The sequence below is a fragment of the Onychomys torridus genome, chromosome 12, assembly GCF_903995425.1.
Source record: "Onychomys torridus chromosome 12, mOncTor1.1, whole genome shotgun sequence".
NCBI classification, from domain to species: domain Eukaryota; kingdom Metazoa; phylum Chordata; class Mammalia; order Rodentia; family Cricetidae; genus Onychomys; species Onychomys torridus.
In genome coordinates, this window is record NC_050454.1 from 68131981 (window position 1) to 68193737 (window position 61757).

The 61757-nt window shown below is 43.5% G+C and overlaps 2 protein-coding genes across 2 annotated transcripts in view; both read right to left on the minus strand.

The window, feature by feature from the left end:
• Paxbp1 (PAX3 and PAX7 binding protein 1) overlaps window positions 1-12501 on the minus strand; it is a 30910-nt gene extending 18409 nt beyond the window's left edge. Inside the window, exons 1-7 of the mRNA XM_036203178.1 lie at window positions 12012-12501; window positions 10415-10543; window positions 5233-5409; window positions 4220-4441; window positions 3653-3756; window positions 2592-2809; window positions 1876-2065 (exon numbers count right to left, since the gene is read on the minus strand). Of these exons, the coding sequence (XP_036059071.1) occupies window positions 1876-2065; window positions 2592-2809; window positions 3653-3756; window positions 4220-4441; window positions 5233-5409; window positions 10415-10543; window positions 12012-12363 (1392 nt within the window). The 5' untranslated portion in view covers window positions 12364-12501. The remainder of the gene's footprint in view (window positions 1-1875; window positions 2066-2591; window positions 2810-3652; window positions 3757-4219; window positions 4442-5232; window positions 5410-10414; window positions 10544-12011) is intronic.
• Window positions 12502-24995: 12494 nt separating this feature from the next.
• On the minus strand, window positions 24996-56731 carry C12H21orf62 (chromosome 12 C21orf62 homolog). Its single transcript, XM_036203696.1, has 2 exons — window positions 56583-56731; window positions 24996-26984 (listed from the first exon to the last, which is right to left on the minus strand). Exon 2 carries the CDS (start codon window positions 26960-26962, stop codon window positions 26279-26281), a length of 684 nt encoding a protein of 227 aa, XP_036059589.1. The 5' UTR covers window positions 26963-26984; window positions 56583-56731; the 3' UTR covers window positions 24996-26278.
• Between the last annotated feature and the right edge of the window lie 5026 nt (window positions 56732-61757).

Below are 61757 nucleotides of genomic sequence, written 5' to 3' on the forward strand. Positions count from 1 at the left end.
CTAACTTTCATAAAGACAAACAAATGTTTAACTTACTCTGAAAGAGTATTTATACAACATAATTAAACATAACATCCATATCTATCCACTTGTCCCTATTTTTAAATTTTTATCATCAAATATTATAAGGATGACAACTCAGGACATTTTCATTCAAAAGCACATACACAACTGGATGCATGTATATGAGATGTCAAAATGAAGGAAAGAAGGCATCTCTGAAATACAGCACTATCTGCTCCTTTTACTGAAAATGTATTCACTATGTAAGACTCCAGTTCTGCTACAAAAATATCTAAGTGACTCTATGGCCATACAGCACTACCTGATGTAGACTTCTCCAAGAACATCGTAATCAGGAGAGGAAACACACTAATAAACCAGCAGCAGACACTATGTCCCACTAATTCTTCTTAATCCAGGGATGATGTAACTTTATATATGTTAGCATTGTGTTTGCAATTTTGAGTGCTTCAGTTTGTAAATTCTCTAAAGCAAAAGCCAAGACACTTGAAGAAGCAGGTCTCAGAGAGCACTCCCACACACACAGCACTGTTTGTCCTTATGCTAGCCGGCTCTGTCATGGACATCCCATTTCTCATCTTGCTCCAACCCCTGCTCAGCAGACAGCTGAGCTCATGCTTCCTTCCTGACCCCAAGCAACTGACTGGCCCAAGGAGCATCACAACTGCAGGTGCTCCTCCACAAACTCAGCAACCCACGCTAAGTGCTAGAGAGGACATGACGGATGCTACCATCCAGATCTGACCACACATAACTGAAGCACTAAGATCCATCAGAGAGACAGTCTGTTCTTTTTAAAGCACTTGTTTTTATGTAGTCAAGTAAACATTTACAAAAAAAAAAAAAAAAAAAAAAAAATCCAACTATATTTTACACTTAGAGATTCTAGAGAATTCCTAGTTAGTGATAAAGAAAAATGTGCCTTCTTATCTGAGATTCTGAGACAGAATATTTAAGGATCATGATTTTAATATTTCTAATTTTTCAACAATAAGGTTAAGTACATGAATGCTTATAAGCCAGACATCTATTTTTTCCTTGAATTTATTGTTACGTGTGCATGCATGATATATGTGGTGCTTCTGCCACTGGACATGTGTGGAAGTGAGAGGACAGCGCTAGGAGTCGGTTCTCTCCTTCCTCTTCACAGGGGCTTCAACAGTAAGCACCTTTACCTGCTGAGCCATCTTGCCACTCTTCCTCCCCCTTGACATTTCTAAATTATGACTGTACATGTCTGTGCATGACATGTGTGGAGTACATTTATCTTAAAAACAAACGAACAAACAAGAACTTACTTGAGAAGTTAGCATATGCATTATTTAAATGTGATCAAAAGATTCTATCAATTATCATGCTAAAGCAATGAATCCAGAAGAAATGAGAAATGTTCAATGAATAAAAACTTATGATAATGAATGGCTTCTGGAATGAATGAAGCATTGGTTTAGTTAGATGAAAACCACTAACAGAAATAGCACCAAAATATCCAGTATAAAAAACTAGCAAAAACTTGTCATGCACTGTACTACTAATAGTTATGAATGCTTACAAGTACTGAACAAAACAGAAGAAAACTACACTTAGACCTGCACTGTAAAAACAAGAAACTGTCTCTCCGTCCGTCCATCGCAGGCAGTGACCTAGCCTGACACTGAGTCAGGTGCTCTCTCTTGTTAGTCCACGGCCTGTGCTGCCCTCCACTAACGGACTAAAAACGAAGCATGACTTCGACATTCTAAGGTGAGTGAGTGGATTATTTTCTGAGAATTACAAGATGCTCTATGAAAAGCCATCTAGGCCTCCCTACTTTTGCCTTATTCAAAGAGATTAGTAATTTTGCATTCTTACCTTTTCACTGAAACACTCAAGCAAGTCTTGGACATACCCTCGCATTTCTTGCAAAAATTTATACCGTTCACCAATACCCCCAGAAGACCCTTCTAGTCTCTCAATAGCCCGGGTGGAGTCCACGCGGCTTTGCAGGTGTTTCTCATGCTGCTGTCGGTTGGCTTTGTGCAATTCTTTCATCGAGTCCAACCTTAAGAACACAAAAGGATAAATATAACACATTTACATTTGGAATTCAATGCTGTCAGGACTCTTGCAATATTATAATGCATTTAAGTTCCACTATTAGAACATAAAAATACTTGGAATGCATCTTTCTGTCTGTACTGCTTTTCTTATTTAAAAAAAAAAAAAAAGTAAAAAAATCAATTTAAAAAGGCAGTTTACAGACTTCAAATAGTTATTTGGAGGGCTAACCAAAATATCCTGCTTTGCGTCTCCCCCCATCTCTTGACTACACTTTCAGAGTCCAAGAGGTACAAACTCAGCACTGTCTTCGACAAGCTCATGGAGTGGCATTTTAATAACTTTGAGGCTTCCACAGTAGTAATCCAGAAGGTAGCAGAGCAAAGCACGAAGTCATCTTCTGTTTAGCGTTTGAAGGTGGCCCAGTGAGTCTTCTTTGCTGGCATTCTGCATCTGCTACCCCAGACTACAAGTTGCCTGAGGGACCAGAAAGCAAGCGGACAGGTCTTTAAGAAGTTGATCTGCCCTACCTGTCTTTAAGCTGTTTCTTTACCAAATCAATAGTAACGGGAGCCATCTCATTACTGGGAGTTTTGAAAGGGACTGTATTATCTGTTTTTTGAGACTTGGCATCTGATGATCCATAGGCTGTGTAACTATAAGGTATGCCATAGGATGCACCATAAGGCATTGTCTGGTAAGTGTTCTGGTAGTACACATTCACTTCAGTGGGCTGACTTGCTTGAACCTGAAAAGAAATGGATGTATGAGAAAACTAATAGCTGAAATTAAATATATATATATAATGCCTTTAGAGTTATGAACAAAAGCAAAAAAATTATACCCAGTTTCCAAATAGGAATTAAAATAGGTAAATGCAGAATTCTTCAAGATCAAATGAACAGAGTTGAATAAATTCTTAGATCTTAATAAAAATCATTATTTTTTTTCTAATGATTTTCAGAAAAACAGGTTCTCAGAGTTTAGAGAAGGAAGGATCCAGGTAATAATATTTTATCAGGATAATGACTTGCCTCTGGTCAGGAAATGAACAGGCAATGAGAATTTCTAAGACTCTTGCACCTAGTCCAAGGCTTTCCCTGTGCTCTGCTCTCAACACTACCAGTAAAACACACTCACATCACGCAACTTTCTCCATGCTGCTGCAAAAACACTTCACTGGAACTACTTCGGAAGACACCTTAGATCAATCTCATTAGTTTGTACACCTGGGAACTATCTTTGACATTAAAACGGCAGCAACAGCAACAAAACCCCCAACATTTGGTTCAAGGCAATATTCCCAAACGTCAGCATTCACCGGAACCAGCTGGAGACCTTCTGACTCTAGCTGTGCCTTTGTCATGGGCTTCCCGAGGCCTCTGCTGAAGGACTAGTCGGAGAAATGGACATTCGTCCACCGTTCTTACTATGAAAGGAGAAACTTAGAGCAGCTCTCCTAAAAGCATTAGGAGTCCTAAGCACATGCCGATGTTCTGACTGGGTAGGAGAGTGGTGAAGCCCCAATGCGACTGTCTGCACAAAGCCCTTCAGTGGACTTCCCTTCCTGCTCCAGTCTACGTCTTCTCACCTGAGGGATGTTAATTCCTTTCCTAATCTGCTCCTGCTCCCAGCGGCTGAGTTCTTCGTCTTGTTCTCCAGTGACTAATGCGTCATCGTCACTCCCCTCGATGCCTGCAACCCGACAGAAGGAGTCAACACCCAACAGCAGGAAGGAAAAGACCCTTCCACAAGAACTGAGCACAGCACTCAGCGTGCTGACAAGTCCATTCTCATCTCCTTGACACTCAGGGTCTTGCCTGTTTCAATGACAGCACCCTTCTTTAAAGCTAAAGCAGAATTTAATGTTATGCTTACAATCTTTGGTTTCTTAATTTCTTTTAAGCTTGACATTAACTCTGCAAAGGGAGCACAAAACCAAGGGCTTGAGAAGACTTGAGAGTTACACAGATTGATGCACAAGCACTTAAGACAATACTGGTTACCCAAGAAATGCTGAACCCCATCACCATGGAACATACTCGTGCTCAAGCAAGAACAGTCCTCTAAGGCAAAGCAGTTCAAAATGTAAGGGTTACAGTTTCGAATCCCACTGAAAGCAACGCCGTGTGCTTGCTATCAGGTTTCATCAAGTTACCTATTTCTTCAGCGATCTTCTGTCTTTGCGACTTTTCTTTCACAGAAAAAACTATACGGCGTTTCTCGTCATCATCTTCATCGTCACTGGCATCATTCTCATCCTCTCTGACAAGGCGGCCTTTACCAGGCTCATTATCATGAGGAGTGAAATCGCCCAGTTCCCGGGCCATTTGGCGCTTTTTCCTTGCAGCATGTATAAAAGCTGCATCTGGAATTTCTCCTGGAAACAAATGTTAAGAATGATAAACATGGAAGTACCTGGGTATGAAGCTTATTTTCTTAAAAACAGGAAGAGTAAAATTATCCAAGGTAAGTCTTGTCAGGTCAATAGTTACCACTGGCTCCTGGTGTCTCTTCCTAACTCTACATGCAATCCCACTGATGAACTGGTGACCAGAGTGAGTCGCAATTTCCCCAGCCCAGCAGACATTTAATTGTTTACAAACATCAAGTGGTATTTCTTCATAATTTAAACTTGGCTACTTAAAGCACTGATTTAAAACTGATTAGCTAGTGTGTAGACTTGCAAATTATTTCCTATAGGACACTAAACATAAAAATAACAGCAATTAGTTATGGTTTTTTGAAGCAGTTATGTAAAGAGTTAAAAGACTTTGTCTGATAGAGGGGCAGGGAAGAAAAGTCTCAGGACCACTGGCATTTACTTAGCCCTTCTGTTTACTTGAGGAGAGGCCCTCGGTTTGGTTCGTCACCCACAGCAAGTGGTTCACAACCACCTGAACTCCAGTTCCAAGGGAACCAACACCCTCTTCTGGCCTCCTCAGTACCTGTACTCACATGAACAGACCCATACATAGATACACACATATACACATAATTTTTAAAGTATTTTTAAGTAATAATAAACTTGGGAAAACTTGTTTTATTTTCTACATTTGCAAACATGAAAGAGCCTGCCTTAAAAAGATGTCCAAATTAGGCCCACACTTACTTAACCCTTCTACTACTGTAGTTGCCTGGAGGGCTCATCTAAGAGCTACTTAAACACACCTGGACGAAGAACATTCAAAGAAGACAAAGCATTTGAGAAGGTGCCACCAGCCTTGGGTTTCTCCTCCTCCTTCTCACTCTCCACGTCCATTTCATCTTCACCATGCTCACTGATGACAACTCCATCTTCTTGACTTGCGTCCTTAACGTGGCATGCTTTGTCCAGAGGCTGGTCATCTGAATTTTTGAAAAGAACAATTGAAATTTATTTAAAATAGAAACTCATATAAACTACCAAGGCACTTTTTATTAAATCATGAGCTCAATCCACTAAAACTTACATTATTTCTAGTACCGAACTCAAGCATGACTATGAAATAGCACAGTAGACATGTGGGTAAAGGTAATACAATTTAGAGAAAACAGAAACAATGATATTTATTTTAATTTTGTGAGAAATTTATCAAAATTTCTAACTATCTTTCTCTAAAACCTCACTGGTAATGGTATTATTTAATAATTTCATTTCATTATCCCTGACTATGTAATTATGTACAGATGTGTGTGTCTGGACGTGGCTATGTACACATGAGTTGAAGTTACAGGCTGTCTTAAGCCATCCCATGTAGGTGCTAGAAACTGAACTCAGTCCTTAGCAAGAGCAGTAATGCTGCTTAACTGCTGAACATCTCTCCAGTGCCTGGTCACATGTTTTAATTCCTTTTCCACTTTCTATCAGTTCCTCATTAAACACGATACCCACTCAAGACAGCTTTCTGTTGAGAACAAAGTATTTGATGGTTGAGTGACCGTATAAATGACTTTTCATCTGGAAGAGACTCTAACAATTACAATTACACTGTACAAGCCTGACTCAACTATCACAACTCAACGTTTAAGTATGTACCATGAAGCAGAGAAAACCTGATATTTCTGAGAGCCCAGAACTGAGAGACACAAATTAGAAACATGACACTAGGAACAACGACATGTTAACAGGGAGGAAGCTCTGGAATGTAGACAGAGTTCTCAGTTATCAACTCCAGTCGAAGCTGAAGGCTGGTTTAAGACTACATTCCCAATATGTGCTCATCTTTGTGATAAACTGTCTTGGTTTATAATACTTAAAACTAACAGACTCTCTACTATCACTTGTTCCAGGCAAAGATCAAGAAAACCCAAGTGTTTTTACCTTGAACCACTGACCTTGATAACACTCATTCTGTAGCAAGGAGCAGAAATCAAGGAGTAGGGCAGTACTTTATTCTAAAAGGAAAGATGCTCTCTGCAACCTTGCCAAGAAAACTCCCGCCATCCTCTTTCAGACTTGGAATGGTGTTCTTCTACATGCTGCCTTACCTTGTCAGTCAGCGCCTCCCCTTTCAAGTGTGTCCTGAAGCCCAAGACTTTAAAACCAGTTACTCAATCGCATGGTTAGATCCAGTGTCTCTTTTTATTTAAAAATGTAGTTTGATTTTTTTTTTTTTTTAAGCTGAGGACTGAACCCAGGGCCTTGTGCTTGCTAGGCAAGCGCTCTACCACTGAGCTAAATCCCCAACTTTGATATTTATGTTTTATGTGTGTAGGCACATGGTCCCACGGTGTACAGAGAGAGGTCCAAGGACAACCTGCAGGAATCAATCCTCTCCTCTACTTGTGGGTTTCTAGGGACTGACCTAAGGCTGGCCATAGTGGCAACATGCACCTTTATCCAGTGAGCCACCTCGAGCTCTGGTTTACTTCTGTCCTTCTCCTCTAAGTACAATGGCTTCTCAGGCTGAAAATAGATCTGATGCACTCAAATAACGAATGATTCTACAGAAATCTGAATGTTCTTGTGTCACTTTTGCGATTACTGCTGTGGTACACTACACATAACTTGACTATATCACATGAAGACGGCTCAGCAGATAAAACTGTCTTGTGAGCCTGATGACCCGAGTTCATCCTCACTCCCCATATGGTAGGAGAACTGACCCCTGCAAGTTATCCTCTGACCTCCACATGCACCTTGTGGCATGCATGCACACACACGTTCCAAATCACTTTAATTTATAAGATTTTTAAGTGTATAGTTCGCATTAAATACATTTACGACATTGTATAACCATCACCACTACTCATTCCCATTACTCTTCACACATTGTTAAACTGAAAACATACAGCTGTGAGTCAACAAGAGCTCACATCCACCCCACCTCCGCTTCGGTGGTCCCTGGCAGCCTCCATTCTAACCCTCATCTGTGACTGCTCCGTCTTCTAGGACTGGAACCACACTGCAGCTGCTGACAATTAGCTGCTCTGGCACACTAACTATCCCAGGCTCCTTCGATTATAGTCTGTGTCAGACATTCCTTCCCAGTTCGGTATCCCACTGCATGTACACACACACACACTACAGTCTGCGGATGGACATGCTGGTGTGAACGCTCTGAAGATGAGCACAACTCACCCTTCCGAAAACCCCTTCTCAAGACCTAGATTCTGCTTCTTTTCAGTTTTACAAGCGGCATTCCTGAGTCTGCTAGTTTATTCACACACTGTTCTCTTCCTCTATCCAGGTCCTAGCAGCAACTATTCCAGTTATTAATTTTGACGATTCTAAGTATCAAGTATTATCAAATCAAATCATACTGTATTTGTTGTTTAACTTCCTCACCAACAAAGCATAAATATTCCAATTTCTTTATATTATCAACATTTGCTATTTTCTGAGGAGGTTTTCCCTTCATTTATTAAAAACAGGCATCTTAATGAGTATACAGGGGTAAACAACCCCCAGTTGGTTCTCAGGTAAAAGTTACTATATTTGTAGTATGCATATTGTGTGTGTGTGTGTGTGTGTGTGTGTGTGTGTGTGTGTGTGTATACACAATGAACTAGTTTAGCATGTTTATAGATGTATTTTCTTCTTCCAGAACACCTCAAACTTATGAATACACTGACGTCTATGAAGGGTATATTCAGGTGGGGAGAAAAATGGCAAATACACCTTAACAAGTGCAATCTGTTAACACAGACATCATTTCCAAACCACACAGGCAAACGTGTATTCAGGGAACGTCTGTACATTCCACGACTCCACTAAGTTCACATGTACTAGACTATGACTGCAGATCACCAGAGCAAACCATGGGGACAACTTAACTCCTTGGTTAGTGGCTGTGTTATCCTTTTAGCAATCCTCTCCACAGCAATGCTAAATTATCACTGTTTAGGACTCCTCCTATGAAGCTGAAGGTGCAGCTTAGTTATTATTTGAGTGCATGAAGGTCTGATACCCAGGACTGCATGAACTGGGCATGGTGGCCCACATCTGAAAGGAGATAGAAGCAGGATGACCATCATTCAAGGTTACCCTTCCTATGTAGGTTTGAGGCCAACCTGGCCTGGATAAGAGCCTGTCTGAACAAGACTCCTTTGAGGCCTTCAATTTAAGTTAGGAATACCACACAAAACCAGGGTTTTCAAGTCCATGCTTTTGTTTGAAGTTAAATCATCTTTACCTACCTAAGTACTTGTAGGTACAAAGAGTTCTGGATGACATGTTAACAAAAGCTTCCAGGACTGTCATTTCAGTAGTGACAGTGTGTGACACATACCAACAGAAGTTCTACCTCCAGAAAGAACACTAAGTTCCCGGTGAGTATCAGAACCCAGGGAGAGTAGAAGACTGGAAGATCACAAAAGATGGCCTTAAGAACTTCCTATTTACTTTGATTCTGAACTAACAGTACGTGGTGAACACACCACCAGGCCTTTCTTAATTTCCACTTTGTGACCTGAGCATTAACTATTTCACCAGAACATAAAACACAACAGTTCTCATTTACGCTGGCACAAAGCTGTAATTTGGGTGCTTCTTCTAACAGCAAACATACGGGAAGTGTAACAATTTTCTCTAGGAATGTTTCTCCATAAGCCAGTTTCCACATCTCCCACACCCGCAGCAAGCACTTTTTTTGTTTCTTTGTTTTTTGGTTTTGGTTTTCCAAGACGGGGTTTCTCTGTGTAGCCTGGCTGTCCTGGAACTCGCTCTGTAGACCAGGCTGGCCTCGACATCAGAGATCCAGCTGCCTCTGTCTGAGTGCTGGGATTAAGGGTGTGTGCAACTACCACCACCCAGCAGTAGCAACCACTTTTAACCCATCCACAATTTCCCAGAGCCAGGAAAAGTATCAATCTTACTCAACTTACTAAGGATCAAAGTTAGCCAATGAGTTGAAACTGTTGAAGGCATCCAATCTCTCCTTGTACTATGCCTGGTATCTTGGCAAGCCACTAAATGCTGCAACTCTAAACCTCTCACTGCATTTTAGCATCCTTTACAATCTGTCAACAACTTGTCTTTCACATTCAAACACTAAACTCATTACTTCACAAATGCCTAGTCAAATGTGCTTGCTTTTTACTCCTTGGTGATATTTGGACACGTTCTTCTATTTTTGGGAATTCTAATTATCAACTATCTAGTTTCATGCCCTACTTTTCTATGAAGTTGTCCTCCTTCCAGAAAAAAAAAGTAGTTATCCTTTGGCCTACTCATTGGACATTTTGCTAACACTTCCGTTGGACATTTACACAATAATGTCTCTGCAACTACATTGTAAATTTGAGATACAACAGCATTCTTATTCATGCCATACCTATAGCCGAGAATCTGAGAAACTCCCTTTAATTCTACAGAGTAAAGATTTCTCTGAAACATTTGCATAAGAGTAACTTAGATTATAATGACTACACACATTAATCATATAACTACTTACAACATTTTAAGCTTTGGGCCTGGCTTACTGGTAGAATGCTTCCAGCGAGAGAGAAAGAAAGGGGGGGAGGAGATTTAAATTGGGGTGTCAAGAAGACAATGTACCTGGTCCCATGTCAGACAGGGATGCTGAGTGCTGATATTATCACATTAACCTATGGTATTCCTAAAAGTCCTGTAAGAGTTAACTCTACTCTGGAAACACTACCAAAGTCATCAAAAGTTTGTCTCTGTAAAATAGCAGTACAGGAACTTTCAACAGAGTCAGTCTGTCTCCAGGGCTGAGACTGGGATCTTCCTCCCTTCGCCATACAACAGCCTCTACACCAGCAAGAATTCAGGAGCAAGTCTACTTAGAACAAGCGAAAACAATCACAGCACAGCACAGCAACTTAGTGTGGATTCTTCACAGACCGCAAAGCACTGTGGGAAGAGCTCTCATTGGCCCGCCATTCGAAAGGATGTTTGGGTACTTACTGTCAGCTGCTGTGTTGAGTTCTGTCTTGATTTTTGATTTTTCAAGATCTTCTTTATATTCTTTCTTAAGCAATTTAACTATCTTTTTGCTGTAACTTGATTTCTTTACTTTAAAAACTTCTTCATTTTCTTAAAAAAAGAAATGAAATGAAGTCTGTAGCAAATAAACTCAGAAATGTTTCCCTTCCCCGTTCCCATGCTGCTTGATTCTCACACATGTATTTTCACATGCAAAAAAATCTCTAAGAAACTCAAAGTTTATTTCAGTCTGTCATGGCCTCAAAAACTGATACTGCCAGTCTTGGTGGTGCAGGCCTTTGATCCCAGCACTGGAGAGGCAGAGGCAGAGGTAGTGATCTCTGAATTCGAGGCCAACCTGGTCTACAAAGTGAGTTCCTGGACAGCCAGAGCTGCAGAGAGAGGCCCTGTTTCAAAAAATCAAAAGCAAAAAACTGCTATCAATCCCAGAAACTAAATAAAAATCTGAACATTTTAATGGGTGGCCCAAGGAACTTAACAAAAATCTTAATTTGGGGCTTATTTAATCTATCAAAGGAGGAAAAAATATTCAGAATGTTTCCTTAAAATACTAAATCAAAGCCGGGCGGTGGTGGTGGTGCACGCCTTTAATCCCAGCACTTGGGAGGCAGAGGCAGGCGGATCTTTGTGAGATCCAGGAAAGGCGCAAAGCTACACAGAGAAACCCTCTGTCGAAAAAAAAAAATTAAATCAAGAAAGCTGAAACATACCCCAAATTTCAAGGTTCTTCTAAGTCTGTGTAACACTCGACACAATGAGTTATTTCAAGAATATGCGTAAAGTAAGTCATTTTGCAAAACTGAGTTTGAGTGATTTATTCCTCATCTTTGATTAGAAAATCCAAATCGAGAACAAAAATTTCACCACCACAACCCCTCCATGTATCATCAAAGTCAAAACCTGACCTGTACCTCGGGTTCAAACAGAACAGCAGGGAGGCCAAAGATAAAATTTACCATTCATCTTTCTAAAAACACGGAACCATTTTAGAATCATGACTCCAGACTCTGGAAACTCCTCTCATTTCTCACAACGTGATATTGAGGTGCAAGTAAAATTATTTAACGCTCACAAATCTAAACCCTGCAGCCCGATCTCTCTTCTGCGGACATCAGTCAGCTCCGCCCACTTACTTCTACAGAGACCGAGACAAACGACGAGGGGCTGACCGGCTCAAGGTCACTCGGAAGCAGGGCTGTAGCCCCACGTTTGTTCCCAGCCCCGCTTGGTCCCCCTCTCCAACAACCCGGCCCTCTCGGCCACGGCTGCAGGTCTCGGGGCCTGCAGAGCACTAGGAGCAGGCGGTCAACCGCGGGACTCGTGGCGTCTGGGACTCGCGAGGCAGGAAAGGGGCGGGCCAGGGAGCAGCGGGCCTTCGCTTCCACTCGGGATGGCTGACCAGAGCTGACAGCCCGCAGCGGGGACCGCACAGGCCGGCGGCAGCGCGGGAACGCATCCCCGGGCAGGGAGGGAGCAGAAGGCCGGAGGCGGAGAAAGGGGCGCGGCCGAGGGGCGAGCCCGGGCTCGGGGGGCCCGCGTGGGCCGGCCGGGGGCTTACCTTCCTCCTCGTCCTGGAAGCTGAGCAGGCTGGCCCTGGGCACCTCTTTGTTCTCGCGAGGCCTCTTGCGCGGCTTCAGCCCGTTGCCGGGCTCCGCGCCGCCGGGGATGCCGCCTCCGGCCTCAGCGCCGAGGCCTGGGGCGTGAGCGGAGGGCGGCGGCGGCGGCGGCGGTCCGGGGCCCAGCAGCGACTCCCCCGCGGGGGCCCGGTCGCCACCGCCAGGGCCCGGCTCTTCGCCTGAGGCCGGCGGCGGCAGCAACGGCGGCGGCTCCTGCTCCTCATCGCGCTCCCGCTCCTCCTCCTCCGAGTCGTTCCGCTTGCGCACGTTCACCCGCCGGGCCTTTCGGAACATCCCAGCCGCCCGCACCGCGCCTTCACACCCGCTGGCAGACGGAGAGGACGGGAGAGCGCGGAGACCGCCACGGCGCACGCGCACTCGCCAGCGCTCTAGCCGGGTCGCCGCGGCGCTCGCCGGCTACCACGCACCGTCGAGTGCGCATGCGCCTCCCTCGCGCGCCGCACACCGGGGCGGGGTCTCTGTGCACCGCCCCCTAGCGGCCCGGAGGACTGGGGTGGGGCACGGAACCCTCTGACTCCGGCGTTGTTCCGAAGGTCACAAAGAGGATCATCGAGATGAGAGGAAAGAGTGTAGTCTGTCGTCTCCCAGGATGTTGCTGCAATGCGTCTACCGCGCTTACGGGAAGCCTTGGCGTGTGGACACCTCCCACGTGGTGCAAGCTGGGTAAACAGAGGCGGGAGGCCCGGAGGGGCAAAGGGGGAGGAGCCAGTTAACCTGGGTTTTGAAAGGGAAAGTGCGTTCCCATGGTTACTGTTCCTGCTCATAATGAGAGGTGCTGCTAGTAATCATCAGTAACTCTATGCATGCTTCTGGTTTCTACAGCTTTGTCACAACGTAACACTTTCAAAGATATAGGCTGTCTTCCTTGATAAAATCCTCTCTGGGGGTTGGGGATTTAGCTCAGTGGTAGAGCACTTGCCTGGCAAGCACAAGGCCCTGGGTTCGATCCTCAGCTTTAAAAAAAAAAAAAAAATCCTCTCTGGGCGAGCCCCACATAACAAAAAAAAAGAGCTCAAGAGACCAGGGACATTGGTAGCACAGGCCTTGAATCTCAGAGGTTAAAGAGGGAGAGAGACCCTGTCTCCAAGAGAGGGAAAAGGGGAGGGGAGGGGGAGAGGGAGAGGCAGGCAGTGGTGGTGCTTATCTTTAATCCCAGCACTTGGGAAGCAAAGGCAGGCTTCAACTACATCAAGACCTCAGAAGAATATAATACTACCTGAGAAATGGGAGAAGGATGCAAGCAACTTTCGGGAGTCTTGCAAGAGTAGACAGAAACAGCTGGCAGCCTGGACAGTCATCCAAAGTTCTTCTGTAAAGTTGGGGCATCTGTCTTCAGCCTACAGACCTAGAGCCTCTCAGTCACTTTTCTCAGTGTCCTGTAGAATGTCTGGCAATTTCCTCTGCAAAGTTGGAATCTGAAGGACCATGTTGCCAAGCAAAGTTTAGTGGTCACCTTTCTATGGTCCTGCATGTCCAGTCAATCAAGCAGTCCAGACAAGAACAGCTTCTTGCCCAAATGGCTATTTTTGCCAAGGTAAAGATAAACATGTAATGCAATTTGCTGATCCTTGAATGTTATTATTACCAACTATTAGGATATATAGAAATGAAAGTTAGTAGTTAGACATTACAATCGAACTTGTAGTCATATTAGGTGTTTTCAAGATCAAACAGGTATATTTTAGATAGGTCATCTTCAAACCCTTCAGAGATCTACAGAATATGGCATTTAAAATGTTTTAATAACTTAGAAATTTTTTCTTTTTTGTTATGACTATGAGACATGTCGGCTCCTGGCAGTACCAATCTACTTCAGAGAAAATATGGGCATTGAAGAAACTGCATATGGAGTTAACTTTCACTGTGGTAAAAGTTAGCCACTGGACAACAAAGTATCCTCGAATCAACTGCTGACAGACAGGACATGAAACCAAGGACTACCGATTCTTGCCAAAACCAAGTGTGGTTGTGGCTTTAACAAAAGGCATCTTCTGAAGCCAGGACAATATGGCACCATCCCTGAAGTGAGTGCCCTTTGCAATCTGGAAAAGGTATTGTGCTCGTTTCTTCGAAGGCAGCTGAACAGGGAGTGGGCCGATGGCTTCTGATGTACAATGGAACAGCAGATGAAACAGTTATTCTTGAAGAATAACTAAGCTCACCCCTCTCAATAGTAGACTGGCATTTAATAGACGGATGTGGAGAAGAACGGGATGCCGAGATGAAGCCACATATACACAGCCAAGAAAAATGGACAGCTGAATTCCAAAAATATCAACAATTTCCAGAATTTAAAATCCTGAATCATGACATGACACTAATGGAATTCAGGTGTTTCTGGTACATGGACTGCTCTCACCAAATGTGAGGTCAAACTGTTGACCTTGTATACATCCTAGTTCACAAAAGAGTCTGTCAGATACGCTAAGCCTATATATAGGCTGAAGATGATGCCTCAACACTGTGGAGAAACCTCAGGTAACTGTCCAGGCAGCTGGCTGTTTCTGTTAACTCACATTTTTTTTTTTGAAGCTGCTTGCATGCACTTCCTGTTTTTATTTTTTATTAGGTAGTATTATTTCCTTCTTGGGTCTCTGAGGGAGTTGAAGGTCAGTTAGTTATAGTTTTCCTTGTTAAGAATTTCAGAAAAGAAACTCACTAAGAGGTGTAAGTGTATAAATTTGAAAGATGTTATGACAGTTCTGTTAGTAATATAAGTTAGGATACAAAGTGAATCAGGTTCATTTTGGACTTACCAAAATAGGATAGATAATGGAATTATTTTCTCTGAATATATGTATTTTGTCAAATACAGATGGACGAGACATTTTTTAGGTATTTATTGCTTATATATATGGCATATAGTTATTGTGCTTTTGTATAGTTTTTCTTATACTAGCTATAACTTTTTTCCTTTTTATCTTTTTATTAAAATAGAAAAGGGGAAATATGGTGGTATTTTATTTGTACTGAAATGTGATTTTATTAGTATGTTAATAAAGTTGCCTTGGGGTCAGAGCAAGCCATAGCAGAAGCTGGGCAGTGGTGGTTTCACACCTTTAATCCCAGCACTTGGGAGGCAGAGCTAGGCGGATCTCTGTGTGTTCAAGGATACAGCTAGCATGGCGACTCACACCTTTAATCTCAATACCAACCATAGAAGACCTGGAGGTCTGTACAAACAGGCAGTGATGAGGAGGTCATGTGGTTGGGTTTATAACCAATGAGAGAGGAGAACAGAAAGTCTATAAAAAAGACAGGACACAGGAAGTAGGCCTCTTGCAAAGAGGAAAGACAGCAGCAGCAGTGAAGGGTAAGGTTTTCAGCTCTCAGCTATTGCTCTGAACTCTTAGCTTTTAATTCTGCAATTGGCTCTGTGTTTCTTATTTAACAAGACAGTTACATCTACATCTGGCGCCCAACATTCCTGGTACGAATTCACGAAAAAGCCTCTTGCCTGTGGCCTTTTAGACCCCAGCTCAGACCTGAGCTACACTCGGCCGGTTGTGGTGGCACACTGGTTGGATTTACTGAAGAAAGAGAGGCAGGAGGATCCCGAGTTTGAGGCCAGCCTGGGAGGCTTGCTAAGGAGAAACTAAGGCCGGCTGGGGACTAGCTACAAACTGTGGCAGTGGGACCATGGAGGCAGTGACTCCTGCTCTGAGTTGCTGGTTTCTTCTCATTGTGTTGGTGACTGTGGTGATGCTGCTACCTGGGACAAAGGTTTTACTGCTGCTTGTTCAGAGAAGAATTGCCAGGACCATCATGTTACAAGAAAGCATCAGCAAAGGTCAGTTTGGAAAAATTCGGCAAGACAAATGGTGGGGAGAAATTGCTGTGAAGATTTTCTCTTCTAGGGAAGAACATTCATGGTTCTGAGAGACAGACATTTATCAGACTGTGATTGCCCCAAACCACAGAGGAGACAAAAAAAAAAGTCTGCAGGGAACCATGATCACGCCTAACAGCGACTTTGAAATCTTCAAAAAGATGACAGGAACTCACAACGATGATTCCACACAGACTATGTATGATAAAGCCATTAAGCTGTTTAACACTATGGAAAGATCGACATTGAACTACAAACTGCTCAGGACAGTTTTTAGATGGCTAACTGAGATGATCCAGCCTGACAGACTACTTGAACAAGGACTTGAAACAAGCCCTGTACTTTCTCATTATACAGTGACTGAACAAATGATACAGGACTTGACAATTAACCCAAAAATTTTCTTTTCAGGATTCCCCTAAAGATGTCTTCACCCCCAGAAAGCAGGAAGTAATCTTAAGAAAACTAAGCCTGTATTCCCAAGAGGTGGGATGGGAGGTTTTTGGTTGTTTAATAAGTTATGGATATTGTCATTGTTTATGATGGCTGGTTACAAGTTGTTAAATGTTAATGGTCAGAAAAAAAGCTGAACAAGATTAGCTTCAGAGTTTTTGTTTGAAAAAAAAAGAAAATGAGAATATAGATATGAGGTAGATCACTGAATCTACCCTGAGAAAAAAGATGAAGGAATAATAAGATAAATGGGTAGATTATTGAATCTACTCTAAAAAGAAAAAGGGGGAAGATATAAAAATGACAAAAGGTAAATTACTGAATCTATTATGAAAAGAAAAAATACTTTTAAAAAGGAACTACTTGTTTTAAGTAGGATAAGTAATGAAAATTTTTGTCTGATTTTATCAAATGTTACTGGACTGGACATTGTTAATATATATAATGGAGTTTTTAATCTGAATCTGTCAAATGTTAATGGACTAGACATTGTTAATGTAATTCTTGACTGTATATATTGTATATACTTATTGGATAGTTTTTGTATTAGTTATAAGCTTTTTAAAATTTTAGACAAAAAAAGGGGGAATGTGGTATTGTGTTCCCCCAAAATATTGTGCACCCTAATAAATTTATCTGGAGTCAGAGAACAGACAGCCACTAGATACAGAGGCCAGAAAATGGTGGCACACACACCTTTAATCCTCTGGATCTCTGTGAGTTCAAGGCCACATTAGAAACAGCCAGTCATGGTGACACACGCCTTTAATCCCAGGGAGTAATGGTAGAAAACAGAAAGATATAGAAGGCATGAGAACCAGAAAGTAGAAGCATTTGGCTGGGTAAGCATTTAGCTGGTTAAGCTTTTAGGCTTTGAGCAGCAGTTCAGCTGAAATCCATTCTGAATGACGACTCAGAGGCTTCCAGTCTGAAGAAACAGGATCAGCTGAGGAACTGGCGAGGTGAGGCAGCTGTGGCTTGTTCTCTCTGATCTTCCAGCATTCACCCCAATAACTGGCCTTAGGTTTGATTTCATTAAGTACCTTTAAGATTCCTACTACAGATCTCTGAGTTCAAGGCCAGCCTGGTCTACAGAGCAAGGTCCAGGGCAGCCAGGGCTACACAGAGAAACCCTGTCTTGAAAACAACAAAAACAAAACAGCCTCAGAGATGATGCCCCTTCCTGCTACCACAGTCATTCCCAAGCAAGCAAAGTTGATGTTTAAAAAAAAAAAAAAAAATGTTTGCTAGCAATAATAAAACTATTTTTCCCCCAAAGCATTTGTTTTGGAAACAAATGTGTGGTAGTTGAATGTAATCGGCCCCCATTATCTCACAGGGAGTGGCACTATTAGGTGTGGCTTTGTTGGAGTGGGTGTGGCCTTGTGGGAGGAAGTGTGTCACTATGGGGGTGGGCTTTGAGGTTTCCTATGCTCAAGATACCACCCAGTGTCTCAGTAGACTTCCTGTTGCCTGCAAAATGTAGTACTCTTGGCTATTTCTCCAGCACCACGTCTGCCTGCATGCTACCAGGCTCCCCACCATGATGATAATGACTGAACCTCTGAAACTGTAAGTGAGCTATCACAATGAAATGTTTTCCTTTATGTGTTGCCTTGGTCATGGTATCTGTCTTTGCACAGCAATAAAAATGCTAACTAAGACAAAATGGAAGGAAAATTTGTCTTTTTTTTCAGACTATATCACAGAGGAAAAATATGAACCTTGGAAGTCTTGAGGCCTGAAGTTGAGCTAACACACTTTAAATTTTCCTCACCAAGCTTGACTCTTACCTTTCCCTTACAGAATCACAAACATCCTGTTGGATGTGTTTGTGATTCATTTACATATTTCAGAACCCTTAAAACAGGGCTAGAGAGGTGGCTCTGTAGTTTAGAGCCAGAGAACCCAGGTTAGAGTCCCAGTACCTAACCCACAGGGCAGTGCACAACTAGTTAACTCCAGTTCCAGGGAATCTGATGCTCTCTTCTGGTCTTTGCATGCATGCAGTACCAGCTGTACATGCCATCCTACATGCAGGCTAAAGCACTTTATAAAAAGTGAGAGTGATTTTAAAAATACATGTTAGGGGCCAAAGAGATGACTTGGCAGTTCAGAACTCTTTGCTGCTCTTGCAGAAGTCCTGGGTTTGGTTCCCAGCACCCAACATGACAGCTTACATCTATGAATAACTCCAGTTCTAGGGGATCCTAAACCCTTTCTGGCCTGCTTGAGTGCCAGGCACACAAATAGTTCACATAAAGCATGAAGGCAAATATACATAAATGATTAAAAAAATCATTAAAAATATGTAATCCCAGCACTGGGAAGTAGAGGCAGAAAAATCAGAAGTTCATGGTCATCTGTTCTCCAGTTGGAGGCCAGTCTGAGATACATGAAAACAAGTCTTTAGTTTGTTGTGTTTGTTTGTTTGTTTGTTTGTTTGTTTGAGACAGCGTTTCTCTGTGTGGCCCTGTCTTTCCTGGAACTTGTTCTGTAAACCAGGCTGGCCTCAAACTCAGACATCCACCTGCCTCTGCCTCCTAAGTGCTGGGGCTAAAGGTCTGCACCACCACCACCTCTGGGCGGGAAACATGTCTTAGAAAAAAATGAAGCAAAAACAAACAACAAACAAACAAAAAAACCAAAACCTCAAACTCTGGAGCTTTGGGCTTGTGGGGTATTTTAAAGGAGACCCAAGGCCTCTCTAAAAACATCACCTCACTGTCCCCAGTAAAAGAACCGCAGAGAGAGGCTTTCTCTGCAGCTCTCCTTTCGGCCTGAAGATGGAGTCCCCACGAGCAGACACAGCTGGCTAAGCCTCTCCCTGGGAATCTCATCAACTAGGGAACCCTAACAACAGAGCAGAGACTGAAGGGATGCCATGTCAGATGGGTCCCTGTCCTATCCAGATGGGCTACTCCAATGTGACTTTTATCACCTTAAGAGACTTACCTGCAGAGCAAGATGACCATTATTCACCATAATGTTGCTCCTTCTCCCACCTCAAAAATTTCATCACCACCCATCTCCCCCAAAACCTTAACTTCTATTCCTTTCTGTAGTCAAATGCGTTCTAAAAACTTCATCTCCTTCTTTGAGTCTCATATTTTATGAGATGTGTGTGTGTGTGTGTGTGTGTGCATGATAGCTTCCTTCCCATTAATCTGTCAATTTATTTTACACAATTATTGAAATTCGAGAGTAAAAAGATCTCCCTTATTTTATAATAATCAGCACTACCCTGAAGAGCTTTGAAAACCTGTCACATCTATAAGATTATCCTAGATTAGAATTACTAGGGTCCCAGGTAGCATTTTTTAGTTTCCCTAATTCTAGCTTGTCCTGTGTAGAACTTATGTGGTTTGTACTTGTACCAGCAAACATTACTGTATCTTTTTGCCTACACCATGCCCTCCAGTTTTCAATGAGTTTTAAATTTATCATTGAATTAGAAGGTCCCACATCTACCAGTAATTTTTATTTCCTATAATTGGTTTTTTCCTCCAGTTCTCTTTGGCTACACTTGAGATTGCCCTCCTAGGACCCAGATGTGCAGTTACAACCCTTTTTCTCAGTGATCAGGAAAAGTATCATGTGACCTCTACTCTACTCCTATTACTCTGGGTTCATATGTTCTGGCTGTTCAGCATTGGTAAAGTTCTGGTGACAACATCCTTGGTGAAACTGAACCCCCATTTTCAATAACAACAGATTCGAATTGTACCTGGTCAGCCTCCAGACACCTGCACCTGAGAGAGATTTTCAGTAAAACAGAGACAGCAAAGGAAGGTCTATGCACAGAACATGGGTGAGGACACTTGCCTACCGTGGGCAAGGCCCTGCTTGATTCCCCAGAACTTCAAGAAAAAAGACAGAATAGGTTGGACTGTCATGCTGACTGATACACCATGGAAACTCAGGAACCAGGAAAACCAGACAGTGTAATAAGTCAGGCACAGAGCACAGGAGACAACAGGTCCCTACTCTCAGGGATCCCTGGAGTTGGATGGACTCTCTGTGGGTGCCCTGGAACCCTTATAGTAAGTTCCTTTGTTGTTTTGTTGTTGTTGTTGTTGTTAACATCTTATTTTGTTGTGTGAATTTACTTAGAATGTATCAAATTTTTAAAAGCTTAGAACTCAAGCAGAAGCAGGTGGATCTCTGTGAGTTCCAGGCCAGTCTGGTCTATATGGCAAATTCTAACCCAACCAGGACTAAATAGTGAGACCCTGTCCCAAACAACAAACACACCAACCTTAGAACCAAAAGATTTGAATGAAATAAGTGAATCTTTACATTTTTAATCTCTTCAATTATAAAAATCATTTAAAAGTTTGCTAGCTTATAATATTTCAGATACACCTTTTATTCAAAAACTGCTTTGAGATATGCAGTTGTTGCAAGCAACTTGTGGGCAGAGACAAGTGCCTCCATCCACAGCACAGGACTGGCCCTAACAAAGGATGTTTAAGACTTCCTAGGTTTAGTGTGCAGCTCAATGGCAGAGTGTGTGATTAGCATGTGTGAGGTCCTAAATTCACTTCCTAACACCACCCCCCCTCAATTCTAAACTGTTTGTTTGAAACTCTACTAAAATTTAGCCACTGATTCTAATTCAGCAAAATAATGTTTTTTTTTTCATCAAGCCATTAATAGTGACCCAGTCTAGATTTTAAAGATCTAGAGAGAGTTCTTTTTGTCATTTAAAAAAAAAAATTAACACAGGTACCAATGGCCATCAGGTATCTTTATTGTTAGAAAGTGTTTAAGGATTTCCAAAATGAACACAGGACATTATCTTTTATGACAGTTAACAGGAACTCCAGAGTACCTGTCTCCTGAAATACTTTTCCTAAAACATGTACAAAATGAGCATTGACGGCACTTTATCCAGGTCAGTGTTTCACATCTCAGAACCAAAGTAACTCAGAACCAGAGTTCTTAGATTTAGGTTTACTTTTAGAATTATTTAGATTTAGACTATATTCAGTATAGTATTGAATACAGTCTAATTCATAATGCATACTTTAAGTGCATGTATGATCAGTGCAAAAGTAAAATTATCAATGCATCCTTTCTTAAAAGAACCCACCTATGGCCTATGTTATATGTTATTTCCCTACTACGGGAGAATTTTAAAGTGCATAAATTTTTTAAAGACAACAGGTTTATAAATATCCCCTAAGGGTACAAAACAGAATTAATATTTCTTTTTGTGTATGTATATTTTGAGTTTTACCAGAAGCCAGCAAAGCTGTGTAATAAATATCCAGGAAGAGTATATAGCATGATTATAGGGAGAAGAGTGAGATAGAGCTTTGAATTTATTAAAACTGAAGTGGACTTCTAAGTAAGCTTCTCTAACTGAAAACAGTGCCTACACTTTCAAAACAGAGAACACAGCTCATCATCTTAGCTACCCTAACTGCATTGCTCAGTGCTGCTCATGAACATTCTTTCTTTATTCTTAGCCCCATCAATACTCCACACATTCTTGATTGCCTAAACAGTTTTAATAATCCTCCTCACTACCACTCCACTTCAGCCACCTGCCTGATAGCTGCAGCGTGGACCCGAGTCCCTGGGAGTCCCTGGGAGTCCCTGGGAGTCCCTGGGAGTTACTGAGTCCTCTCCAGTAGCTGGCTGCTCCTGCCTGAGCAACCCAATTCCTCTACCTCCAATGAACTCCGCACTGTCTACTGTCCACCCTCTTCTTGCCTGCTCTCTTTCTCATCAGTTCTGGATTTCACAGGAGAAAGTCATAGTCACACCCTGTAACAGCAAAATTCATGGTTTGTCATTTTCTTAACTATATTGCACTTGTAGTCATGCTCTTGAAGTTAGGTGATGTGTGAGTATTGCGTCTACAAGGGGGATGCACTGTGTGTGTGTGTGTGTGTGTGTGTGTGTGTGTGTGTGTGTGTGTGTGTTGGGGATTTAGGCAGGCTTGTATGGGCGAGCTCTCTCCTGCTGAGTTGTATCTCAGCACACTGAGGCTTTTCTCAATTCTCTTAATAGCTTGAAACTAATAATAATCAACATTTGCATAACTGAAACCGGAAAGAACTGCATACAGTCTTATTTTTTATTTTGTTGGATATGATAGAAAAATACAGATTAAATTTATAACATGTCATATCTATAACCTTTACATTGCAAATAGTATTCCAAATTAAGGAAATTCCTGTAGTTTTTGAAAATACTATTTGATTCTGTAAAAAGTATTTACATCATTGACTAACAAGTGATATTCATATGTATTTTTGTATCTTAATGTTACATTTATCTCTAACATAAATGAAAATATCAAATGGGGTCTATATGAGAACCTTATTTTCTCACCAATTCCAACCATTGGATACAAGAATTTGGCAAAAATCAAACAAAACATTCTTTGAGAATTGTACACAGAGCTGAAGATAAAGGATAATATCACCAGCACAATGTTTACAACCCCTTGAGTATACGAGGAAGAGATCTGTCTTCCTGATCTTCAAAATGATGGCTAACCCTGAACCAGCCTGCTGCAGGTGACAAACCGCTGGTCCCAACCCACGTGGCCCACAACAGCTCTCATAATCATCACATAACCCACATGTGGAAGGCTCTCGGCCAGCAGCACCTCCCAGATGGAAGGCCTTTATGGGCACATGTGATTTCTGACTTCACTTTCCATACATTGTTGTTCAGTTTGTAACGTACTCAGTGGCGATGGTAAGGACGCATAATTTATCATTTTACTTACATCTGTCTTGCCTTCTCTTTTGTCTTTACCAACTCCTTGTCTTCCTCATTTTAATGTCGCCTCTGAACTATATCAGTAATGAGGCCATGACATTTTCTATTAAAATCCATAGTTTAGACTTTGTTTGGCCTAATTTAAATGCTGACCTTGTGGACCCATATTAATTAGTCTGAATGGCCAAATCCCCTGTCAATTATGCAAATGTAGAAATTTCAGGTTGAGTTACTTTATGTTAAGGTTAAGATGGAAAAAAATATGATAAATGTGACTAACTTGTGATCTTACAATAAAATTATTTCTTACCATTCATGGTATCATGAATTCAGAAATGTTTCCACTTTGTTTTATTCTAAGTTCAGACATTTGTATCACTACTGGCATGCGTTTTAAATGGTTTGTTTTAGTCCTTATCTGTGTGTGTGTGTGTGTGTGTGTGTGTGTCTGTGTATGTGTCTGTGTGTGTGTGTACGTGTGTGTGTGCGTGTGTGTGTGTCTGTGTGTGTCTGTGTGTCTGTGTGTGTGTCTGTGTGTGTGTCTGTGTGTGTCTGTGTGTGTGTGTCTGTGTGTCTGTGTGTGTCTGTGTGTGTGTGTGTCTGTGTGTCTGTGTGTGTGTGTGTGTGTGTGTGTGTGTGTGTGTCTGTGTGTGTGTGTGTGCCACATATGTATAAGTTCCTGTTGGCTCCTCTGGAGCTGGAGCTACAGATGGCTGTGAGCAAACCAATGCAGATGCTGGAGACTGGATTCATGGCCTCTGGAAGAGCAGCCCATGCTCTTGAGCTTTGAACCGTGGGTTTTTAAAAATATTGCACATTAATGGTAAATTGGGTCTCTATGAGGGAAACTTTTCTTTGTGTAATGGTGAACCAATTTAGTTAATTTTAGTTGCTTTGGTTCCTTTTATCGAAATGTATAATGAGTTTGTGTTAATTATCTCGTATGGAGTATCTCTTAAACTTCGAGATGGACTCAGGACCAAAATTTCATTTTAAAATTAAATCTTTATAATTTCAGCATCAAGTTAGAAGTGATTGTTAGATCCCTAAGATATCCATAATGTGGCTTTAACAGTTCTCCTGACAGTAACCAAAGTTCTGATTTCTAGAGCAAGCGGGAGAAGGATGGGAGAGCAAATGATAAGAGACAGGGGTCAGGGTATAGAGGGAACAAAGATGTATGAACCAAAGTAGAGGAAATGAAAGGGAAGGACCAGAGAGCCTTGTCCAGGCTGTGCTCTGTGAAAGGGGGGGGGGGACCAGAGAGCCTTGTCCAGGCTGTGCTCTGTGAAAGGAGGGGAGGGACCAGAGAGCCTTGTCCAGGCTGTGCTCTGTGAAAGGGGGGGGGGGGCAGAGAGCCTTGTCCAGGCTGTGCTCTGTGAAAGGGGGGGGGAACCAGAGAGCCTTGTCCAGGCTGTGCTCTGTGAAAGGGGGGACCAGAGAGCCTTGTCCAGGCTGTGCTCTGTGTAAGGGGGGGACCAGAGAGCCTTGTCCAGGCTGTGCTCTGTGAAAGGGGGGGCAGAGAGCCTTGTCCAGGCTGTGCTCTGTGAAAGAGGGGGGAACCAGAGAGCCTTGTCCAGGCTGTGCTCTGTGAAAGGGGGGGACCAGAGAGCCTTGTCCAGGCTGTGCTCTGTGAAAGGGGGGGGACCAGAGAGCCTTGTCCAGGCTGTGCTCTGTGAAAGGGGGGGGCAGAGAGCCTTGTCCAGGCTGTGCTCTGTGAAAGGGGGGGACCAGAGAGCCTTGTCCAGGCTGTGCTCTGTGAAAGGGAGGGGGGAACCAGAGAGCCTTGTCCAGGCTGTGCTCTGTGAGAGGGAGGGGGGAACCAGAGAGCCTTGTCCAGGCTGTGCTCTGTGAAAGGGGGGGACCAGAGAGCCTTGTCCAGGCTGTGCTCTGTGAAAGGGGGGGACCAGAGAGCCTTGTCCAGGCTGTGCTCTGTGAAAGGGGGTGGGGACCAGAAAAGAACCTTGCCTGGAGCAGCGCTTTGTGCAAAAGTTTGAGGGTAAGTGTGTGGTTGTCTGGTTTTCACTTATGTGCCTTCTCTTAGAACCTCAAGGCCTTCTTCAGTGTTAAGGTTCCACCCAGTCCTTGACATTCTACCTTTCCAATATCCATAAATACACTTTTAAAATGCCAATTTCTCAATGCATTTGTTCTTCACAACTTTTTGGAAAATATTGGCCTGAGTGAATTTGTCATTTAGAGGAATTTAGGTCCTCAAACCTCTGAAATCTATCATTTTTGACTCAGGGAATTCCAGGCAATGTCACAAAATGAAGAGGAAAAGGAAAAAGGGGCCCAGTGGCTCCTAATCTGTAGTTTCACTTAGAAGTCAGAAGTCAATTTTGAGTTGTTCTGAGGAGTGTGAAGAATGTAGTCCTGCCCATTCCACCTGGGACGTGAACCATCCCCTTGCCTGTCACAGAAACACTAGATACACTCCCAACCATCAGGCACTTAGTGGCTTGTCTGTTATTAAACCGACTGCTATTGTGACTACCATGTTAGTATTCAGAAGTCCGTGTTTTACTCCATAATCACCATCACACACAAAGCAGCAATGCTGGCAATCTGGCTACACCAAAGAGAAGCCATCGTCATGGAAGGAGTGAGCACTGTGTAATAGTGTGTGAGAGCATGTTGGCATAACTTTCTTACAGTATGTTACAATTTTTGTTAGTCCCACAGTGATCTTAATTTATAAGTCAGATTTTTGTCATAAGTCTCTTACATTTAGGAAAAATACCGTAGGCACCAGGTTTAGTACTGTTGGCTCAATAAGGCATCAGCGGGGTCCTGGAATGTACCCACACAGGTAAGGGAGGATTACCGTATTCTGAAAAAAGATCCCTTCCTTGGGGCCATGTCTCTACTGGGCTCCAATAAAAAGTGCCTGCTGGGCACTGCTTTCTCCCCTTCTAACCCGGCATCTCTCCACAGGCTGACAGTTGTTAAGACCTAGCTTCTCGCTGGCCCTCAGGACATGTCTCAGGAGTCAAACAGATCCCAGCACTGGAAGTGGAGCAGAGGAAACTGGCCGCTCTTAGGTGTGACTTAGTTGTAAATGGAGGCCGAGAGAGGGAATAAGGACGCCTGTCTCATGGCCTTTTTCCCAGATTCCTTCTTCAAATGGTCTGTCAGTTTTTGAGAGTTCCTGGTAGGTGGATGCTAGTAGATGATGGTGACAATGTAGCTTTTGTTGTTTGGCATTGGGGAAGCTTTAAAGTAAGAAAAATCAGGAAAGTCACTGGTGAGGCTAGAAATGTTATCAATACTGTATGCCTTTAAAGATGAGTCCCTGTTGAAAAGAGCCACATCTAAGAATGAGATGAACATACATGTTTGCCAGCCTTTGTAAAAGGAACTGCCTTCCCTTCTGTGGTGGATGAGCAAGCTCTGCTCCTGGGAGGGATGCTTGGACTCAGCATTGATGCGAAGCCTCTTCAGCCCACAGATAGCCAGGTACTCGGTGGGGAGGGTGTTGGAACCACACAAGGAAAGCTTCAAGTCTCGGACCAGAGTGAACTTCAGCAGGTGGCCCAATGTGGACGTATCTGTGAACCAGATGGTCAGATGGTCATGATAGCTGGTTTGCTGCATGGCCAAAGGAAGGACAGATTTACAGCTGCACATCAAGTTGGCCAAACTGTAGTCACAGTCTCTGATGTCTACAGGGCAGCTGCAGTTCCGAATGGTACTTCCCTTTGTGAAAATCAGTGTGCTGTTCTTCTGAACTTTTGTGAAATGGCCCAGCGCAAAGATGCCTAGTGCTCCGAACAGAAGCAGGCAGAGGCTGGAAGGTGGTGTCATTCTTGTCCAGCATGGACTGGTGTGTTCCTGTTTCTCCTTCATGAGCCAGTTCAGAGGAAGTCACCTGAAAGGAATCCTGAAGCTTTATTATCACAGCCTCCTTGGAATGCTCACCCTGCTGGGAACACATCCCAAACCATCAGCTGTAAACTTTCCTGTCCTGCAGCTCGGATTGAGACAAGCAGTGCTTTTACCTTGGCACTTCATGAGAAGCAGCAGCCAGACTTCTGAATTCTGCTCACTTGAGGCATAAAACTCCCAGAGATATGTGCTGACAGCAAGACTAACGTGCCAAGGGAGCTGGGGTGATGTCAGCAAAGAGGCTACCACATTCTGTCGACTGCAGGGAGACTTGGAGTTACTTCAGTGAGCACACCCTGCCGACACCCAGTTACTGCCTACCTGGACTTGTGCAACCCAGAGCAAGCACGTGCCCTTCTCCCACTCTGGATCTGACTTCCTGGAGGTCAAAGGCAAGCAGTTCTTAGTAAAGTCCCCTGCCCACATGCTCCCTGGCTGCCCACACGCTCCCTGGCTGCCCACCCACGCTCCCTGGCTGCCCACACGCTCCCTGGCTGCCCACACGCTCCCTGGCTGCCCACACGCTCCCTGGCTGCCCACCCACGCTCCCTGGCTGCCCACCCACTCTCCCTGGCTGCCCACCCACACTCCCTGGCTACCCACCCACGCTCCCTGGCTGCCCACCCATGCTCCCTGGCTGCCCATATGCTCCCTGGCTGCCCACCCACTCTCCCTGGCTGCCCACCCACTCTCCCTGGCTGCCCACCCATGCTCCCTGGCTGCCCACCCATGCTCCCTGGCTGCCCACACGCTCCCTGGCTGCCCACCCATGCTCCCTGGCTGCCCACCCATGCTCCCTGGCTGCCCACACGCTCCCTGGCTGCCCACCCACGCTCCCTGGCTACCCACCCACGCTCCCTGGCTGCCCACCCATGCTCCCTGGCTGCCCACACACACACACACACACACACGCTCCCTGGCTGCCCACCCATGCTCCCTGGCTGCCCACCCACGCTCCCTGGCTGCCCACACGCTCCCTGGCTGCCCACCCATGCTCCCTGGCTGCCCACACGCTCCCTGGCTGCCCACACGCTCCCTGGCTGCCCACCCACTCTCCCTGGCTGCCCACCCACTCTCCCTGGCTGCCCACCCATGCTCCCTGGCTGCCCACACGCTCCCTGGCTGCCCACCCACACACGCTGTCTAACCAGCACAATGTGAACAGCCATGAAACATTTAATGGTAAGCTTCCTTACAAACCTCATCTCTGCCAACACAGTAATTCCTTCTCTGGTCCTACAAAGTACTCATGTACCAGAGTCCATTGTAACTATGTGAAGGGACGATAAAAAGACTAACCAGCCACCAATTTTAATCTATTATCTGCTTCTATCCCAGAACAAATCTTATGACTCAATTTTGTCAAAAATATTTTTGTGGGGTCTCAAAACAAAGGAATATATAAGCACTGAATAAATAAACTGGGGAAGAAAATTGGGAAACCTTTGTATTTTAAAGAGTACCTGGGGAAAATGACTGGCCAGGCGTATAATTGATGACGCTCCCTCTTGTGGTGTCTCTATAGGAAAACAAGCTTTGTGGCAGAAGGCGTCAGATTTCAGTTTTGCAAAAACAACTGAAGTTTCTCCTGACTTACCTAACAGTTAAAGACAAGATAAGCACTGTGCTTACTGGATGGGGTGAGACTTGGTATACATGACAGGGAAGGTCGGAGCTGTGGGCAGGGCCACCGTAAAAAGGAATGGGGACGCCAGGGAAGGTTATTCTGAGGTGCTAAATGTATGTCCAAAGAAGATGATGACAGCAGGAAGGGGGGACACTGAGGGTGCAAGGTGAGGCCACAGGCACCAAGAAACTGGAAGGAGGCAACGCTGAAAATGCCAGGGCTCCGACAGACAGGCACAGGCTACAGGGAGAGTAGAAATGGGCTCAGCCAAGTCAAGAACTGGAGGAAGGCACTGGCAGCAACTGTCACACAGCCACCCAGTCAGTTCACACCTACTGTGTTAACACAGTCATCCAGTCAGTTCACACCTACAGTGTACTAACACAGCCATCCAGTCAGTTCAGTTCACACCTACTGTGTTAACACAGCCACCCAGTCAGTTCACACTACAGTGTGTTAACACACCATCCAGGCAGTTCACACTACAGTGTGTTAACACAGCCATCCAGTCAGTTCACACTACAGTGTGCTAACAGCCATTCAGTCAGTTCACACCTACAGTGTGTTAACACAGCCATTCAGTCAGTTCACACCTACAGTGTACTAACACAGCCATCCTGTCAGTTCACACCTACTGTGTTAACACAGCCACCCAGTAAGTTCACACCTACTGTGTGTTAACACAGCCATCCAGTCAGTTCACACCTACAGTGTACTAACACAGCCATCCCGTCAGTTCACACCTACTGTGTTAACACAGCCACCCAGTCAGTTACCTACAGTGTACTAACACAGCCATCCCGTCAGTTCACACCTACAGTGTACTAACACAGCCACCCAGTCAGTTCACACCTACAGTGTACTAACACAGCCATCCCGTCAGTTCACACCTACAGTGTACTAACACAGCCACCCAGTCAGTTCACACCTACAGTGTACTAACACAGCCATCCCGTCAGTTCACACCTACAGTGTACTAACACAGCCATCCCGTCAGTTCACACCTACAGTGTACTAACACAGCCATCCCGTCAGTTCACACCTACAGTGTACTAACACAGCCATCCCGTCAGTTCACACCTACAGTGTACTAACACAGCCATCCCGTCAGTTCACACCTACAGTGTACTAACACAGCCATCAGGCAGTTCACACCTACTGTGTTAACACAGCCACCCAGTCAGTTCACACCTGTGTTAACACAGCCATCCAGTCAGTTCACACCTACAATGTACTAACACAGCCATCCAGTCAGTTCACACCTACAGTGTACTAACACAGCCATCCAGTCAGTTCACACCTACTGTGTTAACACAGCCACCCAGTAAGTTCACACCTACTGTGTGTTAACACAGCCATCCAGTCAGTTCACACCTACAGTGTACTAACACAGCCATCAGGCAGTTCACACCTACTGTGTTAACACAGCCACCCAGTAAGTTCACACCTACTGTGTGTTAACACAGCCATCCCGTCAGTTCACACCTACAGTGTACTAACACAGCCATCCAGGCAGTTCACACCTACAGTGTACTAACACAGCCATCCCGTCAGTTCACACCTACAGTGTACTAACACAGCCATCAGGCAGTTCACACCTACTGTGTTAACACAGCCACCCAGTCAGTTCACACCTGTGTTAACACAGCCATCCAGTCAGTTCACACCTACAATGTACTAACACAGCCATCCAGTCAGTTCACACCTACAATGTACTAACACAGCCATCCAGTCAGTTCACACCTACAATGTACTAACACAGCCATCCAGTCAGTTCACACCTACAGTGTACTAACACAGCCATCCCGTCAGTTCACACCTACTGTGTTAACACAGCCACCCAGTCAGTTACCTACAGTGTACTAACACAGCCATCCCGTCAGTTCACACCTACAGTGTACTAACACAGCCATCCCGTCAGTTCACACCTACAGTGTACTAACACAGCCATCCAGGCAGTTCACACCTACAGTGTACTAACACAGCCATCCCGTCAGTTCACACCTACAGTGTACTAACACAGCCATCAGGCAGTTCACACCTACAGTGTGTTAACACAGCCACCCAGTCAGTTCACACCTACAGTGTACTAACACAGCCATCCAGTCAGTTCACACCTACAGTGTGTTAACACAGCCATCCAGTCAGTTCACACCTACAGTGTGTTAACACAGCCATCCAGTCAGTTCACACCTACAGTGTGTTAACACAGCCATCCAGTCAGTTCACACCTACAGTGTACTAACACAGCCATCCAGTCAGTTCACACCTACAGTGTGTTAACACAGCCATCCAGTCAGTTCACACCTACAGTGTGTTAACATAGCCATCCAGTCAGTTCACACCTACAGTGTGTTAACACAGCCATCCAGTCAGTTCACACCTACAGTGTACTAACACAGCCATCCAGTCAGTTCACACCTACAGTGTGTTAACACAGCCATCCAGTCAGTTCACACCTACTGTGTGTTAACACAGCCATCCAGTCAGTTCACACCTAGTGTGTTAACACAGCCATCCAGTCAGTTCACACCTACAGTGTGTTAACACAGCCATCCAGTCAGTTCACACCTACAGTGTACTAACACAGCCACCCAGTCAGTTCACACCTGTGTTAACACACCATCCAGGCAGTTCACACCTACAGTGTGTTAACACAGCCATCCAGTCAGTTCACACCTACAGTGTACTAACACAGCCACCCAGTCAGTTCACACCTACAGTGTGTTAACACAGCCACCCAGGCAGTTCACACCTACAGTGTGTTAACACACCATCCAGGCAGTTCACACCTGTGTTAACACACCACCCAGTCAGTTCACACCTACAGTGTGTTAACACAGCCATCCAGTCAGTTCACACCTACAGTGTACTAACACAGCCACCCAGTCAGTTCACACCTACAGAGTGTTAACACAGCCACCCAGTCAGTTCACACCTACAGTGTGTTAACACAGCCACCCAGTCAGTTCACACCTACAGTGTGTTAACACAGCCACCCAGTCAGTTCACACCTAGTGTGTTAACACAGCCATCCCATCAGCTCACACCTACAGTGTGTTAACACACCACCCAGGCAGTTCCAGTCAGTTTACCTCTACAGTTCATCAGTTGGTGGGCACTTTGCTAGCCCTAAAGAACAGCTTAGACTTCAGACCCCTCAGGGTTCTGCCTTCATGGAGCTTTTGTTCTAATGAACTTGACTCTTCTTCTTCCCTGTGACATCAGAGCCCATGGCCAAGCCAGACCTACATGGGAGGACCCAGAGCTGTGGCAATGGGGAACAAGGAGGGAGCCTGGTCAGAAGTCAGGCAGGTGCTGTGCACCAAGCCCTGGGCCGGGCCAAGCGGAAGAAACAACTATCCACGGCAGCTGCGTGCTGCCTTCCAGGCCTTGTGCTCAGTGGTAGAGATGAACAGCACCAAACTGGGACTCGTTCCCAGACCACAGAGATGGCTGTAAAGACGCAGCAGAGGGGTGACTGGCTTTGCTGCAGGACTGGACACGATTTTTGTAGTGTCTTGTGTTTGTTTTGAAGCACACATAGGAGATTCTGAAAGTTTATTAAAAGGTGTATTTGTGAGTAAAACGCTCTGAGAAACTTGGGGGCCAGTGTGTTTCGTGGACAAGAGGCTTGCCTGATTTAAATGTCATCAGAAGGTAAAGGTGACTGACTACCCCACTTTGTAAGGACAGGAGGGACTTTGTCAACTACAAGATCATTTTAGACAATAGTTGTCCCAGATTCTATGAGGTTTCTGGGACTCCACATCTCAGTAACCTTGTGCTCACAACACTAGGAATACTGTGAATATCACTGGCTCTCTCTGACCCCTGCCTAAAAGAGACAGTCACAGGGACAGGGGTGGTAAGAGTACATCTATGCATCAGCCACAACCTGGGAAGACGTGGCTGTCATTTGTCAGGTGCCCATACTGTGCAGGGCATGCAGGGAAGAGAAGGGACAGGGAGGGAAAAGATGGCTGTTTGCTGGAAAATGGATGCCAGCAGTTTCCATGGAGATTTGGGACTCTCTTTACAATGGTTAGGGCCTGACCAGGCACTCGGACATTCCCTGCCCCTAGACACCAGGAAGCCCAAAGGCCAGGAGTTGCTGGAAGCTTCACTAAGGGTGTACAGGTTGGGGCAAATGTCCTGCTATTTCATCCCAATTCCACTCATTCCTCCTCCAGCTTTCCAGGAATTTCTTTCTGCATGTTTGTTAAACACAGACTATGAAGACCCTAGCTTCCCTGTGTGGTCACTAGTTTGTGTCCAGGCTATAAACAGAATGGCCACAACGAAATTACATTGCCTACATTTTAGGGTAGCACACAAGGGGGTCCTACTATGACAGAGGGACAAATGCTCCACAGCAGAGCCAAGAGGGGGTGAATACTGAGAAAAAGACATGTCCTGTCAACATGGTCAGAGGGTTCCAGCCCAACAGCACCTCTGGGCTCTCCCTCCCCACTGCCACCTCTACTACAGTAGTCTCGGTTTTCTCTGTCCTCTGAGATTTTCCAAATTCTCTTCATTCTCTGCTGATTTTATGGGTATTTTTCCTTTTTTCCTCACTTTGGAAATAGTCCCCTCCTCAGAATCAGAGTAGGAAGAGACAAGGGAGGTGTGTAAAAACATGTGTGTGTTCAAATGCCATAAACTCATTGTGTATAATTAATATACACCATGACTTATCAAAGCAACATAACTAGATTAGGAAAACACCACTATTTAAAATGGCTTCTCTTAGATTTATGGGGGTTACATATATGCAATATTAAGCATAGCATGCTTCTTTTTCAAAAGAAAAGAGGAAATATTCCCTTGCTCAAATATCACCTCCTCAGTGAAGCGTATTCAGTGTCTTCAAACCCAAGGTGTAGTTACACACAGGCTTAATGCGCTGTACCAATAGTCACTTGGAATTGTGGCAGTCTACTGTGATTAGTGGCCTAAAGGTGTTTTCTAGTGGAGAGGCCCCCCGACCCTGATGAAAGGGCTCTTGTTTGCCTTTGTGTTTTGTTTCTAGTGAGGTGCTTTGCATCTAGCAAGGACTCAAACCAGTTGTAGCGATTGAGTGGAAGACCGCAGCTCAGCAAATGGCAGCTACAGGAAGCCAGCTCAGACTACTGGAGTGAAAACGATTGGTTGACATGTCTAAAGAGTTGTGGAAGCATTTTAAGCACGCCTTGATCCTGTTGCTCAGGACGGTAGGTTTTCCAGCTTCCGTCTTCCTCCGCCATGGGCGGGATTCTCAGACAAGCTCATACCTTCTAGGGACAAGATGTGTTAGAGACAGCTTTTCTTTTAGCTGAGCAGCTACAGAGGGATATGTATTTTCAGCATTCGAAACCATACGTTGAAGAGACCTCCCCCCACCTGACTGTCTTTCAGGGTTCCCAATAGAGACAAAAATGTGTCCTCTCCTGAGTCAGACGCTCCACCCTGGGGCCGATGAGTAGGATAAGGGACTCCAGCAGTAGACTTGGGGAGGTGGGGGGATAGAAGGCAGGCTGCACAACTGGAAATCAAAGAGCAGTACCAGAGAAAGGGTAACAGACCCTGTGTGCCCTCAAAACTCGTGTGCAGGCTGACCAGCCGACCCTCAAGCTCTCAGCAAGCACTGGTAAAATGTGTGCCAGTCATGTGGGGACACGCTCCATCCTGTGGCTCGTTGCCAAGAGTTCATGCCTCAGTGGGTCTCTAATGGGGTGGTGGTAGAGGCAGTGGGCCTTTTAGAGGCAGAACTGCCTGGAGATCATTAGGCCACTGAGAGTTCTCAGGTAGCACTGCCAGGCTTGTTGGATTCTGATTGGTTCTGGGGAGAGGGCTGTTAAAAAGGAAGGAGTCTAACCGCCTCTCAGTTCTGGCTTTTTCTCACCACAGTCTCTCTCCCACATGCTTCCACCATGAGGCCAGTTGCCATGGGGCGCTTACAAGAGCTAGTGCAGTGCTACTGTATTTTTAGCCTTCAGAACTGTAAGGTAAAGACACCCTTTTTTCTTTATAAACCTCTCAGCCTCAGGTATTTCCTTATAGTAATGGAAAACAAACTAATAGACTTTGTGGGATGGATTTGGTGTCCTCTTTATTGCATGACCCTTCACTTTCACTTCCTCAGAATCTTCAAATGCTTTTGCAGTAACACTTTGGGAACTACATTCGTGATAGACTTCTTTGCTAGCTCCCCAAATACTGACTTAAAATGTGTTTCTTGGGGTCCTGGGCCCTGCTTGTTCCCTGCGTTTATCTTCAGTACCCCAGCTCAGGCTGGAGCCCTTATCAACCTCTGGCTCTTGCATCTCCCCCTCTTTCTTTACTGGGGTCATTTCCCAGTTCCTTTCCATTTTTGAATAAAAATCCCTTCTGACTTCAAATTAAATATACTTCTGAAATAAACTTTTAGATCACATTTGATTTTTAATTGTTGCAATGATTTGAAGAATGGTACTGCATTTCTCCAGGCATACTTCTGCCCTCTACATTCATTAAGTTTACAGAACTCAAAACATCATTATTTACAACATTCCAAGTATGTTTGGGGTGCATGGTCCAGAAGCTCTCCTCCCTCATACACAGTATCTTCTCACAAATGTAACTCCTCCAGTTTAAGACTTTTGGAGCCAAGTCTAAACATGCTCTAAACCCTGGGCGTAACCCTAGATTGAGAAGGAATCTCTGTGGCATTTGTGCTGAAGCAAGTGATGTCCGTATCTACTTAATTCAAAAGTCTTTGCCTGCACACAGCTCGTCTCTCAGACTAGTTGCTACCAAGAATTCTTCAGCTAAGTCTCAGTAGTACCTCAGACTTTACAATCTCGACAGTGGTTTAAAGTCTCAGATCTCATGAGTGGACACAGTGTTTATCACTCTGCTAGAGCTTTTCATGTCGGCTGATGTTCTCTGAATTTTTGTCATCCCCTCACTCATCTGCCTGCTGACGTGGGTACAGAAAGTCCTCTGCCCATCAGTACCCCAGCCTCTTTTCTCCCCTCCTGGCATGCCTGGCTTCTTGTCTAAGTTCCCTTTAATGGTACGATGCTATGCGACTGACTTCCGATCGACTGAATAGAGAAGAAAATTCTGAGGAAGACTCAAGAGCTCTAGAAGATGTCAAAACTACCAAGAAAAGCTTGAGTCTCAGATGACTGTGGAGAGGATCACGCCCCTCCTTAAATGACACTGGGCTGTGATGTAAAGACACTGCTGTAAGCTACAGGTGTTTTGGACCTTTGCACACAGGTGCCAATCTCAGAGCAGATATGGCACCAATTGATGATGCCATTGTTTACAGCTGAGATCCTCTTTTCCCAGACAATGATGGACCAATATTTAGAGGGTGTTTACTCGATATCAGACTAACATAAAACACTCTAATCATGGGAGTCCAAAAGAAAGGAGGTACCACACATCCTTCACAGATCTTGATGTTTCCCAAGGAACAATGCACTTTAGGAAACAGCAGCCAGGCAGTCTGTGAGAAGATGAGCCTTTGGTAGCACTCGCTAAAGATGCAGATGAAGGGTTGGGGATTTAGCTCAGTGGTAGAGCGCTCGCCTAGCAAGCACAAGGCCCTGGGTTCGATCCTCAGCTCAAAAAAAAAAAAAGATGCAGATGAAGCATTGGGGTGGGCACTGTTTGGACTTTGGGAAGACGGGGGCTAGGTTAGGAGAGACATGCAGTGCGGAGAATAACAAGTTCCTGGTGTGTTCAGATCACATCACGCATCAGATGTCCTGGGCCCATGGCCTGAGAGCATACACAGTGCAAGTGTAGACAGGACCTGGCTGGCCAAGCTGAGAGATTTACATTTTATGCTGACAGCAGTTTGGTCTCCAAACTAGTCTAAAATCATCTCATCAATAAATAAATACAAAAAAAAAAAAGGAAAATGTTCTCAAATAGATATGATACTTTATTTACAAAGACCATCCACATATTGTCTATACTGTAAACAATACCCAAATGGATTTTAAAAATTTGAGATAAGAAAATGAAAGTTTTCGTGTCTCCATCTGCATCCCTCTGGCTTGGCCTGTGTACTTTTCTCAGTGTCCACACCCCTTTGGAGCTTCTCTGAAAGAGGCAAACATGGACTGGTAAGGTGTGTAGCAGGGGAGAGATCTGTGTTTAAGGAAGGTAGCTGAAGCTGCCAGTAGAGACGGAACCGAGGGAGGAGATGTGTCCTGAGGAAGGGACCATTTTGCATTTTTCTTTTTAGCTTTACATCTTTCCATTATTCTGACTCTTAGCTCTAGGCGCTCTAGTTAGATCTGTTCCAATACCTGGAATCCTTGAGGAGTGGATAGACCCAAGAGATCAGGCTTTAGGAGATGGGGCTGAAGATAAAGCTCCTTCTTCCTGTGGGTATGTGTCTGATACACACACCTGAATTCCTCAAAGGGAACCAGAGGTGTAGGAAGCAAGAGTCCGAATGGGAATAATGGAAGCTGCTCAGCTCTTAATATCTCACTCTTAATATCTCAGCATAACTGGGCTAGAAACTCTACTTCAAGAGCCACGTGTCCTGCTCCCCTTGGCTAAGAGAAGGGCAGAGTTCAATTCTCTCAGAGACAGGAGATTCTGGGAAGTTTGGCGAATGGACAGCAAGCCAAGCTGCTAATGAAGACTAGCTATTAACGAGCTGTGAAAAGAGTAAACCATGTCTCCTGTTGATGTTCTTTCATAGAAGGAGTGGGTGAGAAGGGCCATCAGATCTCATCAGAGAGTTCAGCTTCTCCCTCCTGTCCCTCCAGGCCAGCTATATACAGTTCTTACCTGAGCTTCATGGGGTCCCATGGTCTTGGTAGGTGCTAGAGTACAGAGTGTGGAAGGCTAACTAAAGGGGAGAATCCATCTATGCAGCTTTGGGGATGTTATCATGCATGCTGGAATGGGACTTTTCAGTGATGTTTTGAGGTCACCCATGTCCCTGTATGTGACTCCTTGGAACCCATCCTCTATACGAACAGAAGTCCCTGAACTTTCTACAAGGCTGATTACTTGATTAGAAAGATTCTAAAACCTTTTAGAAGGTATTAACAGACCACTAGCTTCCACCACAAAGATGCCAAGAATGTCATCAGATAGCATCAAAGGCCTGTAGCAGAGATTTTCCCACTTTGCTGTAACCTCTCTTAGTTGGGGTTTCTATTGCTGTGAAGAGACCCCCATGACCACGACAACTCTTGTAAAGGAAAACATTCAATTGAGGCTATATTACAGTTTCAGGTGGTTTAGTGCATTATTGTCATGGTGGAAAGCATGGCAACATGCATGCAGACATGGTGCTGGAGAGGTAGCTGAGAGTTGCTGGTGCCTGTGTCAGAGGAACAGCAGGTGCCAATTGAAGTTCAAGGTGTCAGCCCACCAGGAGGCAACTCCCTGATGGATGAATCTTGGATAGGCAAGGCCTGAGACCACAGACTCCAGAGTGACCTTTGCTTCTGCTGTGCCTTTACATGTTTGCTGCTGCTGTCTTTCTCTGGTATCTGGCATGGGTTGAACGGGTATGGGGAGAGCCCCACTGCCTGTAATGTAGTGTGTTTGTCTCATGGAAACATCCTATTCTACTGGGGATTTTTGCCTATGGACTATTATGAAGATGATTTTTCTTAAGCTGTACAGAGTTTTGACGATAAAAAAATAAAACAAGGAAGTGTCACACAGCTAGAACACATGAGTTTCTAATGAGGAGCTATATAGAATGTGGCTTAGGTTAATAATTAAGAAAAACAATTGCATCCTAGTAGCCCAACTAGCTTAAATTCTTTTAATCTTAAGGTTGGGAGATGTGTTCACAGGTTTCAGAGTGCATCATAGGTGAAACAAGGCTTTGAAAATAACTCAAAATTAGACTAAGATATTTTGTCAAATAGCTTTGAGGGTAAAAACACACACACACACACACACACACACACACACACACACACAAACAAACAAACAAAAACAAAAACAAAAAACAAACAAACAAACAAACCCAAGAAGATAATCTAAAGTTTTAGAGAGGCACATAGTTGAATGAGAAATTCTTTAGGGTCAGGGAACAAGAACAAAGCAGTCCAATTATTATTAGCTGATGTGCCTTTCTTGCTAGGTTTTGATGACCAAAAATGATGATTTACTCCTTGTTCCTATTTTTGGCCTCAATCTCCTGATATAAAAAACTATTAATGAGTGGGTACATACCCTTAAGATTTAAAGTAGAGCTGAGTGATTATTTTTCATATATAAAAGTTTAGGTTTGTGAATCCTTTAAGATTTCTTATAAGATTACCTTTCAAGATAAGTAATAAAGTAATTGGCCCTTTCTTTGTAACTGTAAAATGCAGCCTGTCAGTAAAAGACCTGAGAAGAATATCTTGCTTGCCTACACAGTTAGTCCATAACAAGTTGCTTGGGTATGAATGTACGTGTGTTCTTGGGATAATTTCTTTATCACTTGTAATACTTTAAATGTTTGATCATGTAAGGGATATGGAAAACATGTTGTCTTTTATTGTTTGTTTTGTATTCATTGTAATCATTTCACTTGAGAAACAGAATACAACCACACTGTAATTTTTATATTGCCTGAAAGATTTTGTTGGGTTATATAAGCTGTAAAGGAAAAAAACAAAGAGTTAAAATGAGCTAGAAGGAAAACATCAAGAATGAGAGAACTAGAAGGAAAAAATCAAGAATAAAGATAGAGTTAGAAGGAAAACATTAAGAAGAGGAAAGAAAACACCAGGAAAATAAAGAATAAAGAGAATACAGAAGAATAAAGAATAAAGAAGGAAACCATCAAGAGAGTGTGAGTCTCTTTTTCCCTAAACCCTCAGATAAAAATGTCATAGTGCGTGCCAACTCTGTGGATTCCCTTTGAGCCTTGTGCTGCTGGGGCTAGTCCCCAGGCAGTGATAGAGAGTTCTACATTTTGATCCACAGGCAACAGGAATGACCTTTGACATACTTCTTTCAGCACTACCACAACTACTCCAACAAGGCCACACCTCCTAGTAATGCATTCCCTGTGAGATAATGGGGGCCAATTACATTCAAACTACTACATTCCACTCCTTGCCCCTGCTGCAGATATTGATCTGTATAAATAAAATGCTGATTGGCCAGTAGCCAGGCAGGAAGTATAAGCAGGACAAGGAGAGAGGAGAATTCTGGGAAGTGGAAAGCCAAAGAGAGAGACACCGCCAGCCACTGTCATGAGAAGCAACATGTAAAGACACCGGTAAGCCACAAGCCATGTGGCAAAGTATAGACTAACAGAAATGGGTTATTTTAAGATAGAAGAAGTAGATAACAAGAAGCCTGCCACGGCCATACAGTTTGTAAGCAATATAAGCATCTGAATGGTTATTTTATACATGGGTTGTGGGACCGCAGGGGCTTGCTGGCACCTGGAAAGAAGATCTCTAGCTACAAATGGCACCCAACGTGTTGGCTAGAGTTTCCACCTAAAACCTGAGAAAAAAAGATTCTAAAACAGAGCTAAAAACATCTTCCTAGTTGTTTCTGCCGGTTTGAGCTACTATGGCGGGTTCCTGGCATGTGTGTCTGACCCGCAGTGTGGCGGGAATGAGGAGTCTACAAGCGGCACTTTACTCTGCTGTGTGGTAGATTTAGCCTTTGCTAGTTTAAAAAAAAAAAAAAAAAAAAAAAAAAAAAAAAAAAAAAGGTTTCTGGGCTATGCACTGCTTTGATAGAACTGCTTCTGATAGTTGATGGTACACATGGCTCCAGACCCAGAGCTGGTGGTAAACTGTACCACCACCACTTTGGGAAGCTGAGGTGGGTGGAGCATTTCAGTCTTACAAAGATGGATATTACACAGAGAATCTGGTTTATGTTGTCTTTGGAATTTTTAACTACAAAAAAAGATTTGATCATAAAAGCTGTTAAATTAAATAAATATGTAAATTTTAAAGGTACTTTGACTTCAAAATTTGGATATAAGGATATGTTGCTTTGGAAAAGAGTCTCTGCTTTTGTTTCCACAGAAGCCAGAGGCTGTGGATTTGTTCCAGATTAAGATATATCAGGTTTGACCAGCCAAGACCACCTGAAAGGTCTCTGATGACACCATGGCCCAGATGATCCAACATCCAGAATGGTTTCAAGGCAACTGGCTCAGAGGTTTACCCTCACGGACTACTCCATAATCCTAAAATTTTCTTTATGTTCCCATAAGATACAGCGCCCCCCTCCAGCAGGAAGTAGTAAGAAAAACTACGCCCAAATTCCCCAAATTATCAACCTGGCTTTGGAGATGGAATTGGCTCACTTCTTCTCTAAACCCAGACATATTTCTAAAAGAAAGGGTTAAGAGATTTTTGTGTCCCAAATCAGAAGAGCCCTCTGGTGTGGGACAGAAAAAAACCAATATTTTTATTTAAAGCAGGTTGATTATAAATGCGATCTCTTTCTAAAGAAGAAAAGGGGATATGATATAGATATAATAGGATGAAAGGGTAGATTAAGGAACTTACTTCTAAAGAGCAACAACTTGTTTAAAATGTTTTACATTGGTATAGATTTTAGTCTATCAATACAAACTTAAAGTTAATTTTGTTATACTGTGTGTATATCTCTACTCTTGTTTAAGGTATTATGTTTATATAGCTCATTTTAAATTATAATGGATAATTATAAATAGATTAATAATTAGTCATCTATGATAATCATACTCATAGCCATGTTAGTTAAGTCTTCTAGATATACATAGAGATATTTCAGATAGATAGGTAATCTTCAAATACTTCAAAGATCTACCAAATATGGCATTTAAAATATTTTTAAAATTTAGACTTTCTGGACAGTGAGACATGTCTGCTCCTGGCAGCACCAATTTACTTCAGAGAGGAGGATGGGCATTGAAGACACCTCATATCTTATTTTCATCTTGGCAAAAATAGCCATTTGGGCAAGAAACTGTTCTTGCCTGGACTACTTGATCAACTGGACATGCAGAACCCATAGAAAGGTGACCACTAAACTTTGCTTGACAAAATGGTTGATAAATAAAGTTGTTTGGCCAATGGCAAGCAGAATAAGATTAGGCAGTACATTTGAGCTGAAGAGAGAGAAGAAAGGAGAGTAAGAGAGACATCAGCCACTGCCCAAGGAGCAACAGGATGCTAGCAGACCAGCAGTATTCCAGCCACGTGGCAACATAGTTTAATAGGAATGGGTTAATTTTAGTTGTACAAGCTAGCTAGCAAGAAGCCTGAGCCCATACGCCATATAATTTGCAATTAATATTAAGCCTCTGAGTGATTATTTTATAAGCAGCTGTGGGACTCCAGGGCTGGGTGGGACCGGAGAAACTTATGGCTACACTGCAACACACTTTTTCTCTTGGGCTGGTTCTACTCCCTGTTAGTATCTCTCCTTGGTGGGTATCCTATGACTCTGGCATCTCTAACATCTTGGGGTGTCTAAGGCAATCCAGGCTTCACCTTCACAGCTTTACATAATGGCCTCTCTTGGCCTCCATTCAGGGACACACCTGACCCATGTCTGGCTTCAGCAGCTTTCTTTAGTTTTGAAGGAAGAATCCATAACCCGTTTTCTCTACCTTTAACTCTAAAGCTAGAACTACGTGGCTGAAGCTGCCAAGTTCTGCTGCTTGCCGGGGCTGGAACTTGTCCCTTATTCAGTTAATTCTTCACTAGCTTTCTGTTTTCAATGGTTTCCTTCACTATCTAAGCTTGCTGTCCTGGAACTCACTCAGTATACCAGGCTGGTCTCAAACTCAGAGATCTATCTACCTCTGCCTCTGGAGTACTGGAATTAAAGGTGTGCACCACCACACCTGACTCTAAGCTTTTCTTTAATTCTTTTTCACAAGTTGGAAACTTAGCTGGGTGGGCTCTTGCTCTGAGGTCACTACTCCCTTTATTCCATTTCTTTCATATTTTTTTTAAGATTTATTTATTATGTATACAGTGTTCTGCCTGTAGGCCAGAAGAGGGCACTAGATCTTATTATAAATGGCTGTAAGCCACCATGTGGTAGCTGGGAATCAAACTCAGGACCTCTGGAAGAGCAGCCAGTGCTCTTAACCTCTGAGCCATCTCTCCAGCTCCCTTATTCCATTTCTTAATCTATTTATCTCCTTGAACACAGGATTTAGCTCCCTTTCTCTTCCTGGTGCTCCTTTTCTCCTCAAATTGTACATGTCCTTACTCAGCTTGTTCCTTTTCATTATAAATATGTATAGAGAGACCAGTAATAACCACACAATAGTGTCAATACTAGCAATCTTCTCTGAAACCTCTTGAGCCAGCCCCCCACAGTTCAAATCACCCTCAGCACCGTCTTCCATGTCCCTGCTCGTACAGCTCATTAAACCCCACTTAAAGCATTCGACTGATTTTTCTAATCCACAGTCCCATAGTCCATAATCATCCAAACAAAAAAACAAAACAAAACAAAACAAAACAAAACAAAAATGGTCAGGCCTATCACAGAAATACCCCTGGTACCTACTTCTTTCTGTCTTAGTCAGGGTTTCTATTGCTGTGAAGAGACACCATGGCCATGGCAACTCTTATAAAGGAAAACATTTAATTGGGACTGGCTTAGAGTTTCAGAGGTTTAGTCCATTATCATCATGGTGGGAAGTAAGGCAGCATGCAGGTAGACATGGTGATGGAGAGGTAGCTGAGAGTTCTACATCTTTATGCACAGGCAACAGGAAGTGAACTTAGACACTTCCTCAAACACTGCCACACCTACTCCAACAAGGCCACACCTCCTAATAGTGCCACTTCCTATGAGCTTATGGGGGCCAATTACATTCAACCTACCACGCCGCCTACTGAATGTTTCCACCAAGGAATTTGAAAACTGCCTTGATTTAGGACCATCGCTGTTTTGTTACTTTAAAGCCTCATCAAACATTACCACATCAGAATGTGGAATTATGGGTAACTTACATCTGTTTTCCTAGGCCATGGCCACTCATATTTGGCTCCAGAATAAACTTTTATCTCATTTGAAACCAGAGTTGTGTCTTTGCAACGACCACACCTGTGAGCAAGCCCAGTAGGTTCACTGGTTCAGCAAGCTGGCCTCGGGTGAGATGGGACTTTGTCTGTCACTGCTGCTCTACGGGGGTGAGTAGACATTTGTTCACGACTCCCTGGGAAAAGCTCTTGCAGCAGTGGGCCAGACGCTGACAGGGCACTGTCAAGTCTTAGTGTAGGCTCCTGGAAAGCCTCTTGAGTTTCCAGCACTTCTCTTTCCTTGGGTGTGTTCCAGGAATCCACTGCAGGGGGCAGGTCAGAGATAAGCAGTGCGGTGGGTATTAAAGGGGAACAAAGTACCTGTTGCTTACTGTTTCAGAACTCATGAAGCAGAAAGGTCAGTGAACTTGGATCTCCTGCTGACCTTTTCTTAATGTGGTAAGTGTTGTCTTTTCTTTCTTCACATTCCCCAGCAGCACAAGGGATGGGCCACTGCACTGTCACATGGCCTTCTGAAGTGCCAGACCCCGAAGTCACCCTCTGTGGGTGAAGATCATGCATCTCTCTCACTGTGGCTTACAACGTTCACAGTGAGGCAGGACCCAACACACCATCATTGGTGCAGTCAGCGTGTTGACTGACTTAAACTATTTGCTTAAATTTGGTATTTAATAGAAAACTATTGGTATCATCTCACAAACTTGGTATGAAAAAAGGAAAGTAAAAATTTATGTCTCAGATATTGAAATTTTGGCAAAATTAGCTTCAGATACAATTTGGGTCATTATTGAACTCAACTTAAAATGTCTTTGTGACTGTTCACAGAGTTGTGATTGGGCCAGCCTGAGAGCCACTCAGAGTCCCCTGTCTTTCAGTGTGGTGCCGGATGATACTCCTACCACACAGGTTAGAAACGGAACAAACCAAATGTTCATAAGCATGATTACTGCTATGTATAAATACATTGTAACGGTCATGGTACTAAGCTCTGTTCACAAACTACAAAGTTTCCCAGTGCCAAAACTGTAGTGGTATTAGAACTCTGGTCAGCACACCCTGTCAAGACATACCCAGAAGCCACTTCAGAGGTGGAAGTACCTGGCGTGTTCACTGCATCTTGTACCAACAGTTTGGCTCAAGAACAGGCTCAGTGGAAAACTCCTCTCTTCGCCTCATATTTTTCAGTAACAAGTCAATTCAGATTTACAACCAATTGTGGAAATAGGGAGTTCTGAAATTATTAGTGAGCTAACCTGGGAACTGAAGGAATTAATTGTCCATTCCCATATCTACTAATTCAGGTGTGTGTGTGTGTGTGTGTGTGTGTGTGTGTGTGTGTGTATGTGTGTGTGTGTGTGTATGTGTGTGTGTGTGTGTGTGTGTGTGTGTGTGTGTGTGTGTGTAATATTTAAAGGAACTGCAGGAGTACAGATGTCAATAAAATACATTGTTTTTAAAATTGCCTTTAGTTATTTTGTGCACGGGGGTGGGGGTGCCCACCTGCAAAAGTGAGTGTGGGAGGTCAGAGAACAACTTGGGAGAGTTGGTTCTCTCCTTCCATCATGTGGATCCTGAGCATTGACCTCAGTTTGTTAGGCTTGGTGGTAAGCACTTTTAACCACTGAGCCATCTTACCAATCCCAAAACACACAATTTCTGATTTCCTAGTCCCACCAAATGATAGGCAGATTGAACAGTGGCCCCTAAAGATGTCTCTATCCCAATCTCTGGTACATGTGATATATAAGCTTACAAAGTGGTAATCTGGGTCCAACAGTTAAGTGTCATCTCCTGAATGTTTTTTTTTTCTTAAGATTTATTTATTTATTATGTATTCACTGTTCTGCCTGTATGTATGCCTGATCGCCAGAAGAGGGCACCAGATTTCATTACAGATGGTTGTGAGCCACCATGTGGTTGCTAGGAATTGAACTCAGGACCTCTGGAAGAGCAGTTAGTGCTCTTAACTTCTGAACCATCTCTCCAGTTCCTTCTCTTGAGTGTTCTACAGTGTCTCCCAAACAAGCACCCCTAGCTGGGGACTGAATGTTCAAACACATGAGCATGTGGGGGACATTTCCCATTCAAACCATAGCAAATGGCAAGATGGACTTCTCAGGTGGCATTAAGTTAAGGCTCTAAAGATAGGGAGCTGACTGTGTTCATTGGGGTCCTTAGGAAAGATCACAGGAAGAGATGGGAAAGAAAAAGGCAGTGACAGTTCTGTGACTACAAAACAGGAAGTGTGCCCAGCCTCTAAGAGCTCAACAGGCAAAGGGGAGACCTGAGGGTTTCCAGAAAGAAGCAGCCCTTTAGGCATGGACTTGGCCCACTTGTTTGTTTGGGGAGATGCTGGGCAGATGTGCTGTGGACATCAGATTTCTGCTGTGACAAAGCCCTGATTGTCTTGCTGACAGCTGGTCTCCAGCCCTTAGCCCAGACCCTGATGGACAGGAGTGCCATCATTCTAATGATCCCCCACCACAGCCAAGCCAAAGATGGACCTGCTTGGTCTTTGTTTCCTTTTTGCCTTTGATATTCTAGAACTATGGAATGTATCACGTCATCAAATCAGTAAGCAGGCCAGACAGGGTTTCACATACCTGCCATCTCAGTGACTCCAGAGGCTGAGGCAGGGGGAAGATCAGACCAGCCAGGGCAACATAGCAAAGCTCTGGCTCCAACTAAGCAAAATCCTGCCATGCATGGTGGTGCGCATCTTTAACCCCAGCACTCAAGAAGCAGAGGCAAGCATATTTCTGGGAGTTGAAGGCCAGCCTGGGCTACATAGAGAGACTCAGTCTCTAAAAACAAAACAAATAAACAAAAAAGCAAAATCCACCTTTTTCTTTAGTAAGAATTTCATCCCATGGCTCAGGCACGACAGGGAAACCATGATGAGTTTTTGTGTGGGTGTGAGACGGTAAGCATTTGAGGTCACTGTCGTATCTATTGGGTGTTGCATCATCTTAAAAGCCATATGTATTGGGCAAAAATACATGAGGTTTCCCTCAAGCTTCTGTAACTTTGCCAGTAAGTCTAGCCTGGGTTTGAGCTGGCCTCAGACCTTCCTTATGAATCTGATGAGGGAATGGAATTAAACACACTTGCTTAGAACAGGGTTCATGAGCCCCATGTCAGAGGCCTTGAGTGCTCACACCTCCTACCACAACCCTCTCGAGCCCGACAAACAGAGTTAATAAGTATACAGATGCCCCATGATCCAAGAAGTGATTCTAATGCCCTGCCTCACAGTCTGCAGATAGCCAAACCTGTAGACTTTATATATAAGCCATATATATAAAATGACAATATTTGCATATAACATATTTATATACTTCCTCCTGTATACTTAAAATTGTACTAAATTGCAATATAAATGCTATATAGTCATCTTGCTGCATTATTTAGAGAATGCATGTTCAGTATAGACATCAAAATATTTCTTGACTATTTCCTATCTGAGGCTGGTTGAGTCTACAGATAGTGAACCTGTGGATTCAGAGAGCCAACAATACAGTTCTCACAGACACTGGTGAGCAAGACAAAACCCTGCCCTTATCCTAGGTCGCGGGATTGTGACAGACACTGATGTGAAACCCTCCCACAACCTGTCAGGAGTGTGGTCTATAAACTAACTCCAGGAGAACTTGGCTCAAATGCTGGGCTAGGATCCTGGCTGAGGTTGCCAAAGGCGATAAGTAGGATACTGATCACTTTGTTAAGAGGTGAGAGACAAGAAAGGCTGCCAGGCCTTTCCCATTTTATCTTCCTGTTTCCAGAATAATGGGGGTCCCCCCTCACCCCCCTGTAGTCGACCACTGTTACATTTCCAGTTTCTCCAACTAAGAGTCTTAGGCTTTTTCTTTTCCTCTACCTTCAAGTTAAAGGTCCAACCATCAGACTTCGAAAGAAAAGCAACAATAAAGTTTTCCTTGGGTGATTCAAGATGCAAATATTGGAAGCAAAGGACATTTAAACTTTATTCCTTTTTTGAATTTTTTTTTAAAGAGGTTTAAAATTACTTCCAGATCTTATGACTAAAACTAACATGACATCTGGGAAAAGAACAAAGACAGTTGATCAAATCGAAGCAGCTTCAGTTTGCTACAATGATGCATCAGATACTGGATCATGAGTTGTAACAAATGAACTAAGGTAAGATGTTTTCTCCACACAGCACCTCTCTGTGCTATGTGCATGTTCTTTATGGCAAACCTAACTCTTCTAAAACATGCTTATTAAAAAGAGTGCATCCTACTCTCCAAAACTCATTCTGTGATGGCAGGAGCTCCATGAGATAATCTAAGCATCACAATTTGGGCTAAACCAAATGCCCACAAAGTGGGTAGGAACTACTCCAAATGAATTCTTCAGACCTTTAGCCACAGAGAAGATTCCGGCTTCCGTTTTTTTTAGCTGAGGATCGAACCCAGGGTCTTGCGCTTTCTAGGCAAGCGCTCTACCACTGAGCTAAATCCCCAACCCGATTCTGGCTTTCTTAATGGCTGTAATGATCAGTATTAGCTGTCAACTTGACAGAATCTAGAATCCCCTCAGAGACTGGTCTCTGGGTATGCCTGTGGAGGATTATGTTCATTGTGTTCCTTGGGATGGGAAGATCTGCCCACTGTGGGCAGTATCATTCCCTGGATGGGCTCTTGGACTAAGTGAAGGAAGGAAGCTGAGCAGCAGCAGATGTACATCACCCTCTGCTTCCTGATTGGAAGCAATGTGACCGCATCCTGCCACCTTGACTTTCCCGGCATGATGGATGGTACCCAGAACTGTGAGCCAGAATCAGCCCTTTCTCCTTTAAGTTGCTTTTGTGGGGTATTTTATCAGAGTAACAGGAAAAGGAAACTACGACAGTAGTAGTGGAGGCCAGGCACTTCAGAGATGCAAGTGGGAAGCAGACTCTTTTAGGAATTGCCCCAAACGAGGAGAGCAGAGGCATGTACCCTGAGTGGTGTGTATTCAGGGTGGAGTGCATCTCTGGGCTCCCAGCATGTTTTATTTTCCAGTTTTGACTTGATTCCTCCTGGGTGTTGCTTACATTGCCTCTTCAGTTTGGGGACGGTTTATTTTTCTTATCTGCTGAGAAACTGTGTCTGTTTCTTAAGTTGTCTTCAGGTCTCTTGTCTTCCAGGAAACTTTATTAGGCTGGCGACACAGTTATTACCACAGATAGTGCTTGTTTCAAGCTTACTTTTCTTTGAGTATCAGACCAGTTTACAATAAAATACATTAAAAACCAGCCTTGCTAAGTGGATCTGTAATCATGTAGCCTGCTGTGAGTATTGTAAGCCTCTTCAGTCAGGCTTGGTTTTGCAATTACACCATTAAAAACATTCCCATCAGTTTCTCAGAGACCCGCCCTACAACATTCCCAATCCAACAGCTAATTCACTGGTCTCACTGCTACTGACTTATCACCACACTTTGACATAGTTACCTATCTCCTCCTCCTCTTTCTCCTCCTCCTTTTCTTCCTCCTCTGCCTCCTCTTTCTTCTTCTAAGGCAGGGTATCACTATGTAGCCCTAGCTGACCTTGACCTTGCTATGTAGAACAGACTAGTCTCAAACTCATAGACACTTGCTTCCTCCTGTCTCCTGGGTGCTCCTGCTCCCATCTAGAGTGAGCTTTCTATTCTTTTGTGGTTCCCGGGCTTTTTACTGTGCCCACAGCTGCTCCTTCTGTCCCCCCCCCGCCCCGTCCTTCTTGGATGCTCAAGCTCATAGCCTATTCCTTTTTTCTAGTGCATTCTGTTTCCCCAGGGTTTTTATGATGCTCCTGGCTTTATACTTCATCCCTGTTGATGATCATCTAGCCTCTCTGATCTCCTAACCTCTTCCCTAGGTTTCAGGCTCCGGTGTGCAGCATTTGACCTGAAGGTTCTTTCTGAAGGTTTAGTAAGCACCTGTCAAACATACAGCTCTTTTTTCCCCAAGAAAATTCAGAGTTCCAGGTAGAGGAGAAATTCTAGGGCCAGTTTTTGCCGTCCCTAAGCTCTGTGTTCCCAAGGCTAAACATAAAAACCAATAGTCATGTTTGGGTTCACCAGATTCCAGGCTGCTTCCCACCAGAGGCCCTCCAGTCAGCCCATGTAGTGTAGACCCTGGTAGGCTATCTCTGCTCTCCATCCCAGGCCCTCTCCATTCATGTCCCAAATTCTCACAGCTGTTTCCAGAGACTGCCACCTCTTCCCAGTCATTCTCTGTCACTTGGGACCCTATAGATCAACAAACCTTTAGCCAGTTGAGAGAGGGGGGCAAATTAATACAATTAGAGATAAAAAGGAGATATATATATATGTATGTATATATATATATATATATATATATATATATATATACAACTTACCTGAGTTAAAGCAAGATGAAATTAATAATTTAAATAGATCCATAATATCAAATGAGATCAAACAGTAATTATAATTTCCCATTTGAAAAACCCCCAGGACCAGCTAGTTGGGTTTAGTGTGGAATTCTACCATACCTTCAAAGAACCAACTCCAGCACTCCTCAAATTATTTTGTAAAATAGAAAATGAAGGAATATTTGCAAGTTTTTTTTACAAAGCAAGTGTTACCTGGACACCAAAACCAGACAAAGATGCAGTATCAACAAAAAATGATAGGCCAGTCTCTCTGATTGGACATGCATGCAAAAATTCTCAACAACAAAATACTTGCAAACTGGACTCAAGAGCACATTAAAATGATTATCCGCCATAACCAAGTTGGCTTCATTCCAGAGATGTTGGGATGGTTCCATACATAAGTCAGTACATGTAATCTATCAATACAGAAACTCATGGATAGAAACTACAAAAGGCCTTTGACAAAATCCAGCATCCCTTCATGATAAAAGTCCTAAAGAATTTATGGATATAGGGAACATACCTCAACATAATAAAGTTAATATACAGTAAGTCCACAGCTAGCATCTTGTTAAATGGAGAAAAACTCAAAAGCATAGCCACTGAAATCAGGAACAAGATCAGGATGTCCATTTTCCCTCCTCCTGTTAAATAAAATCCTTGGAGTCTGAGCTAGAGCAAAATGGATACAAATAGGAAAGGAAAAAGTCAAAACATCCTCACTTGCTGATATAACGGTACTATTCATAAAAGACCCCCACGACTCTACCAGGAATTGCTACAGCTGATAAACACATTCAGCAGAGTAGCAGGATACATAATTACCCTGCAGAGATCAGTAGTCTTCCTAAACACACAGATACTCTGGGAAACAGTGCCAGGCACAGTAGTCTAAAGATACCTTAGAATAGGCCTACCCAAGGAAGCGAGAGACTCACACAGTGAAAACTTTAAGATACTGAAAAAGAAAGTGAAGATGATTCCAGCAGATGCAAAGCCCTCCCGTGCTTGTGGATTGGTAAGATTCATTTTGTGAAAACAGCCATTCTGACAAAAGCAATCTATAGATTCAACACAATCTCCATCAAAAGTCAAAACTTCTTCCCAGAAATGGAAAACAATAATCTTAAATTTCATATGAAAATACAAAAGACCCAGGATATCCAATATTGAACAATCAAGAAAAACTAGGAGGTACCACCACCCCAGATTTCCAGATATACAATATAGCTATAGTAATTAAAAAATAGCATAATATGGCATAAAAACAGACACATTCATCAGTGGAATAGAGTTGAGGGTCCACATATAGGTCCACACTCCCCTAGATGCCTGATTTTTCACAAAAGGCCAACAATACACAATAGGGAAAAGACAGCATCTTCAATAATGCTGCTGGTTAAATTGGGGGGCTACATGAAGAATGAAATTGAGTCCTTGTCTCTCACCCTGCATAAAACTCAACTCCAAATGAGTGAAAAAAAACTTCAGCATAAGACCTGATACCCTGATTCTGATAGAGAAAGAAATAGAGACTGAGCTGGAACCCACAGGCTAAGGAAAGGACCTTCTGGACAGGACCCTGGTATCAACAAATGGGGCCTCATGAAACTTACAAGCTTCTGAACATAGGGCGCCATCATTCTAGTGAAGTGGCAACCTACAAAATGGGAAGGAAACATCACCAGCAATACATCTAACAGAGGTTGTTAGTGTCCAGAATACTCAAAGAATGAAAACCATTAAGCATCAAGAAAACAGACAACCCAATTCACAACTGAGGGCAAAAGTGAACAGAGAGCTCTCAAAAGGTGAGTACAAATGGCTGAGAAACATTTCTTAAATGTTCAACATTCTTAGCCATCAGGGAAATGTAAATTAAAATTACTTTGAGATTCCACCTTACTCCAGTCAGTTGACTTCTATCAGGAACAAACAAATGATGCCTAATGCTGGCAAGGATGTGGAGAGAGAATAATGCTTCTTCTCTGCTCGTGGGAGTGAACACTGGTGCACCTACTGTGAAGGTCAGTGTGGAGGCTCCTCAGAAAGCTAGAAGTAGACCTCCTACAAGATCCAGCTCCATCACAAGTAGGTATGTCCTTAAAGACTCCATGCCCACTCTGAGGACAGCTATAGCTGCTCACCCAAGAAATGTAATCATTCCAGATGTCTGCAACTGATGGATGAGTACCTAACGTGTCACATTTATGCAACAATATTATTCAGTGACAAAAAAACAAATTAGGGAAACCACAGGTAAATGGTGGAGCTGGAGAAAGTCATTATGAGTGAAGTGGCCTACATCCAGAAAGAGAAGCTGTGGCAGTTTGAGAGAAAATGGCCCCCAAAGGGAGTGGCCCTATCAGGAGGTGTGGCCTTGCTGGAGGAAGTGTGTCACTGTGGGGGCGGGCTTTGAGGTCTCTTGTGTTCAAGCTTCCCTCAGTGTGACGGTCAGTTGACTTCCTGTTGCCTGCAACATGTAGGACTCTCAGCTCCAGCACCACGTCTACCTGCACGCTGCCATGCTCTCTGCCATGATAAAGGACTGAACCTCTGAACTGTAAGCAAGCATTCCTAATTAAATGTTTTCTTTATAAGAGTTGCCATAGTCATAGTATCTCTTCACAGCAAGAAAAACCAAAACTAAGATATAAATCTTGCATGTTTTCTCTTGTATTTCTGTTAGCTTTGAATCTTTAGATATGAGTATTTCATTTGGAATACCTACAGAGATCAGGAAATAAGTAATGGACCATGGGGTGCTTTCAATGGAGGATAGATATAATGAAGTGATATAAAAGATTAAGAGAGAATGATGGATCAGGAAGGGTTAAATGTGAGTTAGGGGGATTGAAGGACAGGCTAGAAGAGTGAATACCAGGAATGATAAATAATACTAAAGACTTTTCAAAAACAGTCATATGGAAACCCTTTCAAAAGCAGTTTTATGAGTGCAGAAAGTTCCTAAAATACATAATGGATATGAAGAGTTGAGGTAGAGTTTCTCTGTAGTGGGGCAGCAAAGCCCCTAATAGACATCACAGTGCCAGGAATGGCTTACTTCTTTTGGAGTTGTTAGCCAATGAAGTCCCATGGACCTTGAAACATTACAAGTCATTGTCCTTGCTATAGGCCATGGTTTTGGTTATAGGGTCCAGGATGATGGAGATCGGTCTACTCTACAGACTGCAAAAGACCCTGTTGTTGAGGACACTACACACTCGAGCCATAGAACATGGGAAAATTGAGCTGGTGCTAACCTGGAGCTTCAGCTGATTTTCCTAGCATTGGAAGCTCTTAAGCATGCTACCAGAGGAGAAAAGTAATCATTAGCCTAAACCTGCTAGGAACCTTGCAAACTATGGCAATGACCAATGTCTTGGTTTGGGTTTCTATAACTGTGAAGAGACACCATGACCACAGCAACTCTTATCAAGGAAACATTTAATTGGGGATGACTTACAATTTCAGAGGTTTAGCCCATTATCATCATGGTGGGAAGCGTAGTGGTATGCAGGCAGACATGGTGCTGAAGAAGAAGCTAAGAGTTCAACATCTTGATCTACAAGCAGCAGGAGACTGTGTGCCACACTGGGTATAACTTAAGCATACAAGACCTCAAAGCTTGGCCCCACAGTGACACACTTCCTCTAACAAGGCCATACCTCCTAATAGTGCCATGTCCTATGTGCCAAGCATTCAAACACATGAGTCTATGGGAGCCATACCTACTCAAACCACCACAGCCAGCCTGACAAGATGTGGCCTCTGGTACAATAGTGGCACAAACATCATGAGAGTAACCAACCACTTTCTGATCAAATTTAAGACCTGGTCTTCACTGTTACTAGGGCCAAGAAACCATGGTTGGATCCCTCAAGGATATCCTATTACTATTATTATGTTAAATTGACATAAAATTAAACAGACTCATAATGATTTCTTACAGAAGAGGGGCCAGAAATATTATAAGAGCTAGAGGCAGTGGATGACTGCAGGGAAACAATGATACATCAGGGCCAATGCACATGTGAACTCACAAGGGTTGTGACAGTATGCACAAGATCTTTGCAAGTTCAAGTCAGACAAAAATCCCAGCATGGAGAGAGAAGGAGGGCACAAGTCCTACTCCTAGCCAAGGAGCTATTGGCAATTGATCACTGCTGGGGGAGTCAGGGTAGCCCTGGTCTGTCACCCATGCCCCAGTGAAAGACCACACGTTATAGAATACATGGGCAGCACCAATTGGCTTATCTTCTTTTAAAGGGTACAAAGTTGGGTGGCTGGGTAGGGGATGAGGTGGATCAGGGAGGAACTCAGGGAGGAGGTGAATATGATCAAACTTCTCACAATATGTTTTGTAAGAAATTCACAAAGGAATAACAGACACAATGAGAAGAAAAAACACCACCAACAACAACAAAGAAGAAAAATGGCTGTCAGTAAGGGGCAATGTCCTTTACAAAGTGGTAGCTAGCCTTCTGGCATGCCAAAACTGACTGACATCAGGCCAAGTACTCTCCATATTTTTTGTTCACTAGATTATTAAGTTTTATTTTGGAATAGGTCTCGCTATGTTGTTCTGGCTGGTCTTGAACTCCTGAACTCCAGTGATCCTTCCACAGGACAAGTCGGCACCCTAGGCACACACCACCTGGCTTTACTTAGTAATGCTAACATGGAATGTGCCAGGTGCTGCTTAGGTTTTAGGCCACTGACGACTTGCAATAACCCTAAAGGTAGATAGCAAACCCCCACTATCCTATTAGAAAATGGAGACACAAAGTGGCTGGATAACTCATCAAAGATCCAGGATCTAGTTAATAATGGCTCAGACTTTAACCCAGACAGCCAAATACACCATAAGGAGCCACAGTGGAAACACAGTGCTGTGACTGAGCCCAAGGCCATGGGCAGACTCCATGGATGTCCCAGACCTTGTAATCCATTGCTAGACTCTGAGGCCTCTAAATGAACTGTCTATGGAAATCGTATGCTTAATGAGATGAATTAAGTAGGTTCTGTTTTATATAAACACTCCAGAAACACCCTTTGTAAAAGACCCAGGTATAAATCAGTGAGGTTCAAGTTCATCATTAGAAGAGAAGCTAATATAATCCACATGCTGCCTCAACTAATGTGGGTATGGAGTGTGGTACAAAGAACAGGTCAGTAGGAACCTCAGGAATTGCTCACAAAAATGGGTGGCTACCTCTCCTGGGCATGACAGATTTGGCAGTGAGCAAAACCTTCTAGTTTCCCCCTGGAGTGACCTGGAATATGCTCAGGTAATCTATTTACTGGCTTTTGAACCCATGGCTTTGCCCAGCTGCCCACTAGACAGGGTCAGGCTGTTTGGACTGACTGCCGACCACGCTGCTGACCTCTTACTTGTCTCTTAATGGCATGGACCCCAGCCACTGGGCACCGGTCTTCCACGCTGATCACTCGCCAGCGTTAAGCAATGAAAAACCAGTGTGGAAAGGAAAACTGGAAAATACGACTGAGCCGTTGAAAAGCACTAATTTCCCTAAACACTTTACTGAAACTATTATTCTCAGAAACTGCCCTACTTCTGTCAAAAAAATTGTTTTCCCTCCAAACATATTGCATTATTCAATCTAAAAATAAAAAGTTAAGAACTTCTCAAGAATCACCCTTTCCCTCTCTTTCTCTCTCTCTGTCCCTCTCTTACATACACACATAGATAGATAGATAGATAGATAGATAGATAGATAGATAGATAGATAGATAGATAAAATTCAAAACAAGTTCGCAAACAATTGAAATTTGGATTTTCAGTATTTTATAAGGACTTCCCCCTATAAATATGTCATACAATGTTTGAACCACACTCCCCCGCCCCAAATATACCAACATACTTTTTGCTAAAATCTGCAAGAGCATGTTTATAAAACAATAAAATTGATGGAGTGCATATGGACTATGGGACTTGCATTAAAACACTCTTCTTAGTTTGTTATTTATCACACTTCCCCACTTAAAAAAAGCACCATTTTTTAAGTTAATCTGCCTTGTGATGCTTATTTGAGAAGTTTACTGTTTACTTTTTTTCATTTCGTGCTGTCTGAGGAGTAAACTCCATAAGCCCTGACATGTAAGTGGGATGTAGACACCACTGAAGGATAAAAGCAAAGTGCCAAAAGCATCCCAGGCTATGCAGCTTCTGAGTTCTTGAAGTTCTTTGTGATTCACTACAGAGAAGAGAGGGATCTGGGTCTGCTTGCTTTCCTTGTTACTAGGTAGAAAACACTAACAGAAAAGACTAAATCTTTAAAAATAGAAACAAGTTCAGATTCCTGTCTATTTAGGGACTAATGAAAAGACCATTTCATTCCTTGCTTAATGCCCTGGAAAGTGTTTCCTTTACAAGGTAGAGACGGTGGAAAGCTATCCAGTTGCTTGGAAGCCCACCTCCCTTCCGGGACATACTCAGGGGCTGTGGCAGTTCCGAGAAGGTTGCCCTTGATAGAATCCTCCAGCAGTCTTGGAACTTCCCGGCCATGCAGCCCACAGCCTGAAGGTATTAAAGTTGTTGAGCTGACAGGCTTTTTAAACAGAGCAGAGGCGCTACTCACATCTCGCAGCTCCACGAGGCCTTTCCTCTCCCATCTGCAGCCTGCGGATCTCTTCCCTGGCCACTGATCCTTCACCCTGGCTTGACAGCTGGTTTCATCTGCAAGCCCGGGTGGAATGTGTGGTCTCGTGGTCTCTCACTTGCTGTTCTTTTCCGTTTCCAGAGGGCCAGTGGCCTGGTGGTTTCCGTGGCAACCAGAAGGAAGCTGGCTGACCTACCAGTTTTATTAACCACACAGTGGAGAGAACCTGTAAGCCGGGAAATTTCCAGAAGAAACTGAGGGTACTGCTGCTGTAGACTGACCCCAAAGGAGAAGCACAAATGGAAGAAAGTCTACCCTGGCAAGAAACTGGATGGATTAATAGTGGACTGGGAGATGCCTTGATACTTTTACATCCACGATTCGTTCCACTCTCTTAAGCCTGATAAATTGTTACTTGTGGTAAGTGCCTCAGCTGGTATAAACTGTGATTGTTCCAAAAGTCTCTTCTTTCTCATTAACTCCTATTTTTAAATGCTAGAAGCCAGAAAATCAGTAAATATGGGAAAAAAAAAGAATCTCTGTCCATTAAATTGTGGCTTAGTCCACTTGGGGGTCCTTCAAGATGTTCTAAACCAGGAGGCTTAAAAACAACCACTGTATCTTAGTCTTTGGAGACAGAAACTTAAGACGCAGGCTCCAGGCTTCAATGTCTGATGAGTGTGTGTGTGTGTGTGTGTGTGTGTGTGTGTGTGTGTGTGTGATGTCTAGGCTCATAGACAGCCAATCTTCTAGGCATGTTCTCACAGCTCTCCTTCTATGACTACAAACCCCATTCATGAAGGTTCCACCCTGTGCCCTAACATCTGGTCTTTAGTGACCAATGAGGGTTTACTAAGTATGGGAGGAGTCATACGGATGGAGGAGGGTCTCACTAATGTAAAGCACTATGGGACTAGAGAAATGGATGGATGTTTGCTTGGATGTGGAGTAACAATGTTCCAAAAAGAGTAGCACCTGTCCACCTGTCCGTCCATCCATCCATCCATCCATCCATCCATCCATCCATCCATCCATCCACAGAGCTTACCACACACAAGAACTGGGTCAGGAGACTTGAAAGGCATGGAGATAAATAGGAGGAATTATACAAGCACACTGTGATAAACGTGAAGGAAGGAACAAAAAAATACATGCACATCTTAGAGATGGTGGGGATTCCTTTAGCCAGGGAGACAGGAATTTGAATGGTACCATTTTATCAGGGCCCTAAAAGATGGCCAGGACTGGAGTGGGAAAAGTTTGTGTGTGGGGGCTGTGGCACTTGCCTGAAGGTCAGGGGACAATCTCAGATAGATGCTGGCCTTTACCTTCCATGTTGTCTGACTCTTTCTCTCTCTTCCTCCCCCTTTTCTGCTGTGTACCCTAGTCTAGATGGCACTAGTTCCCTGTGCCTCTCCTCCCCCCAGGGGCACTGACGTCACGGGCACATGCATTCCACAGTCGGCTCTGTGTGGGCTCTGGGGGCTTGAACTGGGACCCATGCTCACATAACAAGCCCTTTACCTGCTTATCCTCTCCTGGCTCATGTAGTCTGACAACTGTGGTGTTCCATGGATCCCGGGGGATCCAGGTCCTCAAACAACCAAGCAAATGCCAGAGCTAAGGTTTAGAGATGGCAGTCCCAGGCCTAGTGAGCTCTTCTGAAAACCACCAGATCACAGCCAGGACAAAGGGACCCAACAAGTGTTTACTCTTGCTGGTTTGTGGTCCCACTGATGGCAGTTTCCTTCCAACTGAAACCTTGGCCTCAGGAGGGTGGGGAGGTTTGAGAGATAAAGAGAAGGCCATGCGTGTGGGAGAACAGAAACTTGGAAGATGCTCCAGGGCACCTTGCCAGCATCTAAAAGTCCATAATCAACTGGCAGGGAGCAGACTGACCTGCCTGTGGATCTGTCTGCAAGCGTCAGGGCCTAGGGTCCAGCTCTCACAGCCACTGTGTTGGCTTGGGCTTTTCCAAAATGCAGGTCTTTGTGTGTCACCCCTGTACCTTGTGAGTATCCTTCACCCCATTCCTGTTAGTGACCCTGATAAAAACTCACTGGTAGCCAGGTGGTGGTGGCACACACCTTTAATCCCAGCACTCGGGAGGCAGAGGTAGGCGGGTCTCTGTGAGTTTGAGGCCAGCCTGGGCTACAGAGCGTGTGATCCAGGACAGCCAGGGCTACAGAGAAACCCTGTCTCAAAAAAAAGAAAGCAATAACAACACAACTCACTGGTTCACCAGGTTGCTATGGGTGTAATTGTTACCTTTGTTTTCCTGCAGTTTCTCTTTCTGGAGTGAGTAGTCAAGTGTGCATTACATCTTCCCAGGAAAAGGCTAACCTCAGCAAATGCGAGCACACACTATATACACCACACACACTGTTACACACTATATACACCACACACACTACTTACACACTATATACACCACACACACTACTTACACACTATATACACCACACACACTATTACACACTATATACACCACACACACTACTTACACACTATATACACCACACACACTATTACACACTATATACACCACACACACTGTTACACACACTATATACACCACACACACTACTTACACACTATATACACCACACACACTACTTACACACTATATACACCACACACACTACTATACACACTATATACACCACACACACTACTATACACACTATATACACCACACACACTATTACACACAGTATATACACCACACGCACTATTAGACATACTGTATATACCACACACACTACTTACACACTATATACACCACACACACTGTTACACACACTATATACACCACACACACTACTTACACACTATATACACCACACACACTGTTACACACACTATATACACCACACACACTACTTACACACTATATACACCACACACACTGTTACACACACTATATACACCACACACACTACTTACACACTATATACACCACACACACTACTTACACACTATATACACCACACACACTACTATACACACTATATACACCACACACACTACTTACACACTATATACACCACACACACTGTTACACACACTATATACACCACACACACTACTTACACACTATATATAACACACACACTACTTACACACTATATACACCACACACACTGTTACACACACTATATACACCACACACACTGTTACACACACTATATACACCACACACACTGTTACACACACTATATACACCACACACACTGTTACACACACTATATACACCACACACACTATTCACACACTATATACACCACACACACTACTATACACACTATATACACCACACACACTACTATACACACTATATACACCACACACACTACTTACACACTATATACACCACACACACTACTTACACACTATATACACCACACACACTACTTACACACTATATACACCACACACACTGTTACACACTATATACACCACACACACTACTTACACACTATATACACCACACACACTACTTACACACTATATACACCACACACACTATTACACACTATATACACCACACACACTACTTACACACTATATACACCACACACACTGTTACACACTATATACACCACACACACTACTTACACACTATATACACCACACACACTACTTACACACTATATACACCACACACACTGTTACACACTATATACACCACACACACTACTTACACACTATATACACCACACACACTACTATACACACTATATACACCACACACACTACTATACACACTATATACACCACACACACTACTTACACACTATATACACCACACACACTACTTACACACTATATACACCACACACACTACTTACACACTATATACACCACACACACTGTTACACACTATATACACCACACACACTACTTACACACTATATACACCACACACACTACTTACACACTATATACACCACACACACTATTACACACTATATACACCACACACACTACTTACACACTATATACACCACACACACTACTTACACACTATATACACCACACACACTACTTACACACTATATACACCACACACACTACTATACACACTATATACACCACACACACTATTACACACAGTATATACACCACACGCACTATTAGACATACTGTATATACCACACACACTACTTACACACTATATACACCACACACACTGTTACACACACTATATACACCACACACACTGTTACACACACTATATACACCACACACACTACTTACACACTATATACACCACACACACTGTTACACACACTATATACACCACACACACTACTTACACACTATATACACCACACACACTACTTACACACTATATACACCACACACACTACTATACACAAGCGGCGGTAATGCTAAATATCTGATCGATAGAAGGCCCTGTGCTGGACGAGGGAGGGGGTGGGGGGGGGGAGAGGAAAGAGCGAGATTATAGTGTGTAAGTAGTGTGGTGTGGTTGTATATAGTGTGTTAAAGTAGTGTGTGTGGTGTATATAGTGTGTAAGTAGTGTGTGTGGTGTATATTAGTGTGTATAGTAGTGTGTGTGGTTATATAGTGTGTAAGTAGTGGTTGTGTGGTGTATATAGTGTGTAAGTAGTGTGTGTGTGTGTATATAGTAGTGTGTGTTGAAAGTGTGTGTGGTGTATATAGTGGTGGTAGTAGTGTGTGTGGTGTATATAGTGTGTAGTAACAGTGTGTGTGGTATATATAGTGTGTAAGTAGTGTGTGTGGTGTATATACTGTGTGTAATAGTGTGTGTGGTGTACATAGTGTGTAAGTAGTGTGTGTGGGTGTATATAGTGTGTAAGTAAGTGTGTGTGGTGTATATAGTGTGTAAGTATGTGTGTGGTGTATATAGTGTGTAAGTAGTGTGTGTGGGTGTGTATAGTAGTGTGTGTAAAGTGTGTTGTGGTGTGTAATAGTGTGTAGTGTGGTATAGTAAGTGTGTGTGTGGTGTATATAGTGGTGTAAGTAGTGTGTGTGGTGTATATAGTGTGTAAGTGAGTGGTGTGTGGTGTATATAGTGTGTAAGTAGTGTATATGGTGTATATAGTGTGTATAGTAGTGTGTGTGGTGTATATAGTGTGTATAGTAGTGTGGTGTGGTGTATATAG

Bases quoted from the DNA above. Each gene is read 5' to 3' on its own strand.
- C12H21orf62 (XM_036203696.1), bottom strand. From the start codon at position 26,962: ATGAAGGAGAAACAGGAACACACCAGTCCATGCTGGACAAGAATGACA.